This window comes from Papaver somniferum, chromosome 8 (assembly GCF_003573695.1).
Source record: "Papaver somniferum cultivar HN1 chromosome 8, ASM357369v1, whole genome shotgun sequence".
NCBI classification, from domain to species: domain Eukaryota; kingdom Viridiplantae; phylum Streptophyta; class Magnoliopsida; order Ranunculales; family Papaveraceae; genus Papaver; species Papaver somniferum.
In genome coordinates, this window is record NC_039365.1 from 7500638 (window position 1) to 7563978 (window position 63341).

General features: G+C 36.6%; 1 protein-coding gene and 1 long non-coding RNA gene across 5 annotated transcripts; one reads left to right on the forward strand and one right to left on the reverse strand.

The window, feature by feature from the left end:
* The first annotated feature begins 41794 nt into the window (after window positions 1-41794).
* Window positions 41795-47891, forward strand: LOC113306600. 4 transcript variants are annotated; one of them, XR_003338722.1, is made up of 9 exons: window positions 41795-42014; window positions 42133-42238; window positions 42709-42807; window positions 43178-45432; window positions 45541-45752; window positions 45989-46106; window positions 46269-46364; window positions 46452-46559; window positions 46665-47891. It is a non-coding gene; the product is annotated as an uncharacterized LOC113306600 (long non-coding RNA). The 4 variants fall into 4 exon arrangements; XR_003338721.1 differs by having other exon boundaries at window positions 41795-42238; XR_003338723.1 differs by lacking the exon at window positions 46269-46364 and having other exon boundaries at window positions 41795-42238.
* A 1088-nt stretch (window positions 47892-48979) lies between these two features.
* Window positions 48980-50480, reverse strand: LOC113301577 (F-box protein CPR1-like). Its single transcript, XM_026550350.1, has 2 exons — window positions 50222-50480; window positions 48980-49918 (listed from the first exon to the last, which is right to left on the reverse strand). The coding sequence occupies exons 1-2, from the start codon at window positions 50289-50291 to the stop codon at window positions 49209-49211; spliced, it is 780 nt and encodes a 259-aa protein (XP_026406135.1). The 5' UTR covers window positions 50292-50480; the 3' UTR covers window positions 48980-49208.
* Window positions 50481-63341: the final 12861 nt, after the last annotated feature.

A 63341-nucleotide genomic window follows, 5' to 3' on the forward strand; every position in this document is an offset into this window, starting at 1 on the left:
AATTCTCTACTGTTGGAGATGGGTTTTTAGATATGAGGTCTTATATTTACTCCATGCGTAGACCCCATAGATAAAATGACTAAATTAAAAAGCCACATAGGACTTTTTGCACCTTCTATTAGAGATCCTCTTAATGTTTCATTTGTATAAATATTAATATACGGTCCGTGAGTTATACCTCCAAAGGTGTCACTATCCATCCACAAAAAATCCGTCAAAACAAAAATAACATAAAAACTCCAAAAAACAAAAGTAACATAAAAACCCCAATTTTTTTTTGATGAAACCAATTTTAAAATTAGAGGTTTTTGTATCAAGGTTTAACAATTTGGGGGTTTTGTATCAAGTTTGTTTAAGATGGAGTTTTAATGGATCCCAATATTTGAGTGGGTTTTTGTACCACAAGTTTGGTCACCTTGGATTTTTATGACTAGTTTTGATTAAATATTAATAAAAATACAATTCTAACCGTAGTTAGTAATTCGCTAATGAATCTAACGGATCCACGAATGATTCAGTTAGTTCGCATCAGATTCTCTCACTAGTATGTAAAATAAATGAAAATGAGATTGAAGAGATTTGAAGCAAGCCGAGAATTCAAATTCCTTGAATCAAGGCCTAACCATCGTGCCACTTATTATTTTGTTGTTAAGGTTGGTTTAAATTTTACGAATAAGTTCATATTTTCACTGTCAAAACTCATCCATATGCATAAAAGTTTTTCTTTTTTATTCATAAATAATTATTTATTATGGGTATGTATCACATTTTCGATACCGAACTCACATTTATAAATCGAATTATATACGTACGTATACTGTTCCGAGTTACTGAAGAATCATGAACCGTTAATCACATCTTTGACCGAATTTGACTCTCACGAAACTGTATAATGCTCGTACGTTTGCCGTTTCGTACGTTTGCCGTTTCGTACGTACCCCGTATTCCGAATCACTAACTAGGATAATGTCAACACCAACTTGGCACAGTGGTTAAGTGGAGAATAAGTGAGATAGGTGTAAGGTACGGTTGTGCTCTATTTAATTTTGGTCTGTTTCAAAATTGTGTCCAGCTTCTGTTTATAATCATATTTTCACGACAAACTCTCTAATATACCCTTAAATTGAGTCCAAATTTATGTACCCCTCAAAAACCGGGGTGCACGTTAAGGCCTCTCTAATCAAAGGATAAAACTTCAAAAACAGCCAATTGTTTTTCTGTTTTCTATTTTTTTTTCTTTGTAAAATAAATTAAATTACAATGGATGATATGAGCACGATTCTCAAAGGTTTTTTTGCTTCTCTACAACCCAAAACTCAATCGAGTCGTTCACAAAAAAAAAAAAAAAAAACTCAGTTGAGAGTTTCGCCCCTCTGTGTTCTATACCTCCAATTTAAATCAAGCTAGCTCTCTTCATTTTTATCCATCTCTTTTCCCTCTGTATTCTCTCTTCTAGAATTTCAGTGGATTATATCTGGTTCTTTTGTTTCATAGTTAGGTTTGGATCTAGTTATTATGTGAAAAGATCCTTTAGTGCTTTCTCTTTTGTACTTTCTGTTTTTATTTTCTTGTCCATGAAATTTTATCAGCAACAAAAGAAAAAACAAAAACTGAAAAAGAAAATATTACTGTATGAATTGAAATTATGTTATTCATCTGCAAAAGAAACAAGACTATTAACATGCACTGTGCCCATCTTAACAATTGTACAGAAACATGAATGAAGATTGTAAGAATATAATCTATTCATGTGTCTTACTAACAGCTCACCTTTCTTGCAATGAAGTACTTCGGTGTCATTCTCGTTCTTCCAATATCCTTTGGGCCTCACTGTGCCATATGCAGGAAGAATTACACTATGTCTCTTTACATAGCACTTAGTTTTGTGGTTTAATACTGATAACTCGAGTTCCTTCCATGAAATAGGATCATACAGGCACAACTCTCCTTCAAGCGCAATTAGATGCAACAACCCTTTCTGAAAGAATAACTTACCAATGCATCCATTGTGACCTAATACTGTAAACAACTCAGTTTCCATATCGAACGACACGATCACATCTGAGTGAGAAGTCCAATCATCATGTATACAACTATATAAGATCAGATCAACCATCCAATATAGGCTCCTATTTATGATTACGGGAGGCCTACCACGAGATGGGGGGTAAAAGCAGTTGCCAACATCTTCCTTTACTTTGGTTCTCATGTTAAGGATTTGGACGTGATAACTCGAGCCCCTGCCAGAAACCAAAAGCAGTACATACTCCATCCTCAGAGGACAAAAATAAAATCCACATACATACTTAGTATGTTCACATACTAAATCCCAAGTAATTTTCTCATCTGTAACAGGATTCCACATATAGTAAGCAAGTTCCTCCCACACGGATGGATTGAAATTCGTAAATAAAAGAAACCCATCATACGAACCCACAATCGATATAGGATTATCCTTGCTCTTCTTATAACAGGAGCCAATATCGGTTGTTTTTCTCTATATATTATGAGATTCTGCATCAATAAAGCAAAGCTCGATAAAACTACTACCACAATCCGAATCTGGAAAACGTTGCACAACCGTCACCGAATTAGACGGCTGATTTCCTTGCATTTGTGCAAAACATGAACTTTTGGTTAAGCGTGTAAGGATTTTTAGAATGACGCTGGCATTGGAATATGCAATTCGGTGGAAGCCTACTAGGTATGTCTTCTACTATAGAATTAGGGAGATCAGGAAGATCAACATAGGGCTTGCTAGGAGGTTTTTGAACAACAACAAGTTTATGCAAAGGGTCATGATTTATCAGAGGATCTCGAAGAGATTGATCGACTGTAGGGAGAGGGTTATCAATAACAGGGAGATCAGAGACAGAATTATCAAGTTTAGCAATAAGTTTGAGAGAATTAACTGTCCCGCCAGAATCTGAGAAAGGTTTGAGAAGGTCATCAGCACCATTATTATTTGTGCAGAACAATCCAAGTAGTTCTCTCCAACAGATTTGAACCCAACTCATGCACGGACACATTACATTCATTTTACCTGTAATTATCCAATGAGATGTAGTTATATTAGAAGATCAAAACAGTCAGGTTATGAGGAATGATGAAAAATCAATGCAGATACGGTAAGCAAACAATAAAATTTACGTGGCAAAGTACACAATGGGAAATCAATAAACAGTTCAATCTTTAAGTGCCTAAAATAAGACTAACAATTATAAATTACCAGGCATAGTGAGACACACCAATGCGATTTATAATTAGTATATGCTCTATTTTCCTTTTTAAGGCATGAAAAACAGAACAAATGGATTAGAAAGCTATTACACGTGGGTGTACTCGCGGAGTTAACGATACAATTAATTCAGACTCGTTGATATTTGAAGATCGTATTGCATGTGATGAACTACATGCAAAGTACGAGATAACATGTGAAGTATTACATATGAAGAGTTGTACCAAGGTTTTATCCCACTGGGTTTTTCCTTGTCAAGGTTTTAGTTAGGAAATTGATTTCGGCACAAGTCATCAAGGAGAGAACGACATTTGAAAAACTACATTCAAAGCACTATATGTGAAGCACTATGTATAAAGTTTTGTTATTGAACCGCACAAAGGGGAGTGTTGTAGGGCTTGTAGCCCATGGATGTGCGGCCCAATATAGTATCTAGGGTTCTCTTCCTACTTGTATATAAAGCATTTTATGCTATGTAATATAGTTGTTGTTGCTATCAATAAGATCCTCTTACCGTTTCTCATACTCTTCCTCTTCTTCTAAGTACCCCTAAAACAACACGTAGTAAATTAACATCTATAAGACATGAGCAATGACTATTAGAAATCCTCATGTACATGGTAGGGATAAAATTGAGAAGCCTGCGAAGTAAGGTAATAATGTAGATAGATATGAGATGGACCTAAGTTAGTTCATGGAAACCATATGCGAAGATTTTTAAAGAACACCAATTTTGGGCATGCCTAAAACTTTCAAGGCATACAAAGAACTAGTCCTAACTTGGGTGACCTTATAAGGGGTACCCTATGGGGTGGTTCAATTACCTATATGCCCTTAAATCCATTAAATTACTACTAATCTATCTCAACCCTAATACAAAACTTATAATCAACTACACCTAAAATCAGTTTCATTCACCTTCTTCTTCTTCCTCTCCACAGCCGAACTCCACCCTTCCCTTTCTTTTTTTTTCATCGCGGAAATTTAATTGTCGATTTGTGAAACTATATAATGGATCGTCGTAAGGCAGTATCTCGCTCAAATCGATCGATTGAACAACCTATTCATGAAGAAGAATATTTAGAGAGTGAAGAACAAACTCAAAATCAACCACAAAATCAATCGGAAGAAGAGATTGAAAAAGAACCAACGCCGGAAATGAAAATAAGAAGGTTAGTTCTACAAACCTATCTCATATTTGATGTTTTTGATTGTTTTGGTCGATTTAATTCGTCAAAATCATGTGTTCTGCGGCGGTTACAGGGTATGGTTCGGCGTAAAACAAATGTTAGATGTGCGCCGAGCTGTTCTTGAAACTGAACTCTGAAAGTGCATATGAACGGCTCGGCGTATATCTGAAATCTGTTTTGAGCCGAACTTAGTAAAACAGAGACTTATATTTAGGATTGGCTTATTCGATGGTGTTAGTTTTGTGCCGAATATGTTTTGTGAATTTCAGAAATTTTGCATGTGCGTAGGATCGGCTTGTATGGTAGTATTAGTTTTGTGCCGAATAAATGTTGTTTGAAATTCAGAAATTTTGCATGTGCTTAGGATCGGCTTGTATGGTAGTATCAGTTTTGTGCCGAATAAATGTTGTTTGAATTTCAGAATTTTTGCATGTGCTTAGGATCGGCTTGTATGGTAGTATTAGTTTTGCGCCGAATAAATGTTTCAATTCATAAGTCTAGATTCGGCTTATTCGATAGTATTAGGGCTGCGCCGAATATCATTGTTAAAATTTCATAAATTTTACAAGTGTGTAGGATCCGCTTATTTATATGATATCATGTTGCGCCGAATACATGTTTGAGTTCATAATCATAGGTTCGGCTTATTCGACAATATCGGTTGTGAGCCGAATACAGGGTTCGGCTTACTCGACAATATAGGTTTTGAGCCGAATATTTAGGATCGGCGTATAACTATTTTGTGGTATGAGCCGATCCACTCTCTGTGTAAGCTAATAAAAATTTCAAGACATGATTCATATTTGCGCCGAATTAGTCTTATAAATTTCATACTTGTGTCAGGACCAATGTCGCGGGTAGGGAGATGTTGAAAAAAATGAAGGACAAAATTGATTCCAAAACACCAATGACCGTGGAAGAACAAAACTACCTCTACAAAAAGTGGGATGCAATCATCAACAAAGGAGAAGGACCCGAGGAACCCGGACAAAAGCCTACCACTAAGAAGAGGGGTCGTGGTTAAATGTCCTTTTATGTTTCCAACTTCCTTTTAATGTTTTTCTTAAGTTTTAAGTACACTTTTATGGTGTTGCAAACACCTTTGCTTTTAGGTGCTCAACTTTGTTTTTAATTGTGTTGGGTTTGGTTATGGACACCTTAAATTTCATGTTTTAATGAACAGCTTAACGGTTATGCGCCGAATTTATAGAGTTCGGCTTATCCTCTAATGTTAGTTACGCGCCGAATCATTTGTCCTTCAGGTTCGGCTTTTTCTATAATTTGAGTTATAAGCTGAGCCTTCAAAATCATTATTGGTGTAATCCAGTACATAGTTCGGCTTAAATCTCACTAATATGGTGAGCTGAATCTGTAAAAATTTTCAAAATTTTTAAAAAATAGTCGTTACTTATATAGGTTCGGCTTATGTTCTAAAATTTCTATAAGCCGAACCTTTACTTTTTTTCACGAAAATCTAGGAACGACTCTTTTTTTGAAAGATATAGCTGTTGTAAAACTATATTCTATATATACCTACATGTTTTTTCATATTCTTAACCACATATGCTCAACAAATGGCACCCCCAACTCCTAAGTTTACTCTAAAAGAAGATTTATCTCTTTGCACTAATTATGTAGCATACTATCCAAAGAAGGGGGAGAACGACGAGTAAATGGTCTGATGAGTATGTACTACTTGGTTAGAATTCATGAAGCCTTCAGCACGGAAACAGGTAACCCTCACAACCGGGATAGTGCGTCCTTGTTTTGCCGAATTATAAGTATTAAGAAAAAAGTCTCAGACTTCATAGCTTTGGTTCGGATTGTGAGTCGATATCGACTCAAAGGTGAAACAAACTCTGAGATTGAAGTTAGAGCTCTAGAGGAATGGCGACGATGGAAGGGAAAGAATTTCAAATACAAAGATCACTACCACATTCTTAGAAGGTTTCTCACTACCCGTTTAGGATATTAGAAATTAATTGCAAGCTACTGTGTAGCAGGGATGTAATCCATAATTTCTATGAATTTGAAAAGTCTATTTGGAATGATATGATAATTCTTGCTTTCATGAATCATGAAAGGTTCGGCTTTCTTCAGAAATATACTACAAGCCGAACCTAGCAAAGTAATTCTGGTTTCTTAAAGTTTCAAGATTCGGCTTGCAGTGAAATAATAATATGAGCCGAATCTGACAAAAAAACTCTGGTATATTTTTGTTGTCAGGTTCGGCTTGCAGTGAAATAATAATATGAGCCGAATCTGACAAAAAAAATCTGGTATATTTTTGTTGTCAGGTTCGGCTTTCAGTGAATTCTTCTTATAAGCCGAATCTGACACAAAATAAGAAGATAAATCAATGAAACATTTTTTATGGAGATCCTAAACGAATCTCATCCTCTTCACTGACCTCTTTCTCATCATCTTCACTGACATCATTCTTAACATCTTCATCCTCATCACTTGAAAACGTAATTACTTGTCCACTTGGAGGATGCACATGCAAAGATTTCCAAAGATCCATTTCCGTCGCATAATTTGCACACCAATCCATCGCAAAATTATTTTCAAATCTAGGCCAAAAGGCTGCACTCATCAAGGGTGGTAATGGGCAACCGGGTCTAAGTTTGAGGCCGATAAAATGACAATTTTGAACAAATCCAAGAACAAGTCTTCTATCCTTTACACCATCATTGTAAGGTTTTGTTGGAGGCGCGTAAGTAAAGCTACTACCCGTCCATGCGAAACAATCTACCATACTTGTGGCTTGGTTGTCGAAGTGTTTGTGCCGATTTGTGAAACAACTCACGAACCTTTCTTTATTAGGTTACAACACATCTTTGACCAAGTAAGTAATGACATCGGGGTAGGCGGTCTTCCAATGCTTAATAAGCATTTTAAAATTTTCTTCATAGACATCCTCGGTGATTGACCATATCAAAGTTTCCCATTTGCCTTGGAAAGAAGCCCACAACATCTCATTATGTTCATATGCTTTCAAGAATTCCTTCTTTTTCTTTACTCGTGTCTCCAACGGTAGCTTAGCAATATTCTCTAATTCTTTCAACTTAAGTGGTTGAATTATCGGTTGACATTTTTTCCTCACATTGCACCATATGTGAAACGTACAAAGAAAATTGAATGCATCCGGAAATACCTTCTTAATAGCATACATCAACGATGAATCTTGATCGGAAACGAACACTTTAGGAAGAGCACCCTCCCGGAAGATTAACTTCAATTGTTCTAACCCCCAAACATAACTCTCTTTCTTCTCGTTTTTCATGAAACAAAAAGCCACGATGAACGGTGCCTTTGTCGAAGTATGCCCCACAATGTTCATCAACGGCATCTCATATTTATTAGTTTTGTACGTGCAATCCAATATAATAACTTGTGGGAAGCATAGAGCCAATTGGGCGCATTCCGGGTGGGCAAGAAAAAGGTGTGTGACTTGACCGAAGTCATCCAACTTCTTTTGGAAAGCGTAGTTATTCTTCACCCCTAACCACATTACTTGTTGCATCACCATCCTACCTTGAAAATTGAGTATTCTAATCTTTTGTCTTGCATTGTAGATAATTTTCATAGTCGACTTGTTATTCTTGTTGTCCTCCTTCAATTTGCTAAGAATCCTAGAAGGTGGCAAACATGCTCGTGTCATTTTATCCACTTCTAGCATCTCGTCGGGTTTGAGTCGCGCTACTTTCGCATGTCCATGAAGTTCTTTGGGACGTGGGTGGTTATGACGACAATCCATATCTTTATTCATTATCCAATATTGATCTTCTTTGTTCATGGACTTATTCTTGAGGTTGAAAACGATCTTGAAAGGGCAATTTCTTTTCTTCGTCTTCGTCCTATTGTTTCTCCCGGTCTTCCCAACGTATACAGTATCCTTTTTAACCTTGCTAGCGCCGGTTCCACTACGCTCACAAATCATTTCGGCTTTGTTGTCCTTTAACTAGTACACAATTTATCTTCATCGCGTGTTCCTCAAGCCAATCCGGAACTTCTGGTTTAGTTTTCCATATCTACGTTCATTCCAAAACAAGTAATTAGTAAGCAAAACTTTGGAATATTCCGACAACATTAAGGTAAGCAAAAGGTTCTTACATACCAAATCATTTTGGAAGTGATCCTTGGTATCCTCGTGAATTATGTCTACTGGATCAGGTTGATTTTCCATGGGTCCAAGCACGATCTACAAAGAATATCACAAGGTTAAACACTAGAAAGGGAATATAATAACAAGGTTCGGCGCATTCGATAATCACATTATGTGCCGAACTATAAACATTTACAGGTTTCGGCTTGTACGATATCCTCAATATGTGCCGAACCACAAACAATATTTTAACCCAAAAATGAACAAATGCATGTTCGGCTCAGAAGATAATCATATTATGTGCCGAACCTTGAACATAAGAGGTTTCGGCTTGTACGATATCCTCAATATGTGCCGAACCTCGAACAATATTTTAACCCAAAAATTTACAAATTTATGTTCGGCTCAGAAGATAATTATATTATGTGTCGAACCTTGGACATAAGAGGTTTCGGCTTATACGATATCCTCAATATGTGCCGAACCTCGAACAATATTTTAACCCAAAAATTTACAAATATGTTCGGCTCATACTATAATCAAATTATGTGCCGAACCTTGAACATAAGAGGTTTCGGCTGATACGATATTCTCCATATGTGCCGAACCAGTAACAATATTTCAACCCAGAAATTAAAAAATTATGTTCAGCACATACGATTTTGGATATGTAAGCCGAATTAGTAATGATTCTATTCCGGGCTTTTTAGGATGTTGTTCGGCTTACTATGAAACTTTCATATAAGCCGAACTAGTGTCTAGCAAAAGGGTTGGAATTAGAAATTATAGGTTCGGCGCATGCAGTAAACAGATTCAGTAAGCCGAACCGTTCATCAATGGTAGATTCGGCTCATAGATGTGAGCCGAACCTCAACCTGTTTCGCCGAACCATGATTCAAAAAACCTAACTTTTGATAATTGAGAACTATAGAAGTGAGATTAAGTATGGATATAAGTGTACCTATGTATTAGAAGAATTGGGTTCCTCATCAATGTATTCATCATCATGATTTGGCTCATAAAAATCATCATCTTGAGTTTGTGTTTGAGTTTGAGCTTGAGTTTGAGTGGGTGTAAAATCATTCTCATAATCTAAGAAATCAGCCATTTCTGGATCATTGTTGTAGTTGATGTGTATTTTCCTAGGTTTTTTAGATGAATGATGACCCTTCTCATCCTCCATTGAATCAAGAATTAGAATTTTCTCACTTTCTACTTCTCTTTCTCTCCTTCTTAACCAAACCAAAACTTTGATTTTTTTTTTTCCTCAAATTTTTCATCTAAACAACTCTTATAATTCTGAAAATTATCTTAATCACTAAACAAAATATTTAATCACTAATCAAGATTATTAACACTAATACGTAAAGGGAAGATTTGCCATTAAAAAAAAATTGGATTAAGGGGTTATTTGATTTTGCTATTCGACAACCTTTTTTGTCTTCATTCAGTATGCCTTAAAGATTTTGGTATGCCCAAAATTGGTGTTCTTTTTAAAAAAACTTGGGCTTTTTACAAATCTAGGCCCGTTTTTTTATGGTTTACAAAACTAAGCCTCTTTTTTTTTTTTCTCACAACACTAGGCCTTATTTGACCAAAAATGGTGGATGGAAAGTTAGCTGCAGTTATCTACCAGCTGTCAAAATTTCCCCAACTTAAACGACGTTTTAGTCCTTCAAAGCTCCATCAACTACCCATATTGCCTTTCAAAACAAACAGCTATGATTTCGTATACAGAGTACATGCGTGAGAGGTCTAGCCACCAGCCATATTAGTTCATACTTGCTCTTCTTTCCAACTCATTGGCCTGAACCCAGTCCACCTTCCTACATCCTGAGCAGATAAACTAGCACACCTCTCTTCATTATCTGACGTCTTCTTAAATCTTCCATCCATAGCACCTTCTTCCACTGATTCAACACTTCATACAGTTTCATACCAAACAACATACATAATCAAATTCGGCAACAAACAATGCCTTTGCTCGGTCTTTTCACAACCATGACCAAGGCAGCAACACCTTCCTTACCAGCACAATCAACTACCACCATTGAAGATTCAATCGTTCAACACTTCTGGTATAAACTTCAGACTGAATACAACTCAAATCTTCATTGATATAAACACTAACTTGGTTGTTGTCATAATCTTCATTGAAATTTCGATAACTACCCATACGACCAACACACTAAATCACCCCAATACCCATTGTTGCTGCTGTGAAATCAAGAACTGCAGAGACCCCATAATGCAGATTTGAACGACGCCTGTAGAATATAGGTTCGTTGTTCTTCTCTTGATAACTGCAGTCACCAGCCATCATCACCGGCAACTATTTACTCACCTGATTTCATATCGCAGTTCCTTTCCTCCAGCTCAAGAATTTTTCAACGAGCCATACAATTTCAGACCACACCAAACCCCCTAAGCTCCCAAAATCTGTCCTGTTGAGAGAAACTGATATAGTTTGCTTGAACATAAACCTCAAAAACTCCACAGTGATCAAACTGAAACTATCTCAAGTTTGTACCATCTTCTCTTTGTTCTGCTAATTGCTCTCCAAAACCAGAAACTCATCGATGTTGCGGTGTAAACACCATTGGTTCAACCAATTTCATCTCCTTCTGGAACCTTGATGCTGCCAATTCTTAATATGAGAATCAAACTGCCAAGAAAAATACAGATTTGCATCGAACCCCCAAAATAGATCCATTTAAGAACCCCCAAATTCAGTTGATGTGGCTATTGTAGAATGACCATCACTGCCTGCGAATCTTCACATACCGGTATTCCAGGTGGTGCTAACACCAACCCCATCTAACTGTTTATTGCATCTCTCTGCGAAATCTCGATCTCCCGTTATGGAGTGGAAGATGGCAGCAACTGCTTGAATGAGAAATGAAATTTCTCATGAAGAACTTGTCTCTCACGCATTTTCTTAAACACCTTGCTGATGATTTGTGAACCCCATGTATCTCCTTCCATGCATCAAATTCCATATTTAACGTCAACCCAACTTTCCAAAATAATTATAACCGCTACACACACGTAACATCAACCTAATCCATTCAATTAACTCAAAAATTACAACCTGTACCTATTCAATCAATCCCCCCTTTCAATTTCTGTAATCACAACTCAGAACCCAAATTTCCAATTCTTGGGAAAGACATGAGAAACCCTAATTTTTTGTTAAACCAAAACTAAACTTCATACAAACATATCTACTTCATACTAAATCAAAACATGTCACTATTATTCAGTTTATCAATCAAATTCACCAATTAAATCTTCAATTAAGAAAACCCTAATTTAAATTATCTTTATTGTTAGGTTTGAATTCACCAAATCACCAGCACCATCAACTACTCCTTGATATTTCTCCATTTCTCTCGATCCCAAAATTTCTGTTGATTCCTTCATCTCAGGAACTAAACCATAACACTTTTTGTTTTTTTTATTCAACCCTCTTCAATGTACAAGAAATCCTAACTCAATCGAATCTTTGATCTCGGTAACCCTTTTCTCGATCCATTGACTCTACTAAGTTTTTTTATTTCTCGCTGGTAACAGATACCAACATGGATTGTTCACTGGTTTTGATTCTCTTATTTTCAAAAACGGCTGGCAAAGAACAAATATGGAAGAGGGAACTGAAAGAAGAGATTTTACGGTAATGAATGTATACTGGATATATCTTAGCGTTCAATTATCATCGATATTTCCTGATCTTGGATTAGGGGTTCAGATTGACATACATGGGCTAGATTCAACTATACTACTGCCACACGTGAGGAAAGGTCCTTTTAGTAATCTTTACACGTTCACGAGATCTCACTACATGAAATTTTAGCTAGATATTGACAGGTCAACATGAGATATTGACTGAGCTAACGGATTTGGATAGAATCCGTTTAATAGGCTTGGATTTGTAAGAAATAAAAAAAGAGGCTTAGATTTAAAAACGAGGGTCCAGGACAAGCCTATAACTGTATATATTCCAAAAAACTTCTTTTTCCGTGGACTTTGAGTGAGATCTTTTTATTGTTTACTTGGAGTTTCTTGCAGCTATTTGTAAAACTCTGAAAAAGGTTTTCATATATTTGGTGGTCAAACAAAGGGTGTCCTTGTGTAAAATAATTGTGCAAAAATATTTATTATCTTTTACCCTTATATGTATTGAGAATTTGAGTTCAAACTATTTGCGTCGCATTTTAGTTTTTATAGGTATAAGATATTCAAGTCAAGGTTATAAATATGATTTAGTTTATTTGTCGAGGGATTCCCAAAATTATTTTGTTGCTCATGGAAACAAGTTTATGAAAAATTCACTCGGGTCATCATATCATTAGCTACATTCTATCACATAGGGCCATAGTTCTTGCAACAAGACAAATTTTTATTGCAGTGGCAATTTTTATGTGGCTGGAAAATATTATCGTAAGGGTCATGTTAACCTATGTACCCAAATATAGCATTAGTGTTAATTAATAATTATTATTTTACATTTGGTGAGGAGAAACAAATTTACGGGATCTTTTCTATGGATGTAAATATCAATTTTCATTATTGCAGTTAATTCTCTTTGTATTTATACAATTCTCATGTCATCTTCCCCCTCTCTTAAAAACCTACAACTGATATATTCTGAATATTAAAAAGAAAATCAATCAAAGAACTGCATTTGCTAGTAATATAAGAGGAAATCAACAAAAGTTAATTGATTCTTTAATTTGACTATTCAGGAATATAACCAAATTCCAGGAAAGGAAAAAATAAAACTTAACCTATTGTAGCAACCAATGGTTATGACATAAATCCCTATTAGTATCGCGAGCAAAAAGTCTATTCCTGCACCCGCTCTCTATTTTTTTTTGGCACATTTTTCATATCGTTACTACAATTGGTTGATTTGGGTCATAATGGTAGATTTCACCATATGATACATAATATATATGAATATGGCACACTAATCATATTTTGGTCAATCGACATATTTTATTGATGCACCGAAAGTAAAAAAAGAAAAAAAAAAGCATGCTTGGTTATTAATTTTATCACATGAATAAAAGTTAAAATTTATCACATGAATAAAAGTTCAAATTTAAACTTTTTTTTATAATGTGCATGCATGGTTATTAATAACGATATAACTCAGACTTGCAACTAATCATTTGCTTCAAAAAAGAAAACACCTATCAAATTTCAATGGATCTTCAATACCGGTGATATCATACTAATCTTAACCAAAACATGCACAAAATATGGATAGACTCATGCAAGAAAAAAAGAAAGTCTCGTAACACTATTGTGTTATTGAGTCAACATGATTATGTTATGTATGTTTTCATAACTTACTTAATTTTATCAACTTTAAAGGGTGTATATCAATGTACAAGTTTAATATGTTCTTCACTTCAGAAACAACAATCTTCAAACACTAAGATGAAGGAGGAAATTGATTTGGTAGCAAAAACTAGAAATCCCTTTTAGATTTCTGGAAGGAGATTTCAATTTGTTCGAAGAGCGCATCCATCCCTCATGGTCGAAGAAAATTCGTTTCGACCCAACATAACATCCTCACTTGATATTTCATCCAGTGTAATGACATTTCTTGTTGGTTTTGTCACGTTGATTGCCATCCATCCCTCAAGGACGACATCGGATATTTGGATGATAGTGGGTATGATTGCTGTTATCTTAGTGGACGTGCTTTGAAGTATGATTTAACATGAAGTTGCAGTATCCATTTGTGGCACAAAAACAAGTATCGGTGATGTATTAAAGTTTCTATATTAATGTTAGATACTTAATATTGATGTTGTTGTATCTGAAACTTTCAAGTGTTCTACTAAAAATTATTGAAGTTCTTTAATGTTCTTTACTCTGAAATATTATCAGAAGCGTGTAAAAAAAAACATAAGAATGTACCTCGGAAACTACCATCTCACGGCTGAACATTCTTGTGATCCAACGGCCAAAATTTTGAGTTCTATAAATACTCCTCATTTCAACTCCAACTTCACACATTCTATGCATTCTAAATATCTTCACTCTTAAATCAACTACAAAATGCCTCCCGGAGTTCGTGGTGCTAGATTCACTCAACAAGGGGATTTAGCAATTTGTAGAGACTTTGTTTTCACACACAAAATTCTGTCGATAGGAATGTAGCCGAATCGACGTTGTGTTTCTAGGAGAAAGTTTATAAAATGTTCGCCGCTGAAACAGGGAACATTTATTGGCGTGTTTCTCACGGATTGTCTATCGTTTTTGTTTAATTAGTCTTCATGTATAGGAATTCGTAGTTGTACTAGTGCACAACCAAAAAAATAAACTCGACGGTGAAGTTGTGCATGAAGTGGAATCCAGAACACTAGATATGTGGGAGTATCTCACGGCGGACGTCCTTTCGACTTCCAAGATTATTTCAACATTCTTAGGGTGCTCAACAAAATGATCCTTGTATCGTCCTAGGACCACTCGACGAGAATTGACGCCTATGTAGTAGTTGTTTCAATCTAATATAATTCTTTAATTCTCATGTATGATGTGGTTGTTTAATCCAATGAAGTATATTTTTATTTATGATATTGATGGTGCAATGTTTAATCCAAGAAAACTTTAAATTAATTTTGATATTGATGGTGCGAATGTGAAGATATCCATATGTTTAGTTTAGATAATCATAATAACACAAAATAAACAACAAACTAAATAAGATAATACCATAGTGAATCAATTTGTCCTTCAACTTTAATCAGCCCACTCCATCGAAAAAAACCTAGGATATTTCTAGAAAAGCCTTCCATATGTGTCTTCTTAAGTAGAAGTGCACAAATGCATAAAAGTCATGTAACCAAGATTTGAGTATCCTACTGATTCTCTGTGGACAATGTTTGTATTCGTGATTTCCATCTCCAAAATGCTTGCAATGTAATAACTTCTTCTCCAATTTGGCTTTAAGTTTGAAGTTTGTGCAAAGTGTTGCAAACTTTCTTCTTTAATATTCATTGAAAATGCGAGGGTTTAACAACCACGATCAACAATTCGTTTGGCAATCTGAGAGGACTTACTCCAATACACTTTACACTTTCTAGAGAATCAACTAGACAGTCAGACTCAATCTAGAATAAAGTATATCAAAGAGTTTAATATCTCTAACTCTTAATTCAATCCGCAATTAGCAAATAAAAATCTGCGAGCCCGATTTAATATAAGAGGAGTAAACTTGAACGGTACCAAAGACCAATGTTCAAGTGTCAATTAATGTAATAAAATATAATGCGGAAAAGAAAATTCCGGAAAAATCTATAAACAGAAAAATATCTCTGTTTATTTTGTAATTGATTGAAAATTAATGTAATATAATGAGGACAGAAAAATAATTAGTAATGCGCAAAGATTATTAAAAATCTCTGGGTATTGTAATTGGTTATTTCATATTAATTATTTTATATTAATAAGAAAAATAATTAATTAATTGATTAAAAATCTCCAGAAATATCAATAATTAATATAATTACATTAATTATATTTTTCAATTATAAAATAATATACTTTGTAAATCAACAACCAAAGGTTGGATATTCTAATTGGTTGATCTTAACGCACAACCTGTGATATTTTAATTTATAACAAAATGTAATGCGGAAAAGAAATAACACAGACAACAGAATTATGTTAACGAGGAAACCACAGATGCAGAAAAACCCCGGGACCTAGTGCAGTTTGAACACCACACTGTATTAAAACGCTACAGACACTAGCCTACTACCAATTAACTTCGGACTGGACTGTAGTTGAACCCTAATCAATCTCACACTGATTCAAGGTACAGTTGCGCTCCTTATGTCTCTGATCCCAGCAGGATACTATGAAATTGATTCCCTTAGTTTATCTCACCTACAACCAACAGTTGCTACGACCCAAAGTGGAAGACTTGATAAAGAAATCGGTCTCACACAGAAAAGTCTATAGGATTGAACGAATCTGTCTCCCACAGAAATACCAAGAGTTTTTGTTCCGTCTTTTGATAAATCAAGGTAAACAAGAACCAATTGATAAATCGGACTTATAATCCCGAAGAACAGCCTAGTATTATCAAATCACCTCACACTGATCTTAATCGACTAGTGAAACAAGATATTGTGGAATCAAAAACGATGAGACGAAGATGTTTTTGACTACTTTTCTATCTTGCCTATCAGAAAAATAAATCTCAAGTCAATTTTACAATTTTACTCATACGATAGAAATAGCAAGATCAGATCACACAACTACAAGATAAGTAGTATCGGTCTAGCTTCACAATCCCAATGAAGTCTTCAAGTCGTTAACCTACAAGGTTTAGGAAAACCTAAGGTTAAAGGAGAATATAATCTATCTATACAACTAGTATCACACAGGAGGTGTGGGGATTAGGTTTCCAGTTGTTAAAGTTCTCCTTTATATAGTTTTCAAATCAGGGTTTGAAATCCAAGTTACCTTGGTAACAAAACAATAATCACCGTTAGATGAAAAACCTGATTCAACCAAGCTAATATCTTTCAACCGTTAGATCGAACTTAGCTTGTTACACACAAATGAAATGTATCCTCATTTTAGGTTTATGTAACCGTACCCAAACGTGTATACTCATGTTGGCTCAAATAGTTAACCGAGGTTAGCCATATGTTTACTCTCATACTAACCTTTATTCATCTTAACCATAACTAGTTCAAACGACTCAAATGAAACTAGTTAAAGAGTTATTAAATTATATAGAAGACACAATTGAAACCAAATCGGTTTGATTCACTCGAATCAATCATGAACATTATAGCCACGGTTTGCAAAGATTGCATTCCTTAAGATTTAAATGTTTAAGTTCATGAACATACCGATTTTACAAAATAACTAGCTTAAGTATGTGTACGGGAATGCGTACTTAAGCAACCGGATTTCAGTTTGTTAAGTTTACAAACTCAACAGAAATTTTCGTTTCGAAAACTTCCGTCAGTATGCATACGGGTAGGCATACTTAAGGTGACTAGATTAGGAGTTTGTAATTCCCAAACTCGGCAGATATTTTCGGTTCGAAAACTTCCTCTAGTATGTGTACAGGTACGCATACTTAAGGTGAATAGTTTAGGAGTTTGTAATTCCTAAACATAGCAGATATTTTCGGTTCGAAAACTTTTACCAGTATGCGTACGGGTACGCATACTTATGTTGTCTCCTTCACCAATTTTGTGTACACATATGCATAAACTTGGTTCCCGGTTTATATATTTATACACTAATGTGCGAACACACTATATATGCTTATATCCAAGGATGGTTATATCATCAACTCTTAATTTCAATCATTGAAACTTTCTTAGAGGATGTTATATAGTTGTTGTTCACAAACTATTTTTCATCAAAGCGATTTTCAAGTTATTGAAATTATCATAATGAAACATTCCAAGGAAACACCAAATGATTGCATCACAGAAACCATGTTAGATGTAACTCGGCAATTTTCATATGATCTTATTCGGATTTTCGTCACGAATGTAAGATGAACATGGCTAAAGTGAAAGCTTTCCAACACATATTTCGAGAAATATATAAGCGAGATAAACTCAGCTCGAAATATCAAATGTGTATAATAGAAAACTATATCGCAACACGACTTATATCTCAATATAGGAGATAGAGTAGAAATAGACTTTCCAAGTGATAGATGAGTTTAAGTCTCCACATACCTTTTGTTGATGAAGTTCCACAAGCTCCCATTAATAGTTCTTCGTATTCAAATGATGAACGTTGAGAGATTTAAGCTCAACTACACTATTTATGTCCTAGTTCGAGACATCTATAAATAGGCTAGAAATCAAGACTTATAGTTTTGATCACTAACATTGACAAACATGCTTGAGATAGCAACGCATGCGAGTTCGACCGAGCAATGCTCTAACAATCTCCCGCTTTGTCAACTTTAGTGACAAAACTATCAATACATATGGATTACAAAATAAATAAAAATTGAAGCTTCCCATCCACATGATTGATATCCTTGGCATCTTCAACACGACTCAAACTCTTCATCACTTCCAAGTACTCCAATGATCCCAAAGGTTGTAAGTTTAGCATCATCGTTGTTGAGGATCCGTAGCTATAACAATGATAAAACAAATGCTCTCAATCATTGCTATACAGTGTCATAGTACTATTACACAACATCAAAGTTCATATGTATCATAACTTTGACAACAATACTATGGTGATATTTATCACTCCCTCTTAGTCAATACTTTATCTCAACATGAAAACCACTCCCCCTCACATAATGATCCGTAAACCATATGTATTTGTAGTATGAGCTACACATTAATTCTCCCCCTTTTTGTTTATAAAATTGGCAAAGGTACGAAAATTAGTGGGATCCTAATGAAATTTCCACAGAGATACTTCATGACCAAAAGTGAACAACATACCAACAAATTTAGATGCAATCATAAAGCCGAAGATAAATGCATTCATCAAGGAGTTTATAAAGATACAAGATAACCCCTAAAATATTCCACAGCCGCACTCCCCACAAAGATATGGCGATTAAGCACAAGTTCAAAAGAACTCTTCCCCATAAAATGTCATTCCCAAAGGAACAACAAAGGAGACCTTACTTTCACAAGAAAAGAAATATTTTTTTGGACATAATCAAATCACATGAAAACATGAATTTGACTCCAAAGTATTCAATTGAATTAACCACAAGAGAACCCGTGATTGATGCAATCGAAAAAATACAACCAAATTAATCACAATAAAACCCATGATTAATTTAATTGGAATACACAACCAAATTAACCAAAAAGGTGATCAATTCAATTGGTCATGCTCAACATAAGAGAACCTACGGAGCAACAACTAAAATAACCACAAGAGAATGATCAATTTACTTGGACATGCTCAAACATAAGGAACCTTACGGATCAACACAGTACATACATAAATATGTGAATCGGAGATCGACCAATACTGTGGTATATACAAGGATTCATTCTATCTTCAATTACTATTTGCATAATGACATATAACATACTTAATCCTTGTGAACAAAAGTTCTATCCTTTCTCTTATCAAACTAGTGACATAAAAGGCTTTAACTTTTGTTTGTCAAAAGTTCATTCTATCCTTTATCAATACATTCATATCAATATAATAGATATAACTTTTAAACAAGTATGGGACAATCATAGTTCACGGAAGCAAACAAAAATATCCCATAACAATTTGCAATATTTAAAACCATAAAGATTAAAATTGCAAACATCATCTTCCAAAAACTTAGAATTTAAATTAATAAATCTAAAAAATGAAGATGAAAACGTTTGGAACTAGCTGTGTGTAATTACAATAATGGCCATTCCAAACCCTAGTTATTCTTCTAAACAAAAATAAGGATAAAAATTCTCATAAGAAGATTTACTAGATATTGAGACCTATGAAGAATTCTTTATCGCCCCCGAACTCCTTGTCGTCAACATCCATGGGAACATAAGGTTCACGGATAAAGGAGTCAATTCCAACAAACCTTCTAGGTTGATGATGTCGAACCAGGGCCTTCTGAATATCGAGAGTTCTCATAACAAAAGTCTTTATTTACTGAATCTCCTTCCTTGCTTCCTTCAACTCTTCAAGAACATCAGAAAACTTCTGATAATTCGAAGGAACAACTCTTGGCTTCCTCACATTCCTTCTTTTTCTTTTCAAAGTTGGAGGCAACGGAGATTTATCTTTTTCCTTCATGATTGATGGCTTAACAATCATATTAACATATTTTCCATCATAAGACATGATGCTTGGAGTATCCATAAGAGTACGGGTTTGTGAGAGGAAATCACAATTTAAACTCAACAAACAGTCTTAAGATGAAAAGAGTTTCAGATAAGGAAAAAGGAATGTAGGGTTACAGAACCTTATCCACACAGTTTCACGCACACACAATCACAACCCTAGAGAGAGTAGAATTGTCGAGAATAATTGTATTTTATTGATTCAACTGGGAAGTCCCTTCCAATATGGAAGAATCCCAATCTCAAAAAAATAAGAAAAACAAAAACATGTATTTCTCTTTAAGCCTGAGGTGTGAACAATCTTGTCTCTTTTAATCAGGCACATGAGACAAGATGCACAAAAACAACACAATCAAGTTGTGTTGTGGTGAACAACAATTTGTCCATCATACCCTTTTTGAGAGGACTTCAGAGACCCCTGTCTATCAACATGTTTAGACCATACTCTTTTCTCTAATGGTCTTGACCTATCTTTGAAGATGCTAAAATCTTACATACCTCAGCGGTTTTTTAAACAAGTTTAAGCTTGTCTGCCAGGCGATTTGCTCTTCGTTGAAGTTTATTCACATATCTCATCTTGTGTTTGTACTTGAAACACTTAGAAAGTTCATGACCCTTGAATGAACAGTAAGAGCATGTCAATGGATAAGATGATTCAGATTCCTGAGATGTGCAAGCGGCTAGACACTGATTGGTACCTGAAAAACCAGACAAAGAGTTTCCAAAGGAAGGGTTAATTTTTTCTTCCAGATTGGTTCAATCTTCTTCTGAAAGAATATCAAGATTGATGTATGTATTGCTACAATTATCAAAATCAATATTTTCACAAATAAGTGCAACACTTGATTTTTATTCTTCGTTGGAATCATATTGATCAGACATTTCATCAAGGGTTGCAGAAAGACCTTTGTTTCCAGTGTATTTTCTACGGTACGGACACTCATTTGAAAAATGACCAAAACCTTTACGCTTAAAGCACTGAGGCATATCCTCATCATCAGCCTCGTCAGCATCCCTGGTTTTAGGAGGAATGCGATTTTGAGGTTTAACTGACGACCTAGTTTTGTCTCTAGAAAACCGTTTACTTCTCTTTAATAGAAGATCCCTAAACTGTCTTGTGATCAAAGAGACTGATTTTCCAAGATCTTCATCCGATGAATCATCCTCAGAAAGATCATTCTCAGAGACATAAACACTTTTATTTTTGTCAAGTAATTTAGTGTTCCTTTGTGCTTTGAAGGAAACATCCTTTCCAACTTTGGATATATGCCCATGATCAAAGATCTTTAGCTTTCCAATCAGCGTATTTCTAGAGAGAGCATCAAGCTTAATTCCCTTAACGATGGCATGCTTCTTAGAATCGTATCTAGATGGCAGCGATCTGAGAATTTTCATCACAATGTCCTTTTCAGGAATAGTCTTACCCAATGCAAAAGATGCATTAACAATTTCATACACTTATGATTAAACTCATCAAATGAATCTTCATCTTCCATACAAAGGTTTTCCCAATCGGAATTAAGGTTTTGAAGCCTAGCTTCCTTTTCACTGGTATTTCCTTCAAATACGGTTTCTAAGATATCCCAAGCATCTTTAGATCGAGTGCACGTAGTCACATGGTGCTGAAGATCTGGGGTAATGCAACGAATGATGACATTCAACCCGTCGGAGTTTTGCTTTGCAGGAAGTATCTCGGAAGCATCATACACACCCATATTCTTTGGAACGGTTGCATTACCAATTATAACAATGGGAGCATAATAACCATTAACTAGATAAACCCATGATTGAAAATCACGCGATTGAAGAAAATATCGCATAGCAATTTTCCGCCATAAGTAATTAGAGCCATCGGAGACTGATGGTACGTTTATAGAGATAGCACCTTTGTCCATATCAGATCGCTACAAACACAGACTTATAAGGTCTTTAATGTGTTTTCCTGCTCTGATACCAATTGAAAATACGTGGGTGTAACAACCACACCCAAAAATTCGTTTGGCAATCTGAGAGTACTTACTCCAATACACTTTCTAGAGAATCAACTAGACAGTCAGACTCAATCTAGAATAAAGTATATCAAAGAGTTTAATATCTCTAACTCTTAATTCAATCCGCTATCATCAAATATAAATCTGCGAGCCCGATTGAATATAAGAGGAGTAAACTTGAACGGTACCAAAGACCAATGTTCAAGTGCCAATTAATGTAAATCAACAACCAAAGGTTGGATATTCTAATTGATTGATCTTAACACACAACCTGTGATATTTCAATTTATAACAAAATATAATGCGGAAAATAAATAACATAGATACCAGAATTTTGTTAACGGGGAAACTGCAAATGCAGAAAAACCCCGGGACCTAGTCCAGTTTGAATACCACACTGTATTAAGCCGCTACAGACACTATCATACTACCAATTAACTTCGGACTGGACTGTAGTTGAACCCTAATCAATCTCACACTGATTCAAGGTACAGTTGCTCTCCTTACATCTCTGATCCCTGCAGGATACTACACACTTGATTCCCTTAGATGATCTCACCCACAACCAAGAGTTGCTACGACCCAAAGTCGAAGACTTGATAAACAAATCTGTCTCACACAGAAAAGTCTATAGGATTGAACGAATCTGTTTCTCACAGAAATACCCAAGAGTTTTTGTTCCGTCTTTTGATAAATCAAGGTTAACATGGACCGATTGATAAACCGGACTTATATTCCGGAAGAACAACCTAGTATTATTAATCACCTCACAATAATCTTAATCGACTAACGAAACAAGATATTGAGGAATCACAAACGATGAGACGAAGATGTTTGTGACTACTTTTCTATCTTGCCTATCAAAAAAATAAATCTCAAGCCAATTTTACAATTGTACTCGTATGATAGAAACAACAAGATCAGATCACACAACTACAAGAAAAGTAGTGTCGGTCTAGCTTTACAATCCCAATGAAGTCTTCAAGTCGTTAACCTACAGTGTTTTAGGAAAACCTAAGGTTAAAGGAGAATCGACTCTAGATATACAACTAGTATCACACAGGAGGTGTGGGGATTAGGTTTCCTAGTTGTTATAGTTCTCCTTTATATAGTTTTCAAATCAGGGTTTGCAATCCAAGTTACCTTGGAATCAAAGCATTCAATAATCGCCGTTAGATGAAAAACCTGATTCAACCAAGCTAATATCTTTCAACCGTTAGATCGAACTTAGATTGTTACACACAAATGAAATGTAACCAAATTTAGGTTTATGTAACCGTACCCAAATGTGTACACTCATGTTGGCTCAAATAGTTAACCGAGGTTAGCCATATATTTACTCTCATATTAGCCTTTATTCATCTTAACCATAACTAGTTCAAATAACTCAAATGAAACTAGTTAAAGAGTTGTTCAATTGTATAGAAGACACAATTGAAACCAAATCGGTTTGATTCACTCGAATCAATCATGAACATTATAGCCACGGTTTGCAAAGATTACATTCCTTAATATTTAAATGTTTAAGTTCATGAACAGACCGATTTGACAAAATAACCAGCTTAAGTATGCTTACGGGCGTGCGTAATTAAGCAACCAGATTTGAGTTTGTTAATTTTCCAAACTTAGCAGAAATTGTCGGTTCGAAAATTTTCGCTAGTATGCGTACGGGTATGCATACTTAAGGTGACTAGTTTAGGAGTTTGTAATTCCCAAACTCAGCATATATTTTCGGTTCGAAAACTTCCTCTATTATGCGTACGGGTGCGCATACTTAAGGTGACTAGTTTAGGAGTTTGTAATTCCTCAACACATCAGATATTTTCGGTTCGAAAACTTCTACCAGTATGTATACGGGTACACATACTTATGTTGTCTCCTTCACCAATTTTGTATACACACATATGCATACACTTGGTTCCCGGTTTATGGATTTATACACTAATGTACGAACACACTATATATGCTTATATCCAAGGACGGTTATATCATCAACACTTAATTTCAATCATTGAAACTTTCTTAGAGGACATTATATAGTTGTTGTTCACAAACTATTATTCGTCAAAGCGATTTTCAAGTTATTGAAATTATCATAATGAAACATTTCAAGGCAACACCAAATGACTGTATCACACTAACCATGTTAGATGTAACTCGGCAATTTTCATATGATCTTATTCGGACTTTCGTCACGAATGTAAGATGAACATGGCTAAAGCGAAGCTTGCCAACACATATTTCGTGAAATATATAAGTGAGATAAACTCAACTCGAAATCTCAAATGTGTATAATAGAAAACTATATCGTAACACGACTTATGTCTCGATATAAGAGATAGAGTAGAAATAGACTTTCCAAGTGATAGATGAGTTTAAGTCTCCACATACAGTTAGTTGATGAAGTTCCACAAGCTCCCCTTAGTAGTTATTCGTCTTCAAATGATGAACGCCGAGAGAACTAAGCTCAACTACACTATCTATGTCCTAGACCGAGACATCTATAAATAGGCTAGAAATCAAGACTTATAGTTTTGATCACTAACATTGACAAACATGCTTGATATAGCAACGCATGCGAGTTCGACCAAGAAATGCTCTAACATTCATAGCATCATCTAGAATATGTGGTTTCTCTGGACAATTGGGATCTTGACATTGCAAATACCTGAGCTTTCCATGTTGTGATTCAATCACCATTCTGATGCGTGAACAACCTTCTTGCTGACACTTTGAATACATCCAAGGGGATTGCATAAGACTGTGGTTATCCATGAAACATAATGGAAACCTCTTTTGCTTCGACACATAATATTTGCTTCGCTTTTTCTTTAAAAAACATGGTGGATGTTGTTGGATTAAGAAAGGAATCTATTGGTTTGGTTGAAAATCAAACCTAGTGTTGTATTTATAACAAAAAATATAGACGTTGGTAATTTAAACGGGCGATTGTAGTAAAGCCATGCGGTTTTACTATAAACGCCAATGGCTAAATTTCCAACGACTCAATTTTTTTTCTCGCCCTATAAATTCCATTCTTCTCATCTCCAAATTCACATCTTCTTCTTCTTCTTTCTTTCTTTCTTTCTAAAACTCTTAATCTCTCTCACTCTGCAAAAACGTCTGCTAGAATTCGTGGTCTCAAGTTTATTGAAGAAGATGATATAACTATATGCAAAGAATATTTTTTTATAGGGTAATCGTTGATATGAGATACCAAAATGGTTCTTTTTGGGAGAACATTTTTACAATGTTGGTCTCACTAATGGGGAACCCGGGAAACCGAGGTTCTCGTCGATTGTATGCTCGTTTTCAATCTATTAGGCTTGCAGTCCAGCCATTTCTTGCTCTGGTAAGGGAAATTGATAAAGAAAAGTTAATCCGTGGAACCTAAGATGACGTGATCCAAACAGCTTTTGATAATTAAGAGGAAGCTCATGGTAAAGATGGTCCATCTCAAGCACATCTGCACTGCACTCGAATGCCTCTCCCGATTTTTAAAATGGAAGAAAATGTTACTCTTGTTCGATGTTGGTTACATCGTATGATGAGACCAATGAACAATGACTATTTCTGGGTAAGATTATTAGACTATTTTGTAGCGTCGGGGAACGAAACCATAAGAAATAGTAAGATACTAGAACTAAGAATTACGTTCACCACTAATGATGTCAAACATTATACAAAAGTTTTGTAGATGGTTCACCGTAACAATTCTGGATTATCCAACGAAGAACAGGTGAGTATCTTACCTTTGTCCTCACTGATCAATTGCATCATAATATCTTAACTTGTTGTTTATCTGTTTAACAGAAAACCATCGCTCAGGCAAAGTTTGCTGAAGAAACCGGAAGATAGTTTAAGCATTTTGAATGCTATGAACTATATAAAGAGAATATCGCTGGATTTGATGTAGTTTGATATTATTGTTGTGGTTTATTAAAATGTAATCTGATTTTATGTGCAAGTTTAAAATGTAATAAATATTGCTTAGTCTGAAATGGAAATTTATTTTAAAATCTAAATATTTTCATTCGTTGATATTACAGCCAATTCTTTACAAGTTACAAACTTAGACAATAATAAAAAAAAAACTAAACAACTTCAATAAAAATCAAGTACAAGCTTTGGCCTCATGTTTATCTTCATTTGACGTATCTTCCATTCAACACGCTCTTTGACAATTTCGCCTTTGTTTTTGAACTTTTTGTTGTTAACTTTCAAATATGGAGCTCTTCTCTTCCTTTTAGCGGAATATTTTCTTGGAGCAACTTCAAAAACATGAACTTCCCTCTTACAATTTTCAATCTTTCTAAAACTTCCATATATCTTAGAAACAACAATTTCAAGTTTTCCATCGCAATAAAGTGTGATCGCCTTTTCAACCATTTCACCAACAATAGAATTAAAAGATTGAAATAGATTTAGAAGAGAAAATTCAAGAGAAGTGAATTTTGGTGTGAATGAATTGTTTGAAGATGGCGGTAATTTATAGAGGTAAAAAAACTGAACGTTTTTCAATTTTGAAAAACTAGTCGTTGACAGTTTTACTACGAACGTCGCGTTTAATCTACAAAAGCCCGCGGTTGAGGATCACACACCGAGTTTAACCTACACAGGATGGCGGATGTTCCTAGTCCTGGTGCTTGATGATCAACCGCACACTTCTTTTTTCATAGTGGAGAGACGTGTTTGGCCATCTACCTGGCTCAACAAAACTTTTAGTCCATTGCCATAAGAATTGCCCTTCGATATCAAGGGAAAAGGAAACACACTAAAAAGATAAGAAAAGTTAAAAATAAATAAGTAGTATTCGGGTTAGGTTTTGTGGAAACAATTCAAAAAACAAAAAGAAGAGAGTTACCCAAAAAAGAAAAACAAAGAATCAATCAACGACAAAGTTTTATTTGCAATCCGAGACTTCAAAAGAACTCATTTGCAACTTGAGATTAAAAGAAACTCGTGTACAAATTTCTATCTGTTTTCCAAAGAAAGGGAAAAAGAAAAATTGACAACGTAAAAAGTTTTATGTCAAAAGAGACCAGTGACATTGAAGGAATATTTTCTTTCCAAATTTGTTACATACAAGAACTTGAAAATGCTTCCTAAAAATGAAGAAAAAGAACTTCAAACAAGTTACATTCAATGTTTCTCTTTGAGAAAAGTGATTATATGGTTCTTCCTTTCTATCCTACTGAAAATGAACTACAATTTTCAAGTACGGTTCAATTTCCTCTAGCATTTCAATTCTTTCCATCTTTTATCTCTAGAATGAAAGGCATGCATGTGTAAACTACAATCCCCATAGCTACTTTTTTTTTTTTCTGGTAACTTCAAAATGTATTAATGACTAACAAGAGTTACAGCAAAGGTTATAAGAAAAGAGGTAAAACACCCTAAAAACTTACGACCTAATCAAAACGAAAATAAGATACATGTGGTAATTCAATAGACAAGATGAAATCTGGCCTATTATCATAACTAAGACCTTCTCCTTCTTCCAAGAAGCAACCTTTTTTGGCCATACAATATGCCGCAAAGTTTGCTTCCCTATAAGAATGAACAAAACGAATGGTGTTATATTTTGCCTTCACTGCCACCTATCTTGGTCTAAAACACCAAGAAACTGCATTGACATTACCCGAAAAAAACAAAACAGCACTCATGGAGTCTGTTCTAATACAAATATTGCCAACTCCAAACTTAACAGTCCATTCAAGACCAATAATTACACAAAATAATTCAGCCAAGTAGTTTGTTTGCACCCAAAACCCACACTCATATCCCCAACCACATTAGCATTGGCATCACGGACAACCACACCAGCACCCGCCCTTCCAGGATTGCCCCGAGCCGTTCCATCGCAACATAACATCAGCTCATTGTCTTGCGGAGGCTCCCAAAAGCACTCTTTAGGTACAGCTCTCTCCTTTCAACGAACACAAACTATCCCCATAGCTACGCTGACTAGAAGGAAAATGAAATTTTTATACCAAATGAAAATGAAATATTTTTTCTTGATTGAATAACCAAATTGCTACATGTTAATCTTGCTTAATTAACCAAAGGAAAATGTTAATTCATAACATATGTGTGAGACCTGAAAATCTAAAAGGAAAGAAACTAGCATGTTAATTTTACGGTGCGAGATTATGACGCTTCAAGATGAGCAGAAGGCGTGGCCAGACGCAGCTACGTTCATCAACCCATCTTTACTAGAATCCCCAAAATTTGTATGCAACTAATGCATGGCACAAATATGTCATATGACTCGAATGTCTCAACATTATGACCAATTTTTATAGCTGCGATACAAAATTTACTGAACCACAATAATTTTACTTGTGATTCGAATTTTGCCCCATGACCGAGTACCTGCACCCTGAACATAACTCGAAAGTTACCAGCATAACACAACAACAAATTTTTTTTGATGCAATCATCTACAATGTAAATCAGAATCTGCAACAGGGGACCTAAATATACCCTGTGACCTAAGATTCACCAAGTGACACAATATCTCTGCCCTATCGTAAAATATGCCTCATAGTCATAATTAAAAGTATTCGTAATTGTTATTGTGTTCCAAAATTTGCTCAAATATCCGAAATTGCTAAAGGATCCAAAATCTTCCTAGTGACCCAGATTTACTAAGATAAAAGTAAAACTCACTTTCTTTGTCAGTAATCATGCCGGACCAAAAGTAATTCTCCCGCTGAGACTTATCGGAATTGTTAATATCATTATACCCTAGCATAATTATTGATTCCTAACTGTGTTTTACACTAAATTGGTTAAAAAGACCAGAATCAATAATTTCTGGGTGAAAAAGATATCTAAATTTTGATACTGTTTAAATGGACAAAAATATAAAAATAGCCAGGATGTAAACAATTTCATCCTACCCATTTTCAAATACTTTTTCTTATTTTTAATTTACATCAGGATGCATCCAGTTTCATCCTCACTATTTTTTAAGTTTAAGTCAAGATAAATCCAGTTTTATCCTTGCTATTTTTTTGGTGTCCATTTCACCCATACTAATTTTTACTCGTCCATTAGAACCATGTTTTAAAAATATTTGGACAAATGACCCATTTTCCGTATTTTTTACTCAGTCAATAAAATTGAATAGAAAAGCAAAAATCGTACAGGGGCTAGGCCAGACTAGAAGCTAGTCGTGAGGCCATGTACTAATCTAGCTTGTTGGAAATGAAAATAATTTTTACCAGGCTATTCTACAGACAGAATAAAACCTGGTCTACCCTCATAAAATTCAAAAATATCTTCGGCCAACAAACATGCTTGCTTGGACAAAGCATTAGCTGAAAAATTAGCTTTTCTATAGCTATGAGTATAGCGTATGTTGTTGTAAAAATTCTTCGCAAGTCTCTACTTCTGCACTAGCTGCCATGGCAACTCACCCTTTTGAAAAACTTGAATGCAACTCATCGAATATGATTGAACACAAATATTTTTCACGTTCCACCTCTTGGCTAGAATCACACCATAAATTGCAGCACACACTTTCGCACAATAATTAGTCTGCCAACCAAGGCCAACACAAAGAACTCCAAGTACTGCTGCATTGGCATCACGAAAAGTAACACCAGCACCGGCCTGGCCTGAATTTCCAAGTGAAGCGCCATCACAGAAAATCATGATTTCATCTTGGTTAGGATGAGACCAACTAACCTCAATTGTAGTGAAAATTTTGCACGATCCATGCTGCACCTTCAAATAATTTAATATGCGTAATTCCTCCACATTGTTAAACATATGGCCATTCATTCTGATTGAGTTATCACGTATTACCGGATAAACCCTTCCTTTAAAACCAAGATATTGGACGTCGTATCTTCAAAGTAAGCTTTATTGCGCAGCTTCCATAATTCCGTGACAACCTAGTGCCATGGGCTTTATGGGTTCACCGAAGATCTACGACATCCTGGGCAGCGTGCTCAATGGACATAAGTTCAATGATCAGAAACGTATCTTCGTGTTCTGGGATGAGTCTGGAGTCTCTGGACTCTGGACGTATATATTCTGAATTAGGTCTAAAACTAAATATTAATCCACGTGAATGGAAAATAATTTTATAATATGATAAATGTTATTATTTATTTATTTTCTTTATAGATAGAGAATATTATTACAAGAAACTAGCTGGAAGTCTAACAAGCTAAGATCCAACAACATACTACTACATTAGTTGAACAAGTTGCCGTGCTAGCCTACCAGCGAGCCTCATGAGGAACCATCTAAGGGAGCCGAAGCGAATAGAGGGATGATTATGTTTCAAGGAGGCAAGCTTATTTTACCTTCCATGTCAAATTCTGTAATATTGCGCCATCGGGGTCTCAAACCTGTGACCTCCTCGAGCGCATCAACCTTTGAGGAACGGAATAACCAGCTGAGCTAGCTACCAGTTTATTAAAATATTTATGATAGATATTAAAATCTACATAATTAAAATCTAGGATGAAATCCCCAAATTGTTATTAAGTCCCACCTTTTATCCCCGGTATTAATATATTAAATATTACTAAAAAAAGGATTAAATCGTCCAGTCATACAAAAACTTTTTCTCTTATAGGTGTTTCCTTAAGCATAACAAAATTTATGCAATATAGAAGAAGGAGGATTAACTTACAATCTTACATTCAGACCACCAAACTTGAGCAACATTTTTCTTAACAAAACTTAAAAGGTGAAGAATTTGAAATTAATATTTTGAAAATCAACCGTTGAAAATAGTTGAAATTAAGATTGCGATCTTTGGACATGCTCATTTTGGATAGATATGTAGAACTTCGTAAGAGAAACATATTCAAAAAATATTAACTTCAAATTCGAAACCATTTAGGTTTTTTTAAGAAAAACTTCGCTGAAATTATGAGAGAGCATGAATATAATAGTGTTGGGGGATCCCCTCACAATATAAAAACATCACTTATAAAACGAGTGTTACTGGTTTATCAGTCTGGTTCAAACAAAATCTCAGAAATTGATCATCATAACCCAACTAGATCAAAAAATTTGAATCAACCCAATTTCAATCGACACCTCAAATACATTAAAATTCAAATCATTGAGAATTGGTCACCTCGGAGATTATGTAATAACCTTATCAAGTAATGATGTTGAATCTTTATATCTTGTAACTCAATTTTTCTCTTTCATCCTATCATGAGTGGTCTCTTTCCTTCAATCCAATTCACAATGAGATAAAATTTTCAAGTACGATTCAATTTTCTCTAGCATCCCTATTCTTCTTCTATCTCTAGAATGAGAAACATGTAAATAAAGCTAAGAAAACCAAAGGGAAAATGATTTTTTTATACGAAACAAACATGTAATACTTTTCGTGAGGCTAACAAAATTAGTAAATGCTTTTTTTTTTTTGCCTGATTAACCAAATATTAAGTTATTTCATAGCAGAAGTGTGAAACATGAAAACCTACTATCACGTTAGTTGTAAGGTGTTAATGAATGACTTGGTAATAACTCACTTGATGAATTTGGCACTGCTATAATAATCAGTCGACCTTTACTTGAATCCCTAAACTCTATATGTAACTAATCAAATGTTAGGAATTTTATGACGGAAGAAACGAAAAATTTTGTGTATAAAATCATCCATTGTTGACTTAAGAACTTCATATGACACAAAATATGTCTTATCGTGGAATGATGACGACAAATCTGTCATATGACCATATGATCTATATGATATCTACCGTGCTACCTAAGGGAGACAAAATCTGTCTCATCATAAAATTTTCTTCATAAACCAAGATACACTAGGATGTGGTCTAGTACAATGCTCATAATTCTCGTTCGCTAAGGAAATATGTTATTATTTTATAACGGAATTGCATGACAACACAAGTCCAAGGTGAACGAGAATCTCCAATCTTGGATTGAAAAAAAATAGAAAAACTGTGTATGAGAATTTTGTTCCATTTTATACCTGCAATATTATAGGCCTTATGGTCGGAAAAAACAACGGTATTATGAGGAGGAAGAGAGGCAAAGACATTCAAATCATTGTAATAGAGGTAAAAGGATACATTTATAGTTATACATGTTGTTTTTTACATAATTAGTTTAGGTGTCTTATTTTCAGTAATCTCAATTTTAATTGGGTTGTGGTTATCGATAATAATTATACATGGGTTATTTCAATTCACGCCTGGAATTTGGAACCAGATGTGTTTGTACTTATTTTTTTAATCAATAAAAGAAAATTAGAATGCACATAATTGTTACTATATTCCAAATTTTGCTAAGTGATACAAAATCTGTATGTGATGTGACCCAAATTTCCTTAAACATTTAAAATTTATTTTCGCCTGAAAGATGTACTTCAGGATTCAAAATCTGGATAAAAACCAAAATTTATATTATTATAACCAACATACTTAATGGTACTTAATAATAACTTGTTCCCAACCCACAACTAACCCGACCTAATCACCTAATGCTATGACCTTCACAAAAGGGTACAATGCCCTCATACCCCGCTGCACCCAACGGGAAACATATGCTCAATTACCAGATAATCATTTCCAGGTTTTCTAGTTCAGTCTTGGTTGAGTATGCATATATAATTTATGTGGAAAAGAGTAACCTGTTAGCGAGAATTACAAATAATTTGTTGTAAGTAAATAATGTTGTGTATGTAAAGCAACTGTTTGTACCCAAAATTAGTTCTAGGCACTAAACATGATTGCGTTGATTAATGATGTGAAATTAGGGCCAGAAGATGATAGAAAATAAATAAGAAAACAAGAATTTAATGTGGTTCGGAAAGTTGTGCCTACATCCATGGAAGAATCCCGTAGGGGATATATTGTTTTGATATGAGGTTTACAGATATTGTATTGATACGAGGTTTACAATAATTGTGGTTAACTAACCCAGTATTCCATATCCTCTCAGGATTTATGATACATATATTTATTGTTTATGTAACCCTAATTCTGATATAAACTTGATGTACGAGCAACTTGGGAAACAAGACTTCTGGAATCTTCTATACGGGCTAGAAGAGATTGATTACGGGATCTCCGTGTATTTTATACACGGTACAAACATCGCCCCCTCTTAACCGCCAACTTGTTGGGGGTTAAGAAGTTTGTTTTTCCTTTTGCATCGACTATTGATGATGAAACTCGCCTCCAAGTGTGAGTAGAGGTATTCCAAAGACCCCCCAACTGTGATAACATGCAATGAAATTTTCTCACGTGTTAAGCGAGAATTTTTTCCACGTGATGGACTTGATGCCCAAGAGCTAGTCGAGTCTTGAGTGGAATATTGTAGTGCGCTTGCGGATGGGGCAAGGATTTTTTCTCGAAACGTAACAAGTTTGTAGTACTCGCTGCTCGGGCAGGATGGCTGCTTGTGTTGATTACGAGTCTTTGGACCAATATCGGGCATTGGGCTCGTGATTCGACGAGACTTTGGACCAACATCGGGCGTTGGGCTCGTGGTTGAGACCGCACTTTATGCTTGCCAAGGTGCAAGTCTTTCATACTCGCGTGCAAGATGAGATTTTATGCTTGCGATAAAAGAAAGACTTATGTGCTCACGTGCAAGGTCAGACTTTAGGTGCTTGCAATATGATGCAAGGCTAAATATTGAAGGGTCTATGTAATCCTCATTTCGAACTCGATCATATCATTATCCACGAACCCCGAACTCGATCGTGTTGCTTCTCCAAGTGCACATAAAAGTTTCTCGAACATAGATATTTTTGCTTTCATGTTGTAGGGAATTGTAAAACGATTCTAACGAGACAAAAATCACTCAATTCAGACTTAAAATGAAGAAGTTATTGATGAAACATGATTTGAACAGAGCGCGCGTGCGTTTGCTGACATGGCAGTGATGATAGTGCAGAATCACTGACTAGGACGATGTTGCTAACGTGAGACTCGAACAGTAAACGGAAGTTACTGACGTGTCACCTATGCTGACTGGAACTCATTGTTGACGTGGCGAACACTGATTGGACCAGTGGTGCTGACGTGGCAACAATCAGCGCTGGTGCAACGAAAAAGGTTGGCCAATCACTTCTGACATGGCGGTGGTCATCACTGACTTGAATGCTGACGTGGGAGACGATTTGTGCTGATGTGGAAGACGGTAGATGAATCCTACTACTGACGTGTCATCGAGTTTATTTGACTCGGTACCCGTACCATGTTGACATGGCTAACTGATCCAACCCAAACGGTCTTGACCATTTCAGTTGATGACACGTGTTACTGTTGGATTGGCTCCGTCAAGTTGAACCAGTTTGTTGAACATAAGTTGTACTGAGGATGGACAGATCGTGCGGATCATATCTGCTGAATCTGACGATTCTGGTTCACTGGATTTGGAGTTATACAGAAGGATGGATAAAGAATATTTGGTAACGCTATCCGTAACAGTCACTGTTTCTAAAGATCTTTTGTAACTCTTTCTGCTTCTATCTCGCCACGGTTTCTTCAACTGTTTTGCAACAGTTTCCTCAAGCCTCGCAACGGTTTCTTCAACCTTGTAAGTTGTAACGGTTTCTTCAACCTCGTAACGGTTTTTTGAATCTTAATTTTTTCTCTTTTGCTGCTGATTTTCGCATGGAACTCGTGTAAGATTTGTTCCACACCTTTCTCAATGGAAAAACATGATCGTTTTAAACAAATCCCCTTAATCGGCACCAATGTTTGTACCCAAAATTCAGGGTCGGCCCTGATATTTTGATGCCCCGAAGAAGAGGCTAAATTTTTGGCCCATCCCAATAATCCATGATGTCGATAAGATCAACTTTAGCTTAGAAAACTTCTTTCTACTGAGGCATATGTGACTGAAATGGCAAGCAATATCATGGACACCATCATTCGGTTGAGATCATTCATATTATTATCAGACCATCATTCTCATGGTCGTTCATGCCATTATCACCAGCACCGCCATTATCATTCTCCAAAGACTGCACGCAGAAAATTTAGCAAAACTAGATGCGGAAATTGCATCTTTTCCCATCCCTGTTTACCTATTCACAAGATCATCTTTGACAAATACTCAAAAGCAGTCAGCTCCTCAATATCCAACTCGTCCACATTGACGCCTATGTATTCCCAACTCCCAGGCCTTAGATGAATAATAAGTGCAACCCATATGGAGGTATGACAATCGCTTCCTATAAATCGAACACGGGATAACCAAAATCAATAACTCAAAGTTCCAATGAATCATCCATCTATCATCATTCATCAAAATCTCACTTGAGCAGATCGTAAAACTTCGCCAAATACACTATCCGCAAGATTTTTGTGCTTCAAAGTCTACTAAAAGATGATGTGGTTGGACAATTCCCTTCCTATGGCTTTCAATCCTACACGGTAAATATTGAATTCTTTGTTACCAAGGTAACTTAGATTGCAAACCCTGATTTGAAAGACTATATAAAGGAGAACTCTAGCAACTGGGAAACCTAATCCCCGCACCTCCTGTGTAATACTAGTTGTATAATCTAGAGTCGATTCTCCTTTAACCTAAGGTTTCTATCGAGACCTTGTAGGTTAACGACTTGAAGACCTCATTGGGATTGTGAAGCCATACCCAACTATTTTCTTTGTGGTTGCGTGATCTAATCTTGCTGTTTCTATCGTATTAAGTACAATCGTAAGATTGGTTTGAGATTGATTTCTGCGATAGGCAAGATATAAAAGAAGTCACAAATATCTTCGTCTCATCGTTTGTGATTCCGCAATATCTTCTTTCGCTAGTCAATTAAGATTATTGTGAGGTGATTGATAATTCTAGACTGTTCTTCGGGAATATAAGTCCATGTTATCAATTCGTTCCTGTTCACCTTGATTTATCAAAAGACGGAACAAAACTCGTAGGTATTTCTGTGGGAGACAGATTTATCTATTACCTTAGACTTTTCTATGTGATATAGATTGGTTTATTAAAGTCTTCGACTTTGGGTCGTAGCAACTCTTAGTTATGGGTGAGATTAGCTAAGGGAATCAAGTGCGTAGTATCCTACTGGGATCGGAGACGTAAGGAGCGCAACTGTACCTTGGATCAACGTGAGATTCATTGGGTTTCAAATACAGTCCAGACCGAAGTTAGTTTGTAGTAGGCTAGTGTCTGTAGCGGCTTAATACAGTGTGTGTTCAATCTGGACTAGGTCTCGGGGTTTTTCTGCATTTGCGGTTTCCTCGTTAACAAAACTTCTGGTGTCTGTGTTATTTGTTTTCTGCATTATATTTTGTTATATAATTGAAATGTCAGGGGTTGTGCGTTGAATCGATCAACTGGGAAATACAACCTTTGGTTGTTGATTGAAATTGATTGATCCTTGAACATTGGTCTTTGTACCGTTCAAGTGATTTCTCTTGTATTCAATTAGACTCGCAGATTTCTATTTGCTTGAGTAAGTATTGAATCGAGAAACATAGATATAACTCTTTGATATACTTTTATTAAGATTGAGTCTGACTGTCTAGTTGATTCTCTTAAAATTACATTGGAGTTAGTTCATACAGATTGCTAAGCGAAATATTGGGTGTGGTTGTTAGACCCCCATTTTTTTAGTTTTAGTTCCCACACATATCTCTCTTCGAGCTCACCTTTCAAGAAACAAAAACCAACACTAAAATGAGTATTGAAGTTTTCCCGCAAATGTTCAACAACGACATCTCAAACTTGTTGGTTCTCTGTACGTGGAATCCATTAAAAGCACTTGATGAGAGCACCGTGCCAACTTTACTGACTCAGGCTGAGCCAATAAAAGATGTTTTATTATTTTTTTCTCATCTTCATCGTGGAAAACCGAGTAATTATGCTTCTTCCCCAAATGTCTTAATTGTTGCATTTCGTTCCTTTGTTCCCATTTCGTATCTTTAATTTTGTTCTTGCGTTGTAGATGTTAGACAAAGTAGAAGCATTTTGTGGGTTTCTTTGCTTTAAGTGAGCGAGGATATAAATGGGTTTCATACGATTTCGGGTCATTGATTTTACGACCATCTCTTCTTCTTCAGTCAGGCGTCCAGCATAAATGTGTGTTAGAAAACTCCCCGGTATAAGGTAGTTATGACTACCGCATACAACTTTCTCGGAAAAAACACATTTCTTCAGCGGTCCTTCTAAATTAAAGCTTGAAAGGGAATCTGTTCTTCTTAGTGAAAGTAGTATTCTTCCTCTTTCTATTTGCTTCATACACGAAATCCTTTTTTGCATGACTTTTATGTTGTTCACTACACTCGCAAACCATTTGAAAGTTGCGGTCATTAGCGAAACTATTACAAACTATGATACACATTATCAACTTTCCTCATTTTCTAGCCCATTCCTTTGCATCATCTTTCTCCTTCCATGTCTAAAAAATAGGTTCAAAAACAAAAAGTTAGAAAACAAATTTAGCAATATGAAATTTCTAGTAATGTTTTCCAATGAACCTATGCATTCATTATTAACCTACCAAGTCGGTTAAATAGTGAAAGGTAGAATCTTCCGTGAAAACTTCATCTGCGAAAGGTTGTTCATACATTAAGGGAGGTAAATCCACGACCTGGACCAAAATATATCCACATCAGTGTGAATGAGACAACAAAATGACAACATATACAAAGTTGTCATTGGTAATGAAAGCGTCGAGTCGAACTGTAAGTAAACCCAACAAACCGTAATTTCACATTTCCAACCATAGCAATCATTTTACAACATACAGAGTAAATTATGGTTCAACATTATAATCCAAAACGAACCGTAAGTTAACTTACGGTTGGTCCCGATTTTCAAAATACCAACCGTAACTAGTGCAATAACTACAACCATGCACATAATATGTTATGGTTGGTGTCGGTTTTCACCTTACTAACCGTAACTAGTGCGGTAACTATAACGATGCACATAATATGTTACGGTTATAAATAGCTAAATGAAACTAACAACTGTAACCAAGTTACTGTTCATCTCGATTATTTGTATACCAACCGTAATTGGTTTTATGATTGGGTTTTCTTTAAATTTAACCAGTTACGGTTGGTAGTTCATCGGTTACGAACCATAACTACTAATTATGGTTGGTTACATGAAAACTTCCAACCGTAAGTATCTGTGAAAAATGTAAAAACTTTAATTTTTTTTTACGTACTTTAGATAATTTAGAGCAACAAAAAGCTAATTGGAACTAATTTAGAGGTATACCTGGTCATTTTCAGCCACTGATTCTTCACTTTGTTGGTTAATTTCTTCAATTTATTGAGATTGACCATCACTTTGGATTAAAACCTCTCTACCATCTAACAAATACTCCATATCTGGGTCTCCATCAAGAGGAACATAGGATTTATTTTCTCTATCATATAAAGATTCACCCATCTCAAATTTGTCACTGGAATCATTCATTTTGGTTGAATGAATTAAAACCTAGGGTTTCACAAAAATCACAAAAGTTTTTCTTTTTTTCTCCTCTACACTTTTTTTTCCAACTCTATAATAATCTGATTTTGTTTTGTTTTAGAGTAAATATAATTGAAAATAATCATCATTAGATTATCAATACTAAACTAGATTATCAACACTAAACTATGTAACGGTTAATTAGTCATTATCATTTTGATAAGGGGCTTTTAAAATTACCATCTAATGACCCTTTTTGTCCTATTATATCAACCCCTCTAATGTTTTCACCATCTCCTATAACAGGGGTTCCGAAGAAAAGAAGAAACATATCTGTCTCATAAAATTACTTAGGTACTCCTCTCTTCATAGGCAGATCCAAGATATAATAATTCGACTCCATGATAATTAGATTCAAAATTGGAACGGTATGCTTCTATTCCAAGCTGGGAGGACTATAATTATCAAATCGATCTTGAAACCTCTCTCAATATATCAGAACAAAATGTATAATTAGCCAATCTCTAGATGCATTCAACAGCATAATCAGTAATACAATCTCCAATCTCTAGATGCATTCAATTGCATTTGCAACGAGTAAAAACTCAGCTTTTAAGGGGTTTGACTGTCTTTTGCTAAGGATGATTTAATGCCACGCATGCACCAGCGGCCAATAAGAGGAGTTACCCGCTTTTTCAATAAAACGGGACAGAAAAGATCAGTTGATGGGCATTTAATATATATTGAAAAAATGTATGCATTTTGTTAAAAATCCCTTAAAAAATCGGCATTAACCCCTGCATAAGGATGTGATAATCGTGCGACTTCAGACCCTTCAATTGGAACTCTTTGAAACATACCTTCTTTTCCAATTCTCACTGCAACCAATTGGAATTTTAAGTGTGCTAAAAGTTTTACAGATAATTTTTCTTTCTTTCTTAGACATCCAATAAGGTGCGGGAGGGATTATATCTTTTCCATTCTTTTTCCTCAACCACGAGCTAGGCTTTAGGTTTAGCATTTGTAAATCTCTGTACGCTGGAGCCTCATCCTTGGTCTTATCCTTATGACACATAAAAGTTCCAAACAAATTCTATGCAAAATCCTTTTCTACATGCATGACATCCACATTGTGCCGTATTTTTAGAAAATAATAAGATTAAATTAGAAAAGAATAACCAACAACAAAACATATAAAACTAAAGTAACTGCAAGATATAATAGGTCAAGCTAAATTTACCTTCCAATATGGGAGACAAAATAAGATTGACCTCTTCGACCATGGGGAATGATCGACGGTCCGCTTTACCAACTTTCCAAATTCTTTATCTGCAGTTGCTGTCTTGTTGAACAATTCACCGACACTCAAACGTCTTGATGCAACCTTAAATCCTCTGACCAGTTGAATTGGGATTTTTTTCCGTCTATAAGGATGAAACCGATCTCTTAAAAACCTTCTATGACCCATATAAGAAAACTTTGAATCGCATTTTATCCTTAATGCCTTTGTATTTTCTCCACACACAGGACAACCATATCTTTCAGAAGTCCGCAAACCCGAAACATGGGCATATGCAGGAAAGTCATGTATACACCACAACAACATTGCTTTCACTGTAAAGTAAGTCTTCGTATGTGCATCGTAGGTTAACTTTCCGAGTGACCATAACTCATTTAACTCGTCGATCAGTGGCCACAAATAAACATCAATGTTATGGTTAGGACCAAATGGACCAGGAATCAGCAGGGTTGACATTGTGAAATCCTTTCCCATGCATTCAGATGGTGGAAGGTTGTAACAAACAAACATAACATGCCAAGTACATAAGATTGGCTGCTACTCATCTCCTTATGAGTCCAAAAGATGATAGCAACCTCAATTTTTAGAGATCTTCGTTAAGTCTTGCTTATCTAATATATGTTCAAATTTTAAATGTTTTCTATTGATAAATAATTATATTTTCTCACATGTTGAATTCAATTGTTAATAAATAATAATTTTATAACGAAATATAGAATCAAGTTTGTTTTGGATTATTGAAAATAGAGAATTGGCGGAGACTAGAGAGATTTGAGAAACTCCTCTGTTAACTACACTGTCTCGAACCTGCGACATTCGCGTTATTAACACGAGCTCTAACCAACTGAGCTAATAGGCTGTTAACTACACTATCTCGAACCCGCCACATTCGCGTTATTAGCACGATGCTCCAACCAACTGGGCTAAGGCTAAGTCTTATAATGTGCTAATCTAGCAGCTAGATTTGCAGTCCACGTCAACTAAAATAACCTCCTAAGTCTTATGAAAGTGCTAATCTAACATATTAGTCACTGAATAAAATAGTGTTTGGCGTTGATAACAACGCGCAAAACCGTGACGCTGAACCAAACAACGCTACAAAATTTCATTTGACCTGTACATCTGTTAGTTGCATAAAAAGTGGAATATTAAAACAAACATATTCTTTGACCTGTATTTGATTTGTTGCATAAAAAATGGAATCCACAGACAAAGTCTGTTGGGTAGCAGGCACAAATGCGTAAGGTGATGACACGCCATTCACACACCCTTTTTGCTTCCTAAAATAGAGTGATTCTAAACAAACCGCCATTCTGAACAACGAAACAAACCAGTGGTGCCAGACGTGCCGCTGTTTTGAACAAGATTAAAACCGTCCGGACACAAAAATATGGGGCCCATCCCTAGAGTTTTACAGGAGGCCTGCTTTGTGTGGGTGCTTGTGAGAGCACGATTTTAATATTGTTTAAAAGGGCGGTACGCCCAGAATTTTTGGAAATAAACCGTCTCTCACGGTTTACATTTTAATTTGTGGGTTTGAGTGGGCCGTACCTCTCGAAAATTGTGCAGAGGCCATGCATGGTGTCTAACTGTTTTTACAATGTGTTTTTTTTTTCTCGGTCCAAACAGAATTTTTGCTTAAAATAATGGTACCAACTCTTGGTCGGACCCCACATGAATATTTTCAACAATAAATAATATTGTCTGGTACTCACTTTACGATTTCTGCCATTGATACCATCTCCCTACCACTAAAACCAAGTAACCTCTTGCACTAAATTGATAAGGGAAACTAATTCTTCTTCTGCTACCTTCTAATGGCGGTAGTTTCTTCTTCTGCTGCTACTCTCGTATCCTGCTCTCCTCTTTCTCTTAAACGGTTTCTGGGTTTTGTCTTCCTCAGACAATCTCTACTGCTTCAAAAATCGGTGCTCCTTCACCAAGAAATAAAATTTTAGGTGAGAGGAATGTAGAAGCTAGGGTTTCTGATGATAGGAAGTTGTTATATGAATACGTTTAACCCCAAAGTTTCATCTTCTATTAGAAATCTTTCATTTACTGAAATTTTTGCATCAGATTTTTGGATTTTCTTTGCGATTGGGTGAATTTGAGGTTAAGGCGTTTGAATTAATTTTTGAGACAATTGAATACGTTTGAGTTCTGAAATTGAATTGCTTGAAAGGTGAGTTTCTGTTCCTATAATAGCTGAGAAGTTTCGGTAGAGTTTAAATTGCATTTGGTTAGGCCAATATTCGGTGTTGCTTGTTATATCACTGCTCAATACTCGGTGTTCATCTATCAGCTTTGCACGATTAATATGTTTGGTTACAGAATTTATCTTGAGGTTAGATAGGAGTAGCCCTACAATGGTAGGAACCCATTTTCATAAGGACCTTCAAACTGATTCTTTTTTGGCATTTGGTGCAGAAGAACTCATTTTCATAAAGTAATAAGTTCTTATTCATCTCCTTCCACACTTCTAGTTTTCTAGAACACTTGCATGAATAACTCTTTTCTGGTTTGTGCTGTTTGATGGATAATAGATTGAAGAACATCAGTAACTTTTTCGTCATACAACATGATGTCTGCATAATTCTTTAAGGCACGGATCAATATACTGTCAATTGCTAAGTAAATTTGCTCATTTTGTAGGGGATTATAACAGCTCTAGTATTGATGGCTATCTATGAATTCCCACAATTACAAGAAGTTATCAATCGAGGCTTCAACGACGCTGTAGATGTTAATCTTGTAAGTATATTCGCCCGCACATGTGGTCACATGCATATGCACATGTTTACACACACTTCTCTCAGTAATTAGGTGCTTCTAGAATCGTTACACACCAGATATAACCCAGCTACTATCATGCTTATGTGCTACCCACTCAAGATATACAGTTGAACCCAACATCTAGCTTTATCATGTACATTGCCCTTGAAATGCCTGCGAGTGTTATGTTAACATAGTTAACTGTCATTTGTTATTTCCTCCATTAGTTCCACACTTGACCCTGATACTTTTCTTTTGCTCAAAAATTTGCTTCATCAATTCCTAGAGATTCCCGTTTGTTTCTTGTTTCTCTATTTTAATTCCCTTATATATCCTGCCACGTAAACAGTTATAGGATTCCCAGCGCAAGGGTGGAAGTAAAAAGGGAACTTTTCATGATGGAGAGCTTGACAAGAATCCTGATAGAGATTCTAGGTAATGTGAAAGAAAAGAAAGCAGTAGAGATAAAGTTCATGAGTCTCGGGAGCAAGAGAGAAAAGCTGAGATGAACATGACTTTGTTTGATCTAAAGAGGAAAGTAGTATTGTTGATGAATCTGACCTTAGGCGTGGCACCTCCTGATTTCAACCACAGGAGTTCGACAGAGAGAACTGTTGATGCAAGTGATGAGCATTGTGACAGCAAAGGCAGGTCTGTGAATTCAACCAGTGATAAAGGAACTGGAACCAGCAACCGAGAAGAGAAGAGGCTCGAGGAGGAGAGAAATAGGAGCAGAGGCAGGTCTGAGGCTCAAGAAGAAGAAAGTGGGAGGGTTTCTGTGAGTCATGAAGAGCGATCAAATAGTGATAAAGCTAAGAAGTTCTGAGAGAAATCAAATGGGTTGGCAGAGGGTTGGAGTCTATTGCTCACTGGTCTAGTAACAGGCCTCATGGGGAGAAGACTGACAAACATAAACAACAATATGATCGTGCATATGGTGACCATGTTGCTTTGGATAACCGAGAAAGATCTGATAAATGCAGAGGAAGATGGACATGCGAGGTCAAGAGATATTGTTGAGAAGGAAGTGAGACAGTCTAGAAGGTCACAGAGTTGTGTGGGAGGTGAAAGGCGTCTGACAGAATCAGATGACTCTGGGTCAGACAATGACAGAGGTATTGGCCACAAGAATATGGACAGAGGAAAGGAAAGTTATAGAAATGATTGATCTAAGGGAAGAGATAGTAGCAGCTGGAGTGACAGGGCAGGGATTGGGAGGACAGTTGGAAAAAGAAGAACGATAGCATGAAAACAAAGAAATAACAGATAGATATGGGGATTTTAAACTTGAAAGGGAATGGGAATCACAGAGGCGAGAACATAAGAGGATTGACAATGAAATGATTCTACATTGACCTGTATGTAGGAAAAATTGGTGACAGGCATGAGAACGAAACTGGAACTTCTGATTTCGTTGAGATTTGACCCAAGCCATCTCATGATTATATCGGGGAAGAGTCTGCATCAACATTTTCTGGGAGGAAAACTGAAACTGGACAACACGCTGATATCATCTCAGCAACAAATGATGAAGATTGCGCATATTTTTTTTAGGACAGGGCAGAAATGGCCGATGTTTCTGGTTCAGGTGACCATGAAAGATATCTGGAAGATAGGTCCTCTATGCTAAGATCAGAACCGAAATAACATAGATATGCTAAGCGGGAGAAGGAAAAAGCCACTGGGGAACGGAGTTCGAGTGCTGGTTCACAACCAGCTCAATTTGACAAAAACCAGGGATCCGTCTCTTTCAACAGAAATCTCGTCCAAAGGCCACAAGGGAATATGAGGGGGAACAGGAAGAGCGCAAGGACGTGAAGAGCAACGTGTTGGCATACAGCTGCCTATGATGAGACCTCCTTTTGGCTCTTTAGGGTTGCCACCTGGACCAGTGCAAGCCATTGGTATAGGTGTCTAACTCCAGGTCCACCTATGGGGCTTGATGTCATGATCTCACCATAGGAGGGCCTAATGTTTGGCCTGGAGCTCGAGGTGTTTATATGAAATGTTATCTGTTCCTCCTGGTCTTTCACCTATCCCACCTGGACCTAGATTCGACCCCAACATGGGAACAGGCCCAAACCCAGGCATGTTTCTCGATCAACCAGTCCGTAAGAGAGGATTAAACCCTAGCATGTCTGGCCCTGGTTCGAATATTATGGATACAAATGGATGTGGATGCCTTAAGAAAAAGCTCCTGCAAACTGGGGTCTTCCGAAAATTATTGGGATACTTAAAGAAAAAGCTCTTGGTAGTCCTTCTAGAGCGAAGCAGAATGATTATTCTCAGAATTTTGTTGATCCTGGCAAGAGGCCAAACAAATTCACAAGGGAGCTGGAGCTAATTAAAGATGTGGAGGAGTATCTGAAGCTCTGGGAGCATATTAAAGAAAAGAAGAAGACGAGATTGTGGCGGAAGCGGCATCACCTCCCATGTATCACAAGTGTGATTTGCACGAGTTTGTGCTTTCTCCAGAGTTTTTGGTACCAAGTTTGATGTCATTCTTGTAGACCCTCCATTAGAAGAAAATGTTCATCGAGCCCTTGGTGTTGCCAACCATATGGATTACTGGACATTTGCGAAGTTTTAAAGCTTAAGAGTAAGGTAGTGCTCTTTGCTCCACTTCCCTAGTGCACTGTGATATTGGAATTCTTAATATTTGCAGCTTACACTTTGAAACTTATATCCTAAGCTTGCTCCCATTCTTTTCAGGCAATTGGTGATACACCTTCCTTCATCTTCCTGTGGGTTGGTGTTGGTGTGGGTCTTGAGCAGGGGCCGTCAACGTGGTCTAATCAAGGTATTAGAGCTGATATCAGTACAGCGCGATATCTATATGAAGTAACCATGTTATAACATATTTGCATGGACCAAAGTTTTTGTATTGTTTCGAGGAGCCCGTGCAACTAAAAGACCACTAAATGGTAAATTTTAGAATTTGAAATATTGTATGTGATTCCCATGATATTTTTACTTACAGTTCCGGAAGTACATGTTTTTTGCGAACTAGGGTCTGATCTTTAGCTCTTTTTATTAAATGTTAAACCTAAGTAGCCTTGCACGACGCAATTTAGTTTTTCTTTATTCCCCGATGAATGTGTTGGTGTTGGTCCTCAATCTTTTCTATCTATTGTTACATCTATATCGCTTTTCCTTGTAGTGGGGTTTCTGAAGGTGTGAGGATATATTTTAGGTGAGGACCAAATACACCTCCTTCATCATCCTGATGGGTTGGTGATGCTGTGGGTCTTGAGCAGGGTAGCGATTGTCCAAATAAGGTATAGCGGAGCATATAAAAGAACCTTGTTATAACATGTTGGCATGGGCTAAAGTTTATGTTTTACTTTTTAGGAGACTATGCAACTAAAAGACCACCCAATGGTACATTTTAGAAGTTGGAATATTGACGTGCTCATATTTCCATAACATTTACTTATCAGGAAGTACACGTTTTCTTGGGAATTAAGGTCCTCTCTTAGCTTGAGGTGTTACAGGCTCACCTGCTCACTATTTACTGGCTTTGCATGTCACTTCTGGTAGTACAAATCTCATTTTCATCAGAGCTTCTGTATGCCTTAGAATACCATGTTCTTAATGGATATGTATCTTGTACACCGTAACAGATTCGGCACGGTCGGATAGTTTAGCAGCAACTGATGCTGCTCCGCAACTTTGAGGCGCACAGAGAGAGCAGCAATAGCTGCTGCAGCTCCTATTAATTACCATTCCAGGTATTTCCTGTTCTCATTTATTACTTTTGCTTATCAATATCCACCTTATTTTGAACGATATCAATTTTCACGGAGCTGTTATTGATTATACATTAGCATCTCCAGGCATCTGGCTTGAACACTGCAGCTGCTTCTCTTTCAACGGAGACTGAGTTGACCCTCCCCTTCATCAAATTTCCTTGCATGAGGCCCCAAAGATACAATACGCTGGCCTTAACATGGGTTTCTTTCAAATTTATAGGAGCCCACGGTATGCTTTGAAGTACCATCTGTATCTGGTTCAGTTTTGTCTTCTACAAAGAAGAAATCCATCAACAGCAATCAAGTGTGCAATGCATTAAGGCACAATTCCATAAGCAGCACCACAATCACCTACACCGTCTATGCCCAACCCCAATTCAGATGTAGAATATCAAGTTAAGACTTTAACAGTCCTGCCAATGAAACACAAGCTGGCAGAGTTAATGGATTGTGGATTCGCTTGATCAACTAAGTGTCTTGCTATGGGCAAACATGGGTTCTGATCTTCTGTATGCCAAACCCCCAATGTTGCCCGTAAAAATAATTTGCCTGCTGATATTGGGTTTCTGGTCACACCAAGCTCAAGCCAGAGAGATCAATATGGTAAACTACAAGTGGTATTTTTGGCGGATAATAATGATACTCATCATCTTGATACTCCTTCATGTCAGATGACACTTGGTTCAACCTGATCCACAGCCAGGGAACTTAGAAAAGGTGACATTAGACTCTCTAGTTCTGCAGTATCTAAAGCACCAACATCGACAGTGCCCAGCTCCTATAACCAGTTTACCACCTCTTTTTGTTGCATCCACATGTGTCCAGAACCACGACGAAGTACAGAGCTGCTTGCAAATGTGAAAACTCGCCAGTTTATGAGTGAGTTTAGAAATCATTATGATGGGATTCATGGAACCTGAAGAGACAGACAGTTTACTTATAGCAGATTTTGGCCTTGGCGCTCTTGCAGGGATGACTTTGCTCTTCTGGCGTATAGCTTTCGTTGGCGACTCCTCTTAGATTGTAACGGGGAACCATTTTGGTGAGCTCAAAATTTTTGATTTAGAAAGTGGGAATATCGTGGAAATTAGTATGGGTTATCATTCACCATTAACACTCGTCCAATCAGCTCTATCTGGTGATACTCGGTTATTTCTTCTGGGTCATATGAAGTTCGACTCTGGGATGGATCTTCAGGTTCAGGTGGCCACTTGCACTGTTTTGATGGTGCGTGGCAGCTCGGTGCAACAACTCGGTACTTCTATATGAAATTTTGATATGGAAATCTGTATGTAATTTTTATTCTTAAAATGGCAGTAATTTCAATTTAAGATACTGTAATTTGGTTGGTTCTTTATTCTTTTGTAACGATTGTTTTCTTGCTCCCAAAAGAAAAAATGTGGGAGCTCAAAATAATTTAGTGTTAGTTTAGACCTTGGAAACGTGGAAGAGAGTCTGGAGGCTTAAAGTGGTCTCCAGAATTCAGATATTCTGGTGGAAAGCTGTCCATAATATTCTCTCCCTGGCAACACTTCTGACATATCCCCAACTTGTGGGATGTGTAGAGATGCTGACGAAACCATAAGACATGTTTTAACAGTTTCAGCAAAGCAATCTGGTAAATGAGCCGATAAAGTCATGGTTTTATGTCTGCCACCAAATACTGGTACATGAGGAAAGCTACGTGTCAATATTGCTTTCAAGGCGTTGAACCAAATCCACAATCAACGATTGTCCTGATCAAAAACCACCTTGCAGAAACCAGAAATTACCAAAGCCAAGTTACCTACATCCAAAACCCAACTCTCTCCAGTTAGATGCAATGCAAACTACTTTACCAAGAGTGGTCCGTGGATTTCAGAGGTACACCATATACACAGGTGTAATCAGAACTGCAGGTACAGCAATGGTTTCTATTGATGGACAAAATTGTATAACAGGAACAGCAAGGGTCATCAGCAAGGCAGGATAAGGGAGGAGTGACAGTGGGACTGATTGCTGCTGTAAAATGAGCTCACCATATGAAGTCAAAGGAGCTAATATTGGAGCTGCAGGATAAGGGAGTAAGAAACAGATGAAAAGGAAGTGCAAACTTCATTCTCCACTCTTCTGATGTGACGGAGAGATGGGGAAAGCTAATGCAGGATAACTCTATGCTTGTAAATCTTAATGCTAGGTGGGAACTTCCCGTCACCACCTAGTCGGTATTATGTTTCTTTCCAAATAAAAAAAAATCTTGAAATAATTTCCATCACAACAACTGCTTTCAGAACTAGTAAGATTACCATTTCCAGACTCCTAATTAAGCTGTCTCAGATTCGAACTAATCTCCATTTAAGTTTTGATATTTTGAAGACATGAAGCGGGAAATATTTAACAAACAAAAAAACTTCGGCCAAACAAAATCATCATTAAGATTCATTTATATCAAGAAAGATAAACTAAACCAAAAACCCTACATCCGAACAGTACCATCATGATAATGTGAAATATTGTGCAAAAGATTCGCGAACAAGAGCAGTAGATTTTGCGAATAACAAGAACTAGATAATAGATTCACCTGTTTTTCTTCTAAAGCTTCTTCTTCTTCAGGATTCTATTGATTCTTCAGTCAGTCTCTGGCTCCACCTAAGTACCTGAGTTCAAAGAAACTATGCTTTTAAAATAATTCTCGGCGTTCAAGAATGGAATATCATTGATATTTAGTTCTCTAGCACTTTCATGTTTTGGGTCATACAGAACTAGACTGTCGCAGCTCAAGAGTAGAATATCTCCATTCTTAGAAGACCACACGAGCCTAAAATAATGATTGTCGCTGATAATACTCTCATGGGCAATGACATAAAGCTTAGTCCAAGATTCTCGAACTCCATAATCCAGCATCTTCCATACTTCATAACCAATCTTAATTTCATTAACATATGAGCTGACAAGTGCACAAAGGCACCCTTCCAACACTCCCAGAACCATACGCAGATCCTTATTCTTCTCCTTAAGTCCATCTGGTAGTTGCATTTCGTTAAAACTCTCGTCGCTGATATCCAAAGAGAGTACGACAAATCTTGATGGAACTACCGCTAACCAATGAAAGTCTCCATTAACAAGCACCCCAGCTGTTTGCATTAAGGTAAAAAAATAAGGTATGGTCTTCTCAGTTTTCCAGGAATTTGATGATAACTTATAGATTAGGATCAGACACCTGCTTTCATGAGGCGCTACACCTATTGCAAACTTGTAATCATCGTTCTTGTGATCATAGCCTAAAGCATGTAAGCAAACATGACAACCACTTTTAAATTCGATTGACAACTTGGGCATTTCTTTATATTCTCTTGTAGCTGGATTCCAAAGACAGAAAAAATCTCTATCACCATCATACTCAGACAAACGAATGCAAACGAGACCGTTACATGTACCCAACAATGATCGAACATAATAATGGAAAGATTTGAATGGGTAATTCATTTCATTATTCTCTGACACTGATGAATCATAACTTATGGAGTAATTTACAGATTTTATACACCTGCCTTCATGAAATAAGAGAATAGGGTTGTTTTTCTGGGCAGTAAGATGAAGGTGCGATCTAACAAATTCAGAGGTAGAAATTAGGGCATACCAATTCCTGCAAACGCACTTACATGCAAGTAATGATTCCGCTGGTACCCTTAGAAGTATGTCTCGGTAGAGATCTTCCGGAAGGCTTGACATTATTCTTCTTCTTCTCCCGATTCAGCTTCTAATTTCTTAGGGTTTATGTTCCCGAATCCGGAGAATTGAGAGACTAAATCCGAATTTTTAGAGTCTCCTTCCTACGATTCAGATTTTCATCGTTGTAGGAGCAGATAAAAACACCCAGAGAGAGACGCTGAGAGTGAGAGAGATAGGTTTTTGTTTTGAAGGTAAGAAGATGTATTTGGTTACTACTATGAGGCCTCTACTACTATTGCGCAAGACTGGGTGCGAACCAACCAGCGAGCTAAGCATGCAGGACTTGTAGTTTTGGCCTTGGCGCCTCGGCATGTAACACTAGCAACCTGCTTGCACAAGCCGAAGCAAGGCAGGAGGATTGAAGAAAACTTTGCGGCATTCAAGTATGGGTGGGTGCAAATATTTTTGAGAAGAGTATTTCAGCTGAATATTACGGCATGACGATATAAAGTTGTCGTAAACTATAAGAAGGGAAAGGATATTTATTTTATTTACGATCTTCATTCAGCTATTAATACATTTCTTAGAAGGATTTTCCAAAATGAAGACCTCTTTAATATCAAAATTGAATTGACTACTCCAAATATGACAAAATAAGCTCTAAAGCCAAAACAAACAAGCATACACAATTTTTCCTATGCTAAGTTTAAAAACTTACTTTAACAAAAATAACTACACAATTTAAAAAGAACGCGCAATTGGGGATAAAAATACTAAACGGGGATATTGATTGCTTCTCCCAGCCCATGGTTTGTGCAAGGGGGGATTTTTAGATATGAAAACACTAAAATATCCTTTGGTTAATAAAAAAACATTATGAAAAGACCGTTATACTCTTTTTTCTAAAACATTAAAATCAAAAACCAAATTCATATATCCCCCATTCTTCTCAAATCAGCACCGGCACTGACCTAGGGTTAGGTTTTTGATTATTTTTTTTGCTTCATCGTTCTTCATCCGTTCTTCGTCGATTCAAAAATTTCTTCGTCGATTAACCTACCCGAATAATAACCATGCCTCCACGAAAAAAAACAAATGCCCAATCGAAGGAAAAATCGATTGCTCAACAAAAACACCGACAAAGAATTGCTTTGATTGCTCAAGAGCAAGAAGAAGAAGAAGCAACGAACTCGAACAATCAACCTCTCGCAACCATGGCTTCTGTGAGAAGGTAAGTGATATTGAACTAGTTTATGAGTGTTTGAATCAATTTATAGCAATGGGGTTAGGTTAGAATCGCGAACCCTAACTGAAACAGTTGAGTTACAGAGAGTAACGGAACTGAAATTTGTATGAATACAATGCCGGTTTTAAGTTCCACATTCAATCTAGGATGAATACAGTGCCGGTATTAGGTTACGGCATAGATTGTAGCATGAATGCAATTCCGTTTCCAAACCCTGAAACTGAATATTACGTACCAGCATAGAAATTGGGTTGAATACTATGCCGTTTTTCTATTACGGTATTCCTTAATGATAATTCGTGTATGCCGGTAGTGGACTTCAAACTTACAGGAACATCTATGAATTTTTCACCAGTACCGGCATAGATTTTCAGTTGCATTGTATGCCGGTACTCGGTGATGGCATGGAATGTATTAATTTAGAGAGTGTCAGTAGTTATGTTTTGGTATCCAGGAGAATTACATATGACTACTGGCATTGTCGATAGTTAATGTGCACCGCCGGAACATTGTACTGGCATGGGTTATTTGCTAAGTTTCTATGCCGGGAGCTGTGCCCCGGCTTGGTTTGTTTAAGAGAGTATATGCCGGTACTGAAACTGAAAATGAGTTGTCTTATGTTCGTTTCGTGTGCTTATGATATAAGTCAAAAGCCAAGGAAGCTAACAAAATAAAAGCTAAAGATGTTGTCACTAAGAGAAGGAGGAAGGACGGTCTTGATACTCCTCAGTCTCTGCCTCCTCGAGGGAAAGATGAAGCTCGCAAGAAGCGTTTGGAGGCTGATACAAGAGGGATAATTTGGGAGAGTTATGGTGACCGTAGTCGACTTGTAATCCGTGAAGGTACTGGAACAGTTGAGGACGATGAGCATGATGAAGAGGAAAGTGAGGAGGAAGATGATGAGGTTCATCCAAGTCAATTAGAAAGCCAAATCGAATTTGGTGGGCCAAGTCAACAACCAACACAAGGCAAGGGCAAGGGCAAACCCAAAGTTAAAGGTTGTCACCTTCCTCACATTGATGACATGATACCTAACCTTGAACGTGGTAGAATTTGGGGTGAAGTTCCGGAACCGAAAATACTATTTGGATACAAGGACTGTTGGGATCGTATTATCTATCAAACCTATATAAGAACTTTTTATCTTGTGCATATGTATTGTTTTGGATTTATGCAAAATTTCTTAATCGTATTATCTCCTTATTGTAGGATCATACGAAGGCTGTGCGTGTTTGCTGAAACCAAGTCGCGGCTCATTGGGATTTGTCTAAGGAGCATGAAGAGGTCCAAGCAATAGTAAAGGATTCTGCAAAATTATGTGAAGCCAGATATTGTGACAGTCAATTGCTTCGTCGAAAGGTATCATAGTGAAACTGATACAATTCACTTCCCGTTTGGAGAGATGACCTTGATCCCTGATGATGCTCAGTACATTCTAGGCTTGAATGTTATCGGAAAATCAATTGCAAAAGGAGTTGAGTTCTGGCCCTAGAATGGTCGAAGTTGCACGCTCTGACTAACAAGATATTTGGTTGGGACTACAAAACTTCTGTAGAGAGCTTTTATGTATCCCAGTCTAGTAGGACGAAGACATTCAAGCTGAATATGCTTAAGGAGAAGTTTGAAAAAACGGGGGAGAGAAGTTTGAAGGAAGGATGGGACCCTGCACAGATTCATTATACAACTGCTGCGTACTTGTTATACATCTTGGGCACTAAGGCATTCCCTGACACTAATGGCAACAGGGTAAGTGCAAACTTTTTTCAGTACTTGGATCCGTTGGAAGATGTCTTTAACTATTCTTGGGGCACCGCGGTAATGGAACATTTGATTACGGAGATGAGAAGGGCCTCTAAGTCTAAAACAAACAAATTTGTCAGGAATTTCACTCTACTACAGGTAATTTTTTTTAACTTATGTTCTTATGTATATTGTTCACATGTATATTTATCATGAACTTAGAATCAAAATTTACTGCTTCACATTGGAATAGGTGTTTACTTATGAACACTTCCCAAACTTGTTCAAGGACTGCCCCTTCTTGAAGACCATAGACCTTCTCGAAACCGATACTCCTAGAGCTAAGAGGTACGAGTTTAACAGTATTCCAAAGCCCGGTAACAAAGGTCGACTGATCGATATGATATTGGCTCTGGACACGATGAGTACCAAAGACGTTGTGTTCGACCCTTACAAGGAGGCTAGAGGATACCACCAACTTTTGAGGTTTGGTAACGTTGCGTTATACAATGGGCCGTTGTTCCACCCAAAAGGATACGTTATGGATGATCCTGTACGTGTGATGCGCCAACTTGGATATAAGCAATTATCACGTTTTGAGACGGCATCTCTTCAAAGGTATGTTCTTGACCTTTCTCGGTGCTATTCAACTCCCAATCGGTTGCATGTAGAGTATGATCCAGATCCGGAACCAACACATTGGAGGGATAGGGAACCACGTCGTTTGGTAGATATTAGTAAGTGGGATATTGCGGAAAACGGTGATTAATGTGATGTTGGCTACATGGAAGATTACCTGGAATGGTCACATCCTTATGTCGTGCGCCTGGATGACGTCCAAGTTCCACCCCAGAAAAACCCTCCCGTTCCAACTCCTGCACCGGCATCACCTACGATGCCCCAACTTCTTAAGACCGTTGGATTTCTAATAAGTATTGTTAATTGCTTAGTCGTTTAATGTACACATAATCTTATATTAACATATATATATATACTAATTATGTGTTTGATGTATTAAACTAGCGGCGTCGGCTTGGCAAGTTGAAGAAGATGTTTGGTTGCAAATAGAGCTATATGATAAATCTCCCATCGCTTGTGAAGATTTAACCGTGCTTGCTTTCTTAATAGAAGGATTTTTGTTACTTGGTGGGTGGTTTGTGTAGATTTTTCCAAAGGAATGGGGGGTATTACATAAAAATGAATCTCCAACGGTCTTATTTTTCAAAAAAATAGCCGTTTTCTTTTTTGAATTTCACAAATACCAGCATAGTCTCTATTATAGATTCAATGCCGGTTTCCCGTACCGGCGCTGAATAGTGTTGTAAAACCATGTCGGTAGTGGTTGCATACTTGGCCCAATCTCTGTGAAGAAATTACCTTGTACCGACATCGTTAGCTTATGGGAAACTGTATCGGAACCTAATGTTGGCATCTTATGTCACAATTACTTCAATGCCGGTTTTAGTGATTTTCAAACAAACTAGTCGTTGAGGATTTTCTATATATAAAAAGAGATAATACTTGGACCCAAAAGTCCAAAACTAGTGTGTTCTTATATATCTCTTTGAGCCTCTAAACTTAGAAACCCTAAAACCTAGAATAATCATCTATAAATAACTTAGTATAGTACCTAATCCCACATACAACAAATGGAATCGTTTGACTCGGAGGAAGATTTAGCAATCACCCAAGCATGGTACGCCGAAACTCGTCCTTCAACTATAGATAACAACACGCGGGATTCCATGTGGTTGAAGATTTTTAACAAATTTTTTCACGATTACGGTAACCCGAAAGGAATAACTGCTAAACAAATCGAGCAACGACACGACATCATCATAAATGCGGTGGTTGAGTATCTAAAAATGAAACACCAGATCAATCAAGCTAACCGCAATATATTGTCCCCTCAAAAACTTGTAAGTATCTTTATGATTAATTCGAAATAATCTACTCTTTTTCAATTTTTATGTAATAAACATAGTTTGTGTGTTGTTTTTGTAGCATGAATCTGTGAAAACGCGTTACTTACAAGAAAAAGGACAAGCATTCATGTTTGAAGCCAACGTCAACCATATTGTAACCAAAGTCACGGAGTACCACTAACTGGGAGAATCGGAGACGGATTCTTCTTAAGAAGATTGATAGTTTAGTGGTATTTGCTTAGGTTTTTAGGGTATTTGGTTAGGTTTTTCGTAAGGTTTTGTGAGTACATCTATATGTAAACCCTCACGAGACTATAACTCGTCCACTTCGGTCACCAAATGGTTTAAAGGCTTGATGCACGTGCTAAGTGCATTCGTGCTTCTTGCGACAAGGATTAAATTCGAAATAAATTACATTTCCGTCATACAATGTTTACATAATTCCATGTCGCTAGTTAATGCCGGCGTAACTCTTATATATATTACTATGCGGGTATTTAGTGTCAAATTTATGGTTTCTCTGTACAATAAACCTTGTTCCGGCATTGTTTTTATACATGACACAATGCCGGCACTGGATTCCGGCGTATCGTTTATCCTTATTACCATGCCGGCAAATTCAAAATTCAAATTTTTGCAAGTACAACTTCATTGATTGAGTCCAATAACATCCATATTTGGGCACCATCCTATAAATACACTTGTTCTCCCTACAAAACAACACACACCTGGTTCCATATACTCTCCAAAGTTGATATCATTATATACTCTTTCTAACTCTCCCAATACCTCAACATACAAAGCAATGGCATCCTTTGATTGAAATGAAGATTTGGCGATCACCAAAGCTTGGTACGCGGAAACTCGAGCTATGAGGCAGTCCACCATAAGGGTGGATTCCGTAACCTTTTGGGGTAAGGTATACAACAAATATAGGAAAGAGTTTGGGAATCCGAATGGAAGAAGTGTTCAACAGATTCATGATAGGCACCAAGTCATCGAAAGTGCGATACTTGCTTATTTAGCTATCCAAAAACCAATTTTCAACGATCCCCACTTTAACTTGTCCATTGACCAATTTGTAAGTATTTTTGTGGTTTATTTTACGTGATCCATGTTTGATCTTCCTACTAAACAACACTAACAAAGTAAGTTTGTGTTATGTTTTTGTAGCATGAAGTCGTCAAAGCGCGCTACTTGGAGGAAAAGGGGGAAGCATTCGCATTCGATGCAACCTATAAATTCATGGAAGACAAAATCCCGGAGTATGCCCCGGAGATGATGGAGGGTGCATCGTCCTCGAACGAAGATTGATGGCTTTAGAATTTTTAGTGTAGGTTTTGTGGGTAGATCTCTATGTAAACCCTCACGAGACTATAACTCGTCCACTAGGGTCTCCTATGGGTTCAAAGGCTTGATGCACATGCTAAGTGCATTCGTTGTTCCGTCGACAAGGATTAAATTCGAAATAAATTCTAATTCCGACACAAAATGCTAACATATGCCGGCGTAGATTTTAGTATATAACTCTATGCTGGCAAAGAGTGTCTAAATTTTAGTTCTTCCTGTGTACGATAAACCTAATTCCGGCACTGTCTTTTAATACTTATCCACGCCGGTACCAAGTGCCGGCAACCTCGTAAACCATAGTTCAGTACCGGTACTTAACATTCAATGACCAACAGCTATTTTTTCAAACCATAAACCAGTAAAGGGAACTGCCGGCGTGGAATTCAGGTTACTGACAATGCCGGTACCATAAAGTGTAAACTATTTGTTGTGTCCTCATCTATTTAAAGGAATTCATATACCCACTGCACTTGATACCCAAAAAAAAAGGGTTTTCTCCAACACATATCTCCAATGGAAAATCCATCACCAACTAACGACTTCATCATTGCCATGTAAAAAGAAAAACTTAGGAAGAACAAACTAGCGACTCCGATAGGAAATCAATCATCATCCACCACCAACTCAATTACAAATATACAAGAAAAACTTAGAAGGAAGGAAGCCACCACTAAGTCAATCCGCAATGGAAGTAGAGATACTTAGAAGGAAAAGAGGAAAAGAAGAGGCAGCAAAAGATGCAAAATATCGCAAAGAAACAAAGGAAATATACGAACGTGTAAAACAAGCGAAGATAGAAGCGTATGTTGAGGAAGAAACCGAATGGATTAAAAATTACTACATAGTATCAGATTTCCCGGAATATCACCGCCTTCACACTTTTTTTGGGTCTTGTTGCGGATGGTCCTTATATGCCGAAGTTCGTGGACGGTAAGTGCACGGAACGCAAAATGGATTACGACGATGTGTTTGTAGTGAATTGAAAAATTGCCCTCATAAAATTATGTCGCAAAAACAACGAGTTTCTTGCAAGATACCGAGATAATAGGTTTCAAGCTCAGGCCGCATATATCAAATGGAGAAAAGAGCCTTTTAGGCATTTCGAAGCTGCTTTGTTTGTTGAATCTCTCTTCAAGAAATGATGTTAGTTGCAATTAGCTTGAGATCTTTCATTTTATGTGTAAGTTTGTTCAAGTGTTTAATGTTTTTAAGTCTATTTCCTTATGATTAATATGAAGGCCAGTTTGGGTTACTGGTTTTAAGTTTTTTTCCTTATGATTATGTGGTTAATGTTGTTTATTTCATCAACTTTCACATACCGGCATTGATAAATACACCAAATACTATACCATTACCTGTGTCGGCGTTGATAAATACACCAAAACCGGTATCATATTGACAATTTAAACTTCTTGTCAAAATGCCGACACTGAATTTTTTCATCTGTCCATGCCGGGATTCTGACGGTTACAAACACAAGTTATGTGGCAGTTACAAACTCCTTCATTACACTTATTTGACGGTTACAAACTATTTTATCCCACTTATTTGACGGTTACAAACTATTTTATCCCACTTATTTGACGGTTACAAAATCCTTAATACCAGTTTATGCGTCAGTTACATACTCCTTCATTTTATTTAAGTGACGGTTATAGAAAGGAAAATCTTTCAGTCTACCTTTTTATTCAATCTCCATTTTTGTTTCATCTTCCATACCAAAGATAATGGGTCGTCGCAAACCCCGTGAAAAACCAATACCCAATCCTGAAGAATCTGTTGATGATGGTGGTAAATCGAAATCAAAAGAGCAACAAGTGCCTGAAGAGTCTGTTGGTGAGGCGGAAATAACAAATTTGATGCGGTAAGTGATGTCTATGTTGAATTGAAGTATTTTATTTTTAAGGTTTATCCCATAGTAGAAAACACAAAGTGAAACTTGCATGTTTAGTCTTTCTTCTAGACTAAAAGAAAATTTTGAAATTGCAATCTAGTCAATTAAAATTCAGTTACATGTTTGATTCGCGGTAGAATTCAATTTGAAAATCATGATTCAGTTACATGTTTGATTCGCGGTAGAATTCAGTTTGAAAATCATGCCGGATTATATGTCTTGTATCCTATATTATTGCATGAACCTGCCGGTACATGAATTTTATTGAGTAAAATGACGGTTCAGTATGCCGACTTAGTTAATTTGGGTGTACCATGCCGTTTTTAGTTTGCCACTTCTGCGAACATCTCTGTACAAAATTCCCTATATTCCGGTAGAGGAAATTTCTAACTTACTGATAGGTGTCTAAAACACCTAATTTACTATGTAGTAGTTATGCTTTCTTTGCTATTTTTTCTTGTGAATTTTGTATTTTACGTTTGTTTTGAGGTTTTAGGTATTTTTGAGTCGCACGGAGGAAAAGAAGAAGAAATCACCCAATTTTTGCGAAAAAGGCAAACTTTCCATTTCATGGGAAACACTATCTGGAGCCCAGTTAAGGATAAGGGACAACTCTTTTGGAGGTGTATTAAATACAGACCAGCTGAGGCTAAGGGGATGTCATCTGGGTGGTTCTACAGTTGGTTGTCTAAATCCCACCCAAATCCAACCTACCCTAAATACGAGAGACATCGTCTTTCGTTCACAATCCTTCTTTCACCTGAAATTAAAGCAGCGGCTGCTGCTACTGGAACCGAGAGGAATAAATCTAATGATAAATCAAATCGAGAGAAATAGAGAGAAGAAACTGTGAATTAAATGATGGATTCTGGTGGTGATTGTTGAGTGAAACAATGAAGAAATTAAAGTTCATCTCCGTTGAAGAGAAAACGCAGTATGAAATGGATCTGGTGAGTTCGAGTTGTTAATATAGGATAAAGGAAGAATGGGTTTCGTCTGGTATTGGTGATGGTTAATCTGAGCTCAACAGAGAAGAGGATCAAAGGAGGAATCGAGCTCGTTCTTGAGATGTTATAATATACAGGGGAAGAGGAGAAATTGGTGGTTGAAATTATGAGCCGATGTTGTTTAATCGATGGAAACTGATACTGTGAAGAACATATGAAGATGGGTGTTTGAATCTGAGATCGAAAAGACGAAAAGAATTGATGGGTTTTGAGAGAACAGAAGAACCCAATTGATGCTGTTGATTTTCATGGGAATGAGGCTGAGTTGCTGGTGAATCGAGAGATGAAGAGGAAATGGGGTGTTTCTGATACTGCCATTGAATCTGTTCAAATCAGGGAAGAAGGCGGATTAATTGATGGCTCTAATGGCTGCTGTGGAATCAAAGAAGGTTTGTTGTTGCCATTGAATTTCAGATAGATGAGTGGGATTCGAAGAATTGAGAAATGGGTATGGCCTCTGATGATAAATGGAGAAGCTCATATACTGTGAAGATGAGTTACGTTGAATTTGGAAGAGAGTGTATGGATTAAAGAAGTAACAAGCATGTGATGGTGCTGAACTGATGATGGTGGTTGAAGCCTGCTGGTGATATGGGCTCTCTGTTAGTTTTACAGTGAAGAATGGATTGAATGAATAGATGAATGTTAGGCTTGTTACAGGGAAAGAAAGGCCTGAATTTGGCAGGAAAATGTCGGAGAAACAAAGTAAACTCTGTCAAGATTTCATCTCGACGATTTAAATCAGTACCGGCCGACGACGGATCCAACTCAGCTAAGTAAGACCATTCAGCCAACTCAAGGCAGCTGACTCGTTGCTGACTCGGTGTTTGAATTCATTTCTCCCTTTGACCCCTTGACTAACGGTTTGACCAGTCTGACCGTTAACTGTAACGGCATCAGACGGTATATTCCTCCGGTGACCGGCAGTGATACTCAGGTGGACGACGATGATTTTTCCGGCCGAATTCCGGTAATTTCAGGAATTTACCGGCAACCAAAATAACAGATTTTTGTATGAGTTTCTCTCATGGGGTGTGAAGACCTAGAATTGGAATGGGTTTGAGGAATTGGGCTTGAATTTGGAAGGAGAAGGTGGAAGAGTTTTACAAAGACAAGGATTTGGAATTTGAGCTACAAAAGGAAAGGGATTCTATTTCTAAGAGGATTGCAAGGATATTGAAACTTATAAATAGAGAAGTTCTCCACACACTTCTACACACCTCTCTACACACACAACACTTGTGTTTTTGCTTGCTTTCAAAATTCTTCTTTTAATTATTTGTGTGGACTTTAAAAATTCTCCCTTTAATTATTTGTGTGAATTTCAAAAACATAGGTAGCTAATTTTCTTATTGATTGAGGATGAATTCCTATTTCTTAACATGTTTTGAGTTTTGTTTTTAAATCTACTTTGAAGTTTTTCACATGATTATCATTTGTTTTTACTAATAGGAATGTTTATACATTCATGGTTGATTGATAGATTGTTTAGGAGGCCAACTAAATTGATTTGTTAATTGATCTAAAGCTAGTGAAAGTTAGGGGATAAGTAATCGTTTCTTGACTCTTTACATAAGTAGCAAACACGAAACCTTACGGAGGGATTCCGTGGAGCAATTGTGTGTGGAAACAACGTTAGCAAGTATACCTTGAGCTAAGAGTCTAACTACTAATATCAACCTAATAAATTCATAAATCTTAATGCGTTTAACTAAATTACATCTTGAGTGAGCTACTACTAGGTGTTTTGGTGAATAGAATCCGGTAGTCAAGAACTTCAGTATCGGGTGATACTAGGGATTTAGGGGTTTAGCACTGAGCTAGCTGCTTTACCTATGGTTGGTGATAATCTGTGACTAATAAAAAGTGGAAAAGAACATAAGTTGAATCATTGTTTTGCAACGAAGAAGGATTCCTTGATCTAATCTCTCTTATTGATTTCAACTTAAACTTTTAATTGCTTTATTTACTTTTTTTTTTTTTTTAAATCTAAAACCAATCTCCCCTTTTTTGTGACAATTAAACAACTAAAACCTCTTGCTCCTCGTGGGAACGAACTTGACTACACTATATTACTTGTTAATTAGGTGGAAAAATATTAATTAATTTGTTGTGGTTAAGACACGCATCAAATTTTGGCGCCGCTGCCGGGGAGCAACGGACGATTTTAGTTGTTTTATTTTTCATTTTGCTTTATTCTTGCTTTGTTAGATTCTATATCGTATCTAACTTAGTTTTCAAGAATCTTGTTTCAGGTACTATATCTTTGGTGAATGCTTCGTATTGTTGGTACTCGTTTTCGTCCTTATTATGGTGTTTTGTGTATTTTTAGGTATTTTTGGAAAATAAATATTGTTGGAAAAATCGGCTCGAAAAATCACTCGGAACACTCCCGGAGGACACTTGCTATACGGAGCCCAGATTTGTCTAAGGGGCACCCCAAAAAGGAGATGTTATTCGCACCCCACAGCTGGTTAGGGGGACACCATCTTCTTCGTTTGAAACTTAAAAATTGGCGGCAAAAATGTGGCAGCTCTCTGAGAATGTTTCGATCGAAATTTGAAGATGTTCTAGGTGGACTAAAGGGTTGAAACTTCATGGGTAGTTGTGATATGTCATAAAAGAGCTGGTATGGGTGTTTGTTTCGATGAAATTTGGCTGGAAAATCCGTGACAAGGAATCAGGGCAGCCCGTGCATGAGAAGAATAGTTCACGGGTTTTGGAAGATTTATGCGTGTTCTGCTCGTGTATGATGACTCTAGCAACACTCTGGACAGTGAAGAAGATAAATGAGGAGATTTTGCAGCTGTAGAAACACGTGAGAAGCTAAAACAGGGAAGAAAATATTCCTAGAATATTTTTCTTCACTGCCGAGTTTAATGAAAATTTGTGAGAGTTATGGCGTGATATTTTGCTGTTGTTGAGTATATATAGGGTGAGGGGATCATAGAGAAGTGAGGGGAAGAGATTGGGAGAAGTTTAGAGCACCACAGAGTCAAAAAAATCGAATTTCCAGAGAGACCACCTGCTGCTACTGCTGCCATTGAAGAACACTGAAGAACACTAAGAACGGACCTGCACCAGCAGTCGTTTTCCTACAGTAATAACGACTCACAGCTGTGGATCGTACATCAGGCAGACTTATTTGCTACAGCGTTTGAGACACAGCTGCAGCAGTCTTATTTTGTCACTGAGGGTCGTTATTCTCTGGTTTGTAACAAATATAATTGTTACAAACCCGGTTTTATTGTATTTCTCATCATTTGTAAACCATTTTTGAGCATCAATGAAATTCTTTGAGAGGTTTTCCAACATGATGAGCGGCTAATTCTCTCGTAACCAAGGCAATGGATGAAGCTATTCACACATGAACAATGGGTAACTATTTCATTTTCTCTAATATTTAATTATAATTCACTCAATCACTGCTTTTGCAGAGTTCTTAAAAGTTTACATAATTTTCTTCATTAGTTGTGATTCAATTAGATAGGTTATGCTTTGGTTAGATAATGTATGCTTAAGGGATACAATTAATTTTTGAGAATATGTTTGGTTATTTGTGGATTAAGAAATAAAGGATTAAAAAAGGATAATTAGAGTTATGAAATATTTGACATCATTCATGTGTAATAGTGGATTCTAGTGTCTTGGTTACCTCTCGCCCACTTTGTTAATATTTTTGTATATAATTTTATTAAATCTTTAAATTTAATCTTCACAAGTCCGAGAGTTTGAACCTCATTACTACAACAACAATCAAAATTAATATCATTTTGGCGCCGCCGACGCGGATTTGTGCTTAGGTAGAATTTTTATGTTTTTTTTTTATTTCATTTGTTCTTTTTACGTTTCTTTGGGTGTGTCTTTGTATTACAGGTTTGAAGTTGGATACTAAAGACTTGGAATCAAAGCTTAAAGCTAAAAGAGAAGGAAAAAGACAAAGCAAAA

Bases quoted from the DNA above. Each gene is read 5' to 3' on its own strand.
- LOC113301577 (XM_026550350.1), bottom strand. From the start codon at position 50,291: ATGTCAAGCCTTCCGGAAGATCTCTACCGAGACATACTTCTAAGGGTA. The intron at 49,919-50,221 runs GTAAGTGCGTTT...TTTGGAATCCAG, and splicing joins AGCGGAATCATTACTTGCAT to CTACAAGAGAATATAAAGAA.